Consider the following 72,089-nt stretch of genomic DNA (forward strand, 5'->3'; position numbering starts at 1 on the left):
TGGGAGAAGTGCCATTTCATGGTACCTGAGGGGATTGTTCTTGGGCATAAAGTTTCAAGAAAAGGGATAGAGGTTGATAAGGCAAAGGTTGAGATAATAGAAAAACTCCCTCCACCAACTAATGTGAAATCTGTTAGAAGTTTCTTGGGGCATGCAGGATTTTATAGAAGGTTTATCAAAGATTTTTCTAAAATAGCCAAACCTTTGAGCAACCTTTTGATGATTGATCAACCTTTTGTTTTTAATAAAGAGTGCCAGCATGCTTTTGAAACTTTAAAACAGAAACTCACAACAGCACCAATTATCACACCTCCGGATTGGAATTTGCCATTTGAACTCATGTGTGATGCAAGTGAGATTGCCATTGGTGCTGTACTTGGACAGAAGAAGGGAAACTTGCATCATGTCATATATTATGCAAGTAAAGTATTAAATGAAGCTCAAAAAAATTACACTACAACAGAGAAGGAATTGTTGGCTGTAGTCTATGCATTTGATAAGTTTAGATCATACCTGATAGGGTCTAAAATTGTGGTTTATACTGATCATGCTGCTCTCAAGTATTTGATGTCAAAGCAGGATGCCAAACCAAGACTCATCAGGTGGATTCTACTCTTACAAGAATTTGACATTGAAGTGAGGGACAGGAAAGGCACCGAAAATCTAGTTGCTGATCATTTGTCAAGGCTGCCACCAGAAACAATCCAAACGGCTTCCCTACCTGTGAATGAAAGCTTCCCAGATGAACATCTTATGCTGATCCAACAAACACCATGGTTTGCTGATATAGCTAACTACAAAGTGGGAAGGAAGATACCTCAAGAATTCACTAAGCAACAAGTGAAGAAGCTGATCAATGAATCAAGGAAGTTCTTGTGGGATGAACCTTATTTGTTCAAAAGGTGTTCTGATGGAATAATTAGAAGATGTGTCCCTGAGAGTGAAATGCAAGACATATTATGGCATTGCCATGGCTCTACATATGGTGGACATTTTGGTCCAGAAAGAATAGCAGCAAAGATACTACAAAGTGGGTTCTATTGGCCAACCATTTTCAAAGATGCCAGGGAGTTTGTCCACCAATGCAATGAATGCCAAAGAGCAGGAGGATTAACAAAAAGGAATGAGATGCCACAGAACTTCATTTTGGAAGTGGAATTGTTTGATCTATGGGGCATTGATTTCATGGGACCCTTTCCATCCTCTTATTCATTCAAATATATCTTGGTAGCAGTGGAATATGTTTCAAAATGGGTGGAAGCCATAGCCACAACTACCTGTGATGCACAAATTGTTCTTCAATTCCTAAAGAAGCACATTTTTACTAGATTTGGAGTACCCAAGGGTCTCATCAGTGATGGTGGTGGTCATTTTTGCAATAGACAAATGGAGAAACTTCTTCACAAATATGGAGTTATTCATAAGGTAGCCACACCATATCATCCTCAAACTAATGGACAGGCAGAATTGGCAAACAGGGAATTGAAGAAGATCCTAGAAAAGACAGTTGGTAGCACAAGAAAGGATTGGGCTCGGAAGTTGGAAGATGCACTCTGGGCATACCGAACAGCCTTCAAAACTCCCATTGGGAAGTCCCCATTTCAATTGTTATATGGTAAATCTTGTCATCTTCCTGTAGAGCTCGAGCACAAAGCCTTTTGGGCCACCAAACTTCTAAATCTGGATTCTGAAGCAGCAGGAGAGAAAAGATTGTTGCAGCTGAATGAGCTAGATGAGTTTAGGCTAGAAGCCTATGAAAATGCCAAGATATACAAGGAAAAAGCCAAAAGATGGCATGACAGGAAGATTTTGAAGAAAGAGTTCAAACCTGGACAACAAGTTCTCTTGTATAACTCACGGCTCAAGATATTCCCTGGCAAGCTTAAGTCTAAATGGACAGGTCCATACTTGGTGACTAAGGTCTTTCCTTATGGGAGTATTGAATTGCTAGATGAAGCAACAAAGAATCGGTTTACAGCAAATGGACATAGAGCAAAGCTATACCTAGGAGGGCAATGGAACAAAGAAGCAGAGGTTCAGAGCCTAAATCCCCCTTGAAGCAAAAACAGAAGATGTCAAGCTAATGACAATAAAAGAGCGCTTGTTGGTAGGCAAACCAACCTGAGGTAGTTTCTTTCCTAACTATTTCAATAAAAAGAGTGAGTAGTTTTATATGTAGTGCAAGGAGCTAAGTTTGGTGTTGCACACCAAAACAATCTAAGTGAGAATGAAAGATTTTAAGTTTGGTGTCCCACCAAAATCTCATTTAAAAGCACATTCTAACTCCCTGCATAAAGATTGGCTAGCTCCGAGCAATCAGATAAACTATTCAGCCATTGTTTGTTTTCTAGTCTTTAGTTTTACTACTTTTAGCAAAGACAAGAAGGAATCCACATATGGTTAATCTGATGCAAGGGAAATAGTGGCAAGGGACTAAGTTTGGTGTTCACACACCAAAGTAAGTTCAAGAGGCCATAACCAATCTTTGCATACTAACCTGCTACCTAAAGGCTTGAGAAGCAAGCAACTTTTGATGAGTATGCAGGAAATTAGCCACCATTTGAAGACATTGTGCATTATGACTAAAAAAGGGCATAACAGGAGGAAGAACAAACAAGCTGCAAACTAACAGGCTGTATCTACACTTGTTTCTTGCTATTGAGAAATGTTCTAATTTGGGAGTTCTAGTATGTCTTGCTAATGTGTTCTTTTAATACAAGAGGAATTGGTCTCTACAATAAATAAGCTAGTCTAAGAGTATGCTTGTGTGTTTACTTTCACTTAACAAGAAGAATGTCTGTCCCCTGCATCTTTAATTCAATAGAAGAAATGTTTGAATGTGAAATGAGATTATTCATTGTTAGAAAGAAGTAGAATAATAGTAAGTGGTGGTATGTGTGTGATTGTATAAAAACTCACTTTAGTGAATAAAGGGCTAGGATGTCTTTTTCGAAGCAAAAAGTGACTTGCTGTCTATGAATCTCAATAAAGAAAATCCTTGGTTCAAAAGAAAAACAAAAAGAAAGAAAGAAAAGAAATAGCCAAAAGATGGCAGAACCAAAGAAAATAAAAAAAAGAAACAAGGCTAGACACCAATAGCTGGAACCTCCACAATATATGCCTGTGGTGTCTGTGTATTAGGATCTGCTTGGACTACTAAGCTCTTTGGAGTGCTTCAACACTCGGTGACTTGGATTAACTAATCCGGGATCATCAGCTGAAAATCCACTATCAAGAGCAACCTAACTACAAGACATTTAGTAACCAAAACAAAAGGTGCTGGGCATCAATGTTTAAGAGGAAAGGTGAGCCAAGTGTCCATGGTGAATAATGTGTCAAGTATGCAGAAAAGAAAATGAACTTGTTACACATGACACTCAACTAAAGCTTTGAACAAAGTAAATAGCCAAGGATGAAGAAATAATGAGAGGGCATAGCAGTAGGGTGCTTGAAACTTGAAGGAGACTTTCTAAGCCTAAGAATCAATAAGGAGTGAGCATTGCATATCCACACAAAATCCCATGAACTTCCAAATAACTTTCTGCTAGCATGAACATTCTCTTCCACTTCATTCTTTCTTCTTAATAAGTCATTTCTTGCTTGGGGACAAGCAAGCTTTAAGTTTGGTGTTGTGATGACAAGTCATCTTAGCCTAGTTTCACTAGTCTTTTTCTTTTAATTTCACTTAGATTATGCACTTTCTTGAGGCTTAAGCAAGCTAAGTTAGGTAGATTTTCATGCTTCCTTTGATTAAACCAACCATATATGATTTAATGCAAATTCATGAGGTTTGATGCCATAATTAGTGCATATTAGGATAGAATGATCATCTTATGATTTCAAGCATAGCTTTGATGTGTTTGGTTGATTTATGATAGGTGAAGAAAGCTTGGAAAAGGATTGAAGTGAGAAGGAATGGCTAGAAGCTAAGATGAGACAATGAATCAAGGGAGATTGAACCAGGAACAAATGAAGTTGGAATTGAAGTTAGCCCCAACGTTAGCCCCTAACTTGGAGGCTAACGTTGGGAACTAAAATTGCTCCCAGAGGTTAGCCACGTTAGCGCCAACGTTAGCCCCTAACTTGGAGGCTAACGTTGGCATGAGAAATTGCTCCCAGGGGTTAGCCACGTTAGCGCCAACGTTAGCCCCTAACTTGGAGGCTAACGTTGGCATTTGAATTGTTTCCCAGGGGTGTGCAACGTTAGCGCCAACGTTAGCCCCTAACTTGGAGGCTAACGTTGGCGCCATTCCAACATGAAGCAAGGCCAACGTTAGGGACAAAGTTAGCCCCCTAACGTTGGCCCAAACGTGAAGTGCAGAGAATGGGGTTTGCTGCTAAAAAAAGTTAGCCATGAAGTTAGCCCCTAACTTTGAGGCTAACTTTAAAAACCCAACTTTGCAAAACTCACATCCGGTTCAATTGATTCACTTGGGTCTCTCTTCAAACTTCAAGAGTAATCAACCAAGGCCTCCTTCAACCCAATTCCATCAAGAGCAAAGGCCCAAACCAAGGCTTGAAGATCAATTGAAGAAGGTGTATAAATAGGCTAGAATTTAATTTGTTTAGGGGAGTTCTCTTTTTAGAATTTTGCTGAGAGCTTTCCTTGAAGTTTTGAGTTACAGAGTGATCTTTAGTTTCTTGTTTCGGGGGAAGGAGAAGTCCATTCTCTTCCTCTTAGCTTTCAATTTCAATTACACTTGTCTTGGATCTTGGATCTTGGGTTGGAAAATTGAAGGAATTCTGTTTCAATCTCACCTTAGATCTCTCTTTTGATTTACTGTTTAATTGAATTTAGCTTCCTGTTAATTGCTCTTCTTCTATTTCCCTTGCAATTTACAATTTCCTGGCTATTGTTCTTGTTGGATCTAGGAAGGCATTGAGATCTAGACTCAGTTTTCTAGTCTCTGGGTCCTGAGATCCAATTCTCACATTTTAAATTTTCTGCTCTTGCTTTACTTATTCATTTACTTTTCTGTTTTAACTCCGATCCAATCCCAATTCCCAATTATCCTTCTGTTCGATGCAATTTTACTTTTCCTTGTTTAATTTCTGCAAATCCAACTCCCAATTCCCTTTACAATTCAAGTCATTTACATTTCCAGCACTTTAAGATTTTGCAATTTACATTACTTGCTCTTTAAAGTTTCTGCCATTTAATTTCTTGTTCTTTAAGATTCAACAATTTACTCATTGCTCTCTTTACTTTCAATGCAATTTAAATTCTGCAACTCAATCAACCAAATCTTGATTCGCTTGACTAATTCAACCACTAAACTAAAATTGCTCAATCCTTCAATCCCTGTGGGATCGACCTCACACCCGTGAGTTTTTATTACTTGATGCGACCCGGTATACTTGCCGGTTAGATTGGTGCTATTTTTGGGAGAGATTCTTGTCTCAACCTAAAATTTCCCATCAATTACCAGGGATTGTTTGAGTTGTGAAAAGTAGAGATCACAATTTCGTGCACCACGCAGCATCCTCTGATCCAGAAAATTTGACCATGTCTGTGGCATTTTGAGTAGGATCACCAAAGAGAATGAACTATAGAAACTTCACCCTCAATCAGAATGGATCCGCACTAACCCTGGGGTTCAGATCTGGAGGAGGATTGGCGGCTGCTCAAACCAGCGTCAATCACATACAGCCTACCATAGAAGAAATCATTCATAATTGAAAAAGACAGTAAAACCAGAGTTAATCCAGAAGGACAAAGCATCTCCAAGACTTAACCACCTTCTTATTCTTCTAATCAAACCTTGTAATTCCATCTTTATTCCTTTTATGCTTTTAACCAAATCCAACAAATTTACTACTCACCTGACTAAGACCTGCAAGATAACCATAGCCTGCTTCAAGCCACAATCCTTATGCGATCGACTTGACTCACTCAAGTATTACTTGGACGACCCAATGCATTTTTTGGTTCAATTGTACGAAGTGTGGGGATTTATGCCACCACAACCCAACTATGGTTAGTTTTCTTTCTCTTTTTTTTTCTTTTTCATTCCATAGTTTCATTAATCGTGTCCTTCTTCTTTCTTCTGCATGCATTTTTACTTTTGGTTTATGTACTTTTCAAAATTTTCAACAAAAAAGGGAGGGGTGAATGCCCAACGGCCATACAACACACCTGGTGTCCACATGCTACCAAGGAAGGTCATGCCCGGTGTGCCTTCTGGAAGCCTAGCGTCTGGCTAGGGCAAGTCCAAAGGAGCAAAAAATTCAACGGCGCCTAGTGTCCTAAATTAAAGTCAGGCGTCTTCAAAGGCATTCCTTTTTATTTAAGCCACATTGATTTGGGTTTATCTTATTCCTTTCTTTTTCAAGCACGTATGCTTCTTTATATAACTTACACTTATTCCTAAAGCTCTGTTAAACTCGATGTTTGAAGTAAGTTGATGACATACATCATCTACCTCTTTTTCCTATGTAAAAGGAGCATAAAAGAAGTGTAAACTCATTCAACTAGTGCACTTTCATGAATTAAGTGGTGAATATTATGGTACATTGCTTTGAAGTGAGTTTTTGCTGAATTTCAGGTGAAAGAGAAACAAAGCAAGAAGGAAGCAAGAAAGGGAAGCTTGGCGTGTGAACTGGGCGTGCCAGTTGGTGCAAACGCCTACACTTTGATATCGAGAAGGCAATGGGCATGGCACGCCAGTCTACAAATCCAGAAGGCACAATACAAGAATTACAATAGGCATGCCACTTGATATCGAAGGTGTGGTGCGCCAGTTAGTAAACCCAGATAAGAAGCCCATGGAGCTCACTATGTGTGTGGCACGCCAAGACAAGGCGTGGCACGCTAGGGAGATGAATCACAATGGGCGTGGCACACCAAAGCCAAGCGTGGCATGCCAGTTATATAATCCAGAGAAGTGACAATGAGCTTAACTATGGGCGTGCCACGCCAGGGCCAGGCGTGGCATGCCAATATACTTTCCAGAGAGCACTTTTGAAGACCACAAAAGGGGTGTGGCACGCCAGGCTAGTCGTGGCATGCCAACCCCCTAATAGACAATGGGCGTGCCAGTTAGGTTCAAAGGCATGGCACGCCAATACATTGATCCAGAGAAAGGAGTTGGAGGTTCAACACTGGGAGTACCACTTGGGTTCTAGGCATGGCACGCCATCCTTATTTTTAACCTGGGTGTGCCACTTGAACTCGAAGGCGTGGCACACCAGGCCATTGGTCTAAAGAGGAAAGAATGCAGCTACAACATGGGTGTGCCACTTGATGTCGAAGGCGTGGCATGCCAAATGTAGCATCTAAAGAAGAAGAACAAAGGGCGTGCCACTTGGGACTTAAGGTGTGGCACGCCAAGACAAGGTAACCATGGGCGTGCCACTTGAATGCTGAGCGTGGCACGCCAGAGGGTCTTAGTCATGCATTATCATGGGAGTGGCATGCCACCTACTGGGCGTGGCACGCCAGTACCATTTTTCAGGGAAGAAAATGAAGCACTCATCAAAGGCGTGGCACGACAGCTACTGGGCATGGAACGCCAGTGTTATATTCCCAAAGGAAGAGGAAGAGCCTCAGTAAGGGCGTGGCATGCCAGACCTTGGCGTGCCACGCCAGTTCAAGATTCTAGAGGAAGAAGAGCAAAGGAAGGACCCTGGGCGTGCCACTTGAGTTCGAAGGCGTGGCACGCCAGGTAAGTTGGACAAAGGGGGTGTGGCACTTGGGAGCCAGGCGTGGCGCGCCAAGTCAAGCTGAGGAGCCAGGCGTAGCACGCCACTTTAATGCCAAGCACACGCCAAGCACTTGACCCATTTTATTAGTTTTTCTCTTTTATTTCAAGTGTAATTTTTCATTCCTCTTTTGTAATTTTTATTTTTTAGTAGGAGCAGTAAAAATACCCCCTAAGAGTACTGAAAAGGGGGTCGGAAAGTGGGTTAGAAAGTTGGATTAGATAGTTAGCTTTAGGTTTACTACTTTTACACTTCATCTTCTCCATCTCTTGTACTTTTTTCTAAGCTTTGAGTAGCTAAACTCCCTCTCATTGGGAGAGGGAGCTCTATTGTACCTGATGGATTAATGATAGTGAATTTCTTCTTGTCTTCATCTTCTTTTTTATTTGCTAGAAGGAATTTCATTCTTCATGTTAGTGTTCAATCATCTTGGGAAAGAGGTTGAATGCAAAATGGGTTTCATGGGAACCTTGGAAAAGGAAACATGAAACCATGCTTGAAATTCCTTCTCACACTTTAGTAGATTTGGGTTTTGGGATTGGATATGGTGACATGAAATCCACCCATTATTTGGATCTATGAGGATGTGTGGTATAAACAAGGACAAGCATATCTCTCTTCATGAGAAATTAGACCAAGGAATTGGCTGATTATCAAGATTTGAGAGATTGAATCACCAAGGGATTAGGGTTCAATCAATCATGATTGCCTAGAGGTCAATGAGTTGCATGATTGTAGATAAGATGAGCTGAATTTAATCCAAAGAGAGCAACATCTCTTGATCCCAAAGAATTTCTGTAACGACCCAACTTCCAGAACGTCATGATCGTACCCAAAAGTAAGGCGTTACCAACTTGCTTTCCTTTATTAACTATTTACTATTGAGCCTTTAGTTCGATATCGCGATTTAGTTTTAGTAAAAATACCAGAAAATTTTGTTTTTATTTATCAAATCATATAGCAAGCATCACCAAGTAATAATAATCACATAATTATTAATAATAATATCTGTCATACAAAGGATTTCAAATAAAACTCGCATACAAATCCTATCCCTCTGCATAAAATAAAAACCAAAGTAACAAGGGCGAGGGAAATTCTATGGAAATAACTCAAGTCATAAACTTAACTCATAAATAAGATCTATAATCGCCTGCAGCTTCAAACGGAGTCTTCGAACCTATGTCACTGAAAAGGTGGAGGATTTTGGGGTGAGAAAAAACCACACGTTCTCAGTAGAGAATGAGAATGCCGTAAAAGTAATAAAATAGAAATGCAAATAATTAACATACTCAAGGAAACTATATTTTTATCAAAACTCTTTGAAAATACTACTCTTGGTTTTACTTTACTAATTGTTTACCTCTTTCAAAAAATCTAAGCTCAAAACAAATTCCAAAATATAAAACTGGTCACTTTAAACATTTTTCAACCACATAGTTAATTTTCAATCACAACGTCAATTCTTAATCATCATCATACATTCACCAACTAATAGCACTAACAAGAGATTCAATTCAACACACAAACAAGTCACAGCAAGGCAGACAGCAGAATCACAGAGAAGTACAACGAGCAAACCCAATCAAATGCAAATGCACACACAAGGATGATGCATGTCTAGCCCTAGTGCAGGTAATGAGCTCATTTGTCGGTTACATACCCGCTCCCGACGTTACCCGGAGTCCTCTGACCAGGTAAGGCTTCCCTGTTGGCAACGCCCCTCGCAAGAGTCCTTTGACTTGTGAGGCAAACCACTGCAAGAGTCCTTTGACTTGCAGGGCGGCACTAGCAACCCACTGCAAGAGTCCTTTGACTTGCATGGCGGAGCTAGTTAACTTATATCTGCCCAACACACTCACTGTAAGAGTCCTTTGACTTACAGGAGCACACACACACTCTCACTGTAAGAGTCCTTTGACTTACAGGAGTATATGCTAGTTGTGTTTTCTCGATACCTCTGTAAGAGTCCTCTGACTTACAGAATAGCATTATAGCTAAGTATCCCAGGGAAGCGCTCTTAGTGGTCGTACCACCATCTATCTGACTGCCTTCACGCAGCAGATCATCACATAAACATCTCAGGAGTTGCCGTAATGCAACAAATGAATAAACACATCTCTTCGGTTGCCTCAAGCAACAAATGACCTTTCAACAGGTCCTCTGCTTTTTATTCTCTTTTATAATCATAAATACGCAAGCGGGACAAAACCCACGTCCTTGCCAACAATCTCGTAAACTAAATACCTTTCCTCAAAAGAATCTGTGTAATTATCATCATAAGTTATCATTCTCATTATTCATTTCTAGTTACATATTCTTACACAACATCTCTCTCTTTCTTTATTCAATCATGTTGTACAAACCTTACGACTTCCACTTTTGCAACCTCTTAACTCAAACCAATTTTAAAACCACTTTCTAGTTTAATTTTCTTTCAAAAGACTCAAGAAAATCATTTATTTTAAATTCGCTAAATACTCTTCAAAACATCACCCTCTTACTAAAAGTAACCAAATAAAACTCTTTTTCAAGTTTACCAACTTCTCAAGGACTCAAAAGAAACTATCTTTCTTTACCATTCAAGTTCAAATATTACATATTCATTAAATTTCTAAAAAGTAATCCTTTATTTCAAACCCCAAGCATAACTCTTTTCATGTTGAATAAATCTCAAAACATAACTTCTTTTATAAACAATTCAAACGTGAACATGAACTTTGGTAATTCAAACTCAAAATAATATAATTCTTTTCTTACCTAAATAAAATTGTTTTCATAATAAATCCAGCCCATACATAATACTTTAATCAATAGATAAAACTTAAATAACATAACTTTCCAAATTCAAACCTTCTAAAATAACTTTTTCAAGTAAAACCTCAGATTTTACAAAATTACGGCAGCACCTCCCCTAAAACTCGGGCTTAGCCACCCTTACGGGTTCCCTCTTTCTCAACAAATCTCCAATTCTTTTATCAGCAGTTATCACAACAGATGCTCAATAATCATCTCAACATAAATCAGTTTGAAAACCAACATCCTAACATTAATTAAAATCAGAGTTTCTATAAACCATTCTTTAAAAATAAACCAGTCCACCTTCAAGAATTCATAACTAATATCCAAAACAAAAACTTTTCATATTTCTAGTTATTTTTAAAGTTGTTTAGTTATTAACAAAGTTACCATTTCATTCTAAAGATCATATTTTAAGAAAATAGTCCAGTGGTCAACCTTCAATTCTTTAACCGTCCTCAAAATCAACTCTAATTAGACTTAAATCAACAATAATAACCAACTTGGCATAATCAACTAAAATCAGAATTTCCAGCAATTCTAAAATAATCAGAAAAACCCGTAACAATCACGGCCTTAAATCAAAGTAAACCTCATCAGTTAATTACTCACGGCAACGAAGCCATTCAATATCACAGCCATAACCTGAACTCAGTTCACATCCGCATCCAACTTCAATTATAACTCAGAATAATTACCACAACTAACTTTTCTCAAATACATTTCATTCAATAATTACATCATCATATTTCAATTTAATAAGTAACATTAAATGAATCACCACTTGCAGCCACCTTTCAACCTGTTCCAACCCATCACAAGTCCATTTCACAGCCATTCCAATATATTAAAATTCCAATTCAATATCAAATAATTCAAAATAACTCATTCAAGATCAGAATCTCAGCCAATCCATCACAAAGATCAGTAATTCAAAATACAATTCACAACCAGATTTCAGCTAACTCAGCGATATCACATAAGATCAGAATTTCCAATAAATCCATCAAAAATTAGAAAACTATTATCAAGTACAACTTCAAACACTCACAACAACAAAACCTTAAGACATTCACAGCAACAATCCAAACTCAATTCATCAATTATCCATACGACAGCTTTTCAATAATTAACTCAGCATATTTCAATTTAATAAATTACACTAAATTAATCATTATTCACAGCAGCATCTAATTTTAGTTACAGCTCAGAATAATCACAACAACCAACTAATTTCAAATGCATTTCAAGTCATTCATGTCAATTAAGAAATTCTTAAATATTGTTAACCATTTGCACTTATCCAATAACTTGGTAGGCATTCTAAATTAAAAACGTTAAATCCCCTACCTCGATGTCAAAACTCACGAAGATCGCAAAGCACAGCAGTTCCGTTAGCAGTTCCTAGCACCAGTTCCCATGGCAACAACAGCAACAAGGAAAACGGCATCCTCCCCTTTCTGGTTTGTGATTCCAGAGACAGCAGTGAGATTCTCAAAACAGGATATAATCAGAATGAGTGACAAAAATCTCTGAGCAGTTCCAACGAGCTCCATCGGTGGTTCTCCGACGGCCAGAACGACCACAACAGCAACAGACAGCTCAATGGCAGCAGTGCGTTCTCGTCAGACTCCATAAACCTTGGCAGCAACGGCGATGGAAGGGCAGCGTTGCTTCCTCTTCTCCCTCGCGAACTCATCCCTTTCCCTCTCCTCTGTTTGCAGTTCATGGTGGTGGCAGAAGCTTCATTAACGGTGACGCAGCAACACGGTGACAGATCGGCGGCGCGACACGGAGGCTCCTGCTTTGCGTCCTTCTCTACGGGCTCCCTCTCTCTCTTCGGGTTCTTCTCAGGCGACGGCGGCGGCGACGATAGACCCTTGAAGCGACGATGGCAGAACGCGAATGAACGACGGCGACGCGGCTTTCCTCGGCGGCGAGCTCACGGCAGACGCGACGCTACTCTCCTCCGTTTCTGTCTTCCTTCTTGGCGTGGGTGGATGGCACGACGGCGAGCAAGACGCGGCTGGGTGCGATGGTGTGCGGTGGCGGCGAGGCTCCTCCCTCTTCTTCGATTCTGATCTCTCTCTTGTCCCTCTCTATCTCTACGTTTCTTTCTCTGTTTTGTGTGTGTATTGTGTTTAGGAAGGAAGGGGGTGGGGGCTGCGTGCTTCAAGGTTGGGGAAAGGGGAAAAATTAGGGTTAGGGTTTCTGGGATTTGGGAATTAGGGTTTCTGATTCAATTTGGGAATTTAGGTTTAGGAATTAGGGATTTTATAAAAGAATATGGATAGATATGAATAGATATTTTGATAAAATTGGAGGATAGGATAATTTTAAAATCAAATGTACTCTATTAAAAATATTTAGAAACATTATTTATCAACATATTGCTAAGTTTAATCAATTATTTCTAATTTAAATTATAAAATGAACAAGTTAATTATATTTTGTAAAGTACAATTTAAATTCAAATATCAATTTTCTAGATTAAATCATACAAATCTCTATTAGTTTTCTATCTCTGAAACTTTAATTTCAATTTATAAAATAATTAATTATATTAAAAATTGTACATAAATATTAATTGACTTTAACTTAAAGTATTTATAAATATCAATCTAATCATTTCTAATAAAATAATTTCTACGAGTTCAAATTAATAACATAATTCATTCAAAATAGGATTTATTTAAATTAAATTATACAATTCTTTCTTATTTTTCATTTATCAAAATTATAATTTCAATTATACCAAATATCTAATAAAGTTTATATAAAAATTCTAATTAATTTAAACTTCAATTATCATGAAACTCCATTTAATTACCTTTAGCAAAATAATTTTCTTAAAATGAAATTATCAACAAATAAAATAAATCACCAATAACTAATTATCAAATTTTCAAAAACTAGGGTTGTTATATTCTACCCACCTTAGAAAAATTTTCGTCCTCGAAAATTGTTAGAATAAAATAAGTTCAAACTGAAATCAAAGAAAGCAGAATATATGGACAAAAGTATAGGCATTGTCAATGATGAATATTCAAAGAGTTACGTAAGTAATCAGATTCATAGGCAAGCAAAGGTATATAAGAATGACAATGTACGGTTGGGAAACAAGCAAATCACATTCTAAGAAGGAAATTCAAACATGAGAATTCCAATGAAAGCAACGAAGAAAAGGATAGCACGAGTTCATGTGGCACGAATAAAGATTATACGTCGAATCGAAGCTAACTTCATAACCTCTAACGCTCCCAAACCCCGTAAATCGCATTACCTATTCCTCTATTTCGTCTATGATAACCCATTAGTGTTCCCATACACATAAATCATTAGTATTAAGTTGGCCAGACCTAATACCATGAGGCATGCAATGGTAAACCAACAGTGTTAATCATCAGACAGTCATGCAAATAAAACACAAACTCTTGTTATCAGAACAAGTCACAAAGCATGACAGACACTCAGAGTATGCAGTGAAGCATAGTCAGTCCATTCCCAAGGCTCTAACAAGAACGAACTGCTCTGATACCATATGTAACGACCCAACTTCCAGAACGTCATGATCGTACCCAAAAGTAAGGCGTTACCAACCTGCTTTCCTTTATTAACTATTTACTATTGAGCCTTTAGTTCGATATCGCGATTTAGTTTTAGTAAAAATACCAGAAAATTTTGTTTTTATTTATCAAATCATATAGCAAGCATCACCAAGTAATAATAATCACATAATTATTAATAATAATATCTGTCATACAAAGGATTTCAAATAAAACTCGCATACAAATCCTATCCCTCTGCATAAAATAAAAACCAAAGTAACAAGGGCGAGGGAAATTCTATGGAAATAACTCAAGTCATAAACTTAACTCATAAATAAGATCTATAATCGCCTACAGCTTCAAACGGAGTCTTCGAACCTGTGTCACTGAAAAGGTGGAGGATTTTGGGGTGAGAAAAAACCACACGTTCTCAGTAGAGAATGAGAATGCCGTAAAAGTAATAAAATAGAAATGCAAATAATTAACATACTCGAGGAAACTATATTTTTATCAAAACTCTTTGAAAATACTACTCTTGGTTTTACTTTACTAATTGTTTACCTCTTTCAAAAAATATAAGCTCAAAACAAATTCCAAAATATAAAACTGGTCACTTTAAACATTTTTCAACCACATAGTTAATTTTCAATCACAACGTCAATTCTTAATCATCATCATACATTCACCAACTAATAGCACTAACAAGAGTTTCAATTCAACACACAAACAAGTCACAGCAAGGCAGACAGTAGAATCACAGAGAAGTACAACGAGCAAACCCAATCAAATGCAAATGAACACACAAGGATGATGCATGTCTAGCCCTAGTGCAGGTAATAAGCTCATTTGTCGGTTACATACCCGCTCCCGACGTTACCCGGAGTCCTCTCACCAGGTAAGGCTTCCCTGTTGGCAACGCCCCTCGCAAGAGTCCTTTGACTTGTGAGGCAAACCACTACAAGAGTCCTTTGACTTGCAGGGCGGCACTAGCAACCCACTGCAAGAGTCCTTTGACTTGCATGGCGGAGCTAGTTAACTTATATCTGCCCAACACACTCACTGTAAGAGTCCTTTGACTTACAGGAGCACACACACACTCTCACTGTAAGAGTCCTTTGACTTACAGGAGTATATGCTAGTTGTGTTTTCTCGATACCTCTGTAAGAGTCCTCTGACTTACAGAATAGCATTATAGCTAAGTATCCCAGGGAAGCGCTCTTAGTGGTCGTACCACCATCTATCTGACTGCCTTCACGCAGCAGATCATCACATAAACATCTCAGGAGTTGCCGTAATGCAACAAATGAATAAACACATCTCTTCGGTTGCCTCAAGCAACAAATGACCTTTCAACAGGTCCTCTGCTTTTTATTCTCTTTTATAATCATAAATACGCAAGCGGGACAAAACCCACGTCCTTGCCAACAATCTCGTAAACTAAATACCTTTCCTCAAAAGAATCTGTGTAATTATCATCATAAGTTATCATTCTCATTATTCATTTCTAGTTACATATTCTTACACAACATCTCTCTCTTTCTTTATTCAATCATGTTGTACAAACCTTACGACTTCCACTTTTGCAACCTCTTAACTCAAACCAATTTTAAAACCACTTTCTAGTTTAATTTTCTTTCAAAAGACTCAAGAAAATCATTTATTTTAAATTCGCTAAATACTCTTCAAAACATCACCCTCTTACTAAAAGTAACCAAATAAAACTCTTTTTCAAGTTTACCAACTTCTCAAGGACTCAAAAGAAACTATCTTTCTTTACCATTCAAGTTCAAATATTACATATTCATTAAATTTCTAAAAAGTAATCCTTTATTTCAAACCCCAAGCATAACTCTTTTCATGTTGAATAAATCTCAAAACATAACTTCTTTTATAAACAATTCAAACGTGAACATGAACTTTGGTAATTCAAACTCAAAATAATATAATTCTTTTCTTACCTAAATAAAATTGTTTTCATAATAAATCCAGCCCATACATAATACTTTAATCAATAGATAAAACTTAAATAACATAACTTTCCAAATTCAAACCTTCTAAAATAACTTTTTCAAGTAAAACCTCAGATTTTACAAAATTACGGCAGCACCTCCCCTAAAACTCGGGCTTAGCCACCCTTACGGGTTCCCTCTTTCTCAACAAATCTCCAATTCTTTTATCAGCAGTTATCACAACAGATGCTCAATAATCATCTCAACATAAATCAGTTTGAAAACTAACATCCTAACATTAATTAAAATCAGAGTTTCTATAAACCATTCTTTAAAAATAAACCAGTCCACCTTCAAGAATTCATAACTAATATCCAAAACAATAACTTTTCATATTTCTAGTTATTTTTAAAGTTGTTTAGTTATTAACAAAGTTACCATTTCATTCTAAAGATCATATTTTAAGAAAATAGTCCAGTGGTCAACCTTCAATTCTTTAACTGTCCTCAAAATCAACTCTAATTAGACTTAAATCAACAATAATAACCAACTTGGCATAATCAACTAAAATCAGAATTTCCAGCAATTCTAAAATAATCAGAAAAACCCGTAACAATCACGGCCTTAAATCAAAGTAAACCTCATCAGTTAATTACTCACGGCAACGAAGCCATTCAATATCACAGCCATAACCTGAACTCAGTTCACATCCGCATCCAACTTCAATTATAACTCAGAATAATTACCACAACTAACTTTTCTCAAATACATTTCATTCAATAATTACATCATCATATTTCAATTTAATAAGTAACATTAAATGAATCACCACTTGCAGCCACCTTTCAACCTGTTCCAACCCATCACAAGTCCATTTCACAGCCATTCGAATATATTAAAATTCCAATTCAATATCAAATAATTCAAAATAACTCATTCAAGATCAGAATCTCAGCCAATCCATCACAAAGATCAGTAATTCAAAATACAATTCACAACCAGATTTCAGCCAACTCAGCGATATCACATAAGATCAGAATTTCCAACAAATCCATCAAAAATTAGAAAACTATTATCAAGTACAACTTCAAACACTCACAACAACAAAACCCTAAGACATTCACAGCAACAATCCAAACTCAATTCATCAATTATCCATACGACAGCTTTTCAATAATTAACTCAGCATATTTCAATTTAATAAATTACACTAAATTAATCATTATTCACAGCAGCATCTAATTTTAGTTACAGCTCAGAATAATCACAACAACCAACTAATTTCAAATGCATTTCAAGTCATTCATGTCAATTAAGAAATTCTTAAATATTGTTAACCATTTGCACTTATCCAATAACTTGGTAGGCATTCTAAATTAAAAACGTTAAATCCCCTACCTCGATGTCAAAACTCACGAAGATCGCAAAGCACAGCAGTTCCGTTAGCAGTTCCCAGCACCAGTTCCCATGGCAACAACAGCAACAAGGAAAACGGCATCCTCCCCTTTCTGGTTTGTGATTCCAGAGACAGCAGTGAGATTCTCAAAACAGGATATAATCAGAATGAGTGACAAAAATCTCTGAGCAGTTCCAACGAGCTCCATCGGTGGTTCTCCGACGGCCAGAACGACCACAACAGCAACAGACAGCTCAATGGCAGCAGTGCGTTCTCGTCAGACTCCATAAACCTTGGCAGCAACGGCGATGGAAGGGCAGCGTTGCTTCCTCTTCTCCCTCGCGAACTCATCCCTTTCCCTCTCCTCTGTTTGCAGTTCATGGTGGTGGCAGAAGCTTCATTAACGGTGACGCAGCAACACGGTGACAGATCGGCGGCGCGACACGGAGGCTCCTGCTTTGCGTCCTTCTCTACGGGCTCCCTCTCTCTCTTCGGGTTCTTCTCAGGCGACGGCGGCGGCGACGATAGACCCTTGAAGCGACGATGGCAGAACGCGAATGAACGACGGCGACGCGGCTTTCCTCGGCGGCGAGCTCACGGCAGACGCGACGCTACTCTCCTCCGTTTCTGTCTTCCTTCTTGGCGTGGGTGGATGGCACGACGGCGAGCAAGACGCGGCTGGGTGCGATGGTGTGCGGTGGCGGCGAGGCTCCTCCCTCTTCTTCGATTCTGATCTCTCTCTTGTCCCTCTCTATCTCTACGTTTCTTTCTCTGTTTTGTGTGTGTATTGTGTTTAGGAAGGAAGGGGGTGGGGGCTGCGTGCTTCAAGGTTGGGGAAAGGGGAAAAATTAGGGTTAGGGTTTCTGGGATTTGGGAATTAGGGTTTCTGATTCAATTTGGGAATTTAGGTTTAGGAATTAGGGATTTTATAAAAGAATATGGATAGATATGAATAGATATTTTGATAAAATTGGAGGATAGGATAATTTTAAAATCAAATGTACTCTATTAAAAATATTTAGAAACATTATTTATCAACATATTGCTAAGTTTAATCAATTATTTCTAATTTAAATTATAAAATGAACAAGTTAATTATATTTTGTAAAGTACAATTTAAATTCAAATATCAATTTTCTAGATTAAATCATACAAATCTCTATTAGTTTTCTATCTCTGAAACTTTAATTTCAATTTATAAAATAATTAATTATATTAAAAATTGTACATAAATATTAATTGACTTTAACTTAAAGTATTTATAAATATCAATCTAATCATTTCTAATAAAATAATTTCTACGAGTTCAAATTAATAACATAATTCATTCAAAATAGGATTTATTTAAATTAAATTATACAATTCTTTCTTATTTTTCATTTATCAAAATTATAATTTCAATTATACCAAATATCTAATAAAGTTTATATAAAAATTCTAATTAATTTAAACTTCAATTATCATGAAACTCCATTTAATTACCTTTAGCAAAATAATTTTCTTAAAATGAAATTATCAACAAATAAAATAAATCACCAATAACTAATTATCAAATTTTCAAAAACTAGGGTTGTTACAATTTCCCCTATTCTTACCTTACCTATTCTTTATAGCTTTCTTTAATTTCTGCTATTCCTCATTCCCATTTACAATTCAGCCATTTATGTTTCAGTTCTTTACATTCTTGCCATGTAGGTTTCTGCACTTTATTACTTTCCTTTACTTTTGAGTCATTTATATTTATGCTATTTAACCTTCTGTACTCCATAATCTCTATTATTTAGCTTAACTAAATTCACTCATTAACTAAAGTTGCTCTATCAATCAATCTCTGGGGATTCGAGCCCGCTCTATTGTGGGTTATTACTTGATGATAATTTGGTGCGCTTGCCAACGAACGGATTTATTTTATATGGGGAGTGAATTCTGTTCATCAAGTTTTATGGCGCCGTTGCCAGGGATTGATAATGGAAGAATGAAGAACATGGATAAAGAAAGCACTAATCATAAATAAGTAATCTTGGGTAAGATTAGGTTAAAATAAATTATCTCCTCTGATGGTTAGTTATTTCTTTTATTCCTTTTGTTATTTCCTTTTTCTTTTCATTTTAATTTTTCTGTTTTTCTTCTTTTTCTTTTTCGTGTATGATTTTCTTCAATGCTTAAACTCGTAACTCATATGTTTGTTCCTCTAGTAATCACTTTGTATAGAGGATATCTTAATGGAAAGAGTGATAATTAAAAACCAAATGGTGGAGCTCAAAATAGGTGGTTACATTTGATGAACTTAAGATATTATAATCTTGCAAAAACAGAAGGATGATCTTCAAAAATAGGAATTTGAAAAAGTATTTTGAGAATTCAAATCAATTCCTTGAAGTAGTGGGAGACAAGTCTAGAATGATCAGAAATTTAAAAGTCATAAGGCCCTAAGAACAAATGACTAGGACCCAGTTATGTGCTTGTGATGTTTGTGTTTCAAGGAAAGACTTGGGTAAGAAAATCCGAGGGTGCTTTATCACCCGATAACTTAGGCCAACTGGACTGGGATTATCGATTGAAAGCCCGATTAGAGAGTTTCCTTAAGACAAAACATTTAAAGTCTAAAGAGGCTCTAGGAATTAATGTCTGGATCAATAATTTCCTAGTTATGTGTTTGTGGTCTGATTGTGCCAAGGAGAGGCTTGCGAAAGGGTTGATAAATCCATATTTGATGATGATTTTTGGTTGAAATTGAGGGGATTTCATCATATAAACCAGCACATATTACCTTAAATAGTATGCTTTTGAGCTTTCCTCCTAAATTGTGCTTGGTTATAAAAACATGCTATTTTGTGCCTAATTTAGTCTATTATATTCCATTTACCTTCCATTCGATACCTTGATGTTGTTTGTGAGTGATTTCAGATGTATAAGGTAGGAATGGCTTGGTGAGAATGGAAGAGGAGCATGCAAGGAGGAGGAAGCATTAAGAATCAGAGGAGAAGAACAAACCGATGTGTGCGTCCAACATAGGTATCATAGTAGAGTGAAGCGTGCGTGCACTGCATCTTGCGCGTCGCACGATCATCCAACGCATCGCGAAGTGTGCGTCTGCACAACCAGAGATTTTGGCCGAGTGTGCATGTGCATACGTCTGTGTATACGCACAAGTACCCGCACAGGCCTTCATTAAAAACACACGTGACTCGCGTTTTTTATGGATTGGAGGCCCAATTTTGAAGCCAATAGCTGATAATGAAGGGGGAAAACATGGGGAAAACCATACCATACCATAGAATATCATTAGAATAGTTTTAGGAGTGTAGTAGGAGGCTTTAGGGTTGTTTCTCTTTTCTCTAAGTTTTCTCTCATCTCCATTAGGGTTTATATTAGAGTTTTACATTTCAAGTGCCATTTCTATTTTTTGCTCTTGGATTTTGCTAGCCTCCATTGTGAGTAATTCTTAATCACTACTCTTTATAGTTACCCTTTTGATACTTTTACTTGTAATTAAAGTCTTGGTGTTAATATATACTTTTTGAAATTTTGAGTTCTTGTTGATGATTGATGATTGTTATATGCTTGTTTGAGTTAGTATTGTTGATTTTGATAATTTGTTTCTCATAGTTTCAACCATTTTCTTAATTTTAGTATGGTTTACATTTATGCCCACAAAATGTTTGTAGAAATGTCAATTTTGATTATGGGCTAAATTTCCACCTCTTGGCCTGGGAAAAATGAGCAATTGGGTTCCCAGAGTTGGAATGTCCAACATTTAGTGATGATTCTTGGATTATTAATTGTTCTTCTTTCCACTAACGCTAACTTGTTGCTAACGTAATTAGTAAGTGAGTTAGGATTTGTGGATTGGGAACACTTATGCTTACTTGACTTATTCTCCGATGTGAGGGTTAAATAAGTGAGATTAATCCATTACAATTGTTATAGTTGTGGTTCCAACGAGGAAAGGACCCTTAGCTCATTCCAAGCCAAGATTTCATTTATGTTTTAAATCACACACACACAAACATACATCAATCACTTTATAGTTTACTTGTTTATATTACATAGTTAGTTCTTTAATTCCTTTATTAGTTCATTACTTGCAATTTTGGATATTTATTTATTTCTTTAATTGTTTATATCTTCATTGAAAATCTTGTTGCGCTCACAACCCAAATTGTGCACTCATTGGTCACTAGGTCCTTGGGAGATGGCCCGGGAGTCTAAATACTCTCGGTTATATTTGTTTTGAATTGTGACATCCTTTGTCCTTCCAAACTATGGTAGGGAGTTGATTGTCGATTAGGACTGTGCTACCAATGAATTGATCCCTATTTTGGGGGAAAAATTCCTAACCGGCGATAAAAACCATACCAATAATTTTTTGCCGTTGCCGGGGATTACTAAGTGCAATGTGTGCTATAGTGTTAGCTGTTGTGAATATGTGAATAGTATGAATATTTGATTTTTATTTGTTACTTGACACTAATTGATAGATGGTGCCTCTATCTAACTTATGGTAGTAACTCACGTGTTTGTTTGTTTAGTCCTAGGTAAATAGATAAAGTTAGGATATATATTCATTTGTTCATTTCTTTCGTTAATATTGTTAAGTCTTATCTTCTTTGCACCATGAGCTATCACCCTTTTGGCTTGGAGTTTGGTTGCTATCATTTTGTAGGGGAAGATAATACCAACATCAATTCACATCAAGGTATGGGAGGCCAAATTGAGGAAGGGTCGCAAGCAAGCAATTCTTGGCGACAAGGAACTTCACAAAGACCCTATGATCCTAAAGCCTATCATCCCCTCATACCTAGTGGAACACACCATCAATACAACTTTTCCCCTCTACATGTTTGTCCTTCGTATCTTCTACATGAGACACAACCACTATACTCTCAAGCCCCTTTGCCATTCCCACCACCAATTTCTCTTCAATTAACTTACCCATTACCAAAGTTGGAGAAACCTAACCTTCATCATCATACCACTCACTCCAACTTTCCTCATGAGGAGAATAATCTTCAAGCCTTCATTCAAGAACAGCAGGAATTTCAAAGGAAACAAGACAATTGTATGGCAACTCTTGCCAAGGTCTTGTCCCGTTTATCACCTCCTGCCTTTACCTCTAACAACCTTACTCCTCCACAACTTGTGACACCTAGTGGTTCACCGTTGCTGCCTCTATTAACTCTAAAGTCCAGCAATGATGCTATAACCTTAAAAGACAGCGAGTCACTAGAGAAGATAGACTCTCAACCCACTCGTGCCAAGGAAGAGCCTAATGATGAATTGATCGATGGGGAAGAGAACTCCATTGAAGATGGAAGAAAAAGGAAACCCATAGTAGATACCCAACATGAGCTCCGAGAAGGTTTAGTGATGAGCAGATAATTTATACGCTTTTTGGCATTGTTTTTAGGTAGTTTTTAGTATGATCTAGTTATTTTTAGGGATGTTTTCATTAGTTTTTATGCTAAATTCACATTTCTGGACTTTACTATGAGTTCGTGTGTTTTTCTGTGATTTCAGGTATTTTCTGGCTAAAATTGAGGGACCTGAGCAAAACTCTGATAGGAGGCTGACAAAGGACTGCTGATGCTGTTGGAATCTGACCTCCCTGCACTCAATATGGATTTCCTAGAACTACAGAACTCTAAATGGCACGCTCTTAATGGCGTTGAAAAGCAGACATCTAGAGCTTTCCAGCAATATATAATAGTCCATACTTTATTCGTAATTAGATGACGTAAACTGGCGCTTAACGCCAGTTCCATGCTGCATTCTGGAGTCAAACGCCAGAAACACATCACGAACCAGAGTTGAACGCCCAAAACACGTTACAACTTGGCGTTCAACTCCAAGAGAAGCCTCAGCTCGTGGATAGATCAAGCTAAGCCCAAGCACACACCAAGTGGACCCCAGAAGTGAATTTATACATCAATTACTTACTTCTGTAAACCCTAGTAGCTAGTTTAGTATAAATAGAACTTTTTACTAGTTTATTAGATGTCTTGGACTATCCAGTTCTTTTGACCATTTGGTTTTTCATGGGGGCTGGCCATTCGGCCATGCCTGGACCTTCATCACTTATGTATTTTCAACGGTGGAGTTTCTGCACACCATAGATTAAGGGTGTGGAGCTCTGCTGTACCTCAAGTTTCAATGCAATTACTATTTTCTATTCAATTCGACTTATTCCTATTCTAAGATATTCGTTGCACTTCAACATGATGAATGTGATGATTCGTGACACTCATTATCATTCTCACCTATGAACGCGTGACTGACAACCACTTTCGTTCTACCTTAGACCGGGTGCATATCTCTTGGATTCCTTAATCAAAATCTTCGTGGTATAAGCTAGAATTGATGGCGGCATTCATGGGAATCCGGAAAGTCTAACCTTGTCTGTGGTATTCCGAGTAGGATTCCGGTATAAGCTTCAAACTCACGATTGTTGGGCGTGATGACAAACGCAAAAGAATCAAGGGATTCTATTCCAACATGATCGAGAACCGACAGATGATTAGCCGTGCTGTGACAGAGCATTTGGACCATTTTCACTAAGAGGATGGGATGTAGCCATTGACAATAGTGATGCCCTACATACAGCTTGCCATAGAAAGGAGTGACAAAAATGGGATAAAAGCAGTAAGAAAGCAGAGATTCAGAAGGAACACAGCACCTCCACACACCTATCTGAAATTTCCACCATTGAATTACATGAGTAACTCTATCTTTATTTTCTGTTTAATTTTATTATTATTATTCGAAAATCCAATAATCTCTTAATATAGTTGAATCCACCTGACTGGGATTTACAAGATGACCATAGCTTGCTTCATACCAACAATCTCTGTGGGATCGACTCTTACTCACGTAAGGTATTACTTGGACGACCCAGTACACTTGCTGGTTAGTTGTGCAGAGTTGTGACTAAGTGTGATTCACGTTTGAGAGTGCTACCAAGTTTTTGGCGCCATTGTTGATGATCACATTTTCATCCACCAAGTTTTTGGCGCCGTTGCCGGGGATTGTTCGAGTATGGACAACTGACGGTTCATCTTGTTGCTCAGATTAGGTAATTTTCTTTTTATTTTCTTTTAAAAAAAAGAGTTTTCAAAATTCTTTCGAAAATTTTTTCTTTATTTTCGTTTTTCAAAAATATAATTTCGAAAAAAAATAATAATAATAAAATACAAAAACAATCATAAAATCATAAAAAACAAAAAAAATTTTGTGTTGCTTGTTTGAGTCTTGAGTCAATTTTTAAGTTTGGTATTAATTGCATGTTTTAGAAAAAATATATATTTCTTGCATTTTTCGAAAATTCATGCATTCATGGTGTTCTTCATGATCTTCAAGTTGTTCTTGGTAAGTCTTCTTATTTGATCTTGATGTTTTCTTGTTGTGTGTCTCTTATTGTTTTTCATGTGCATTTTTGCATTCATAGTGTCTAAACATTAAAGATTTCTAAGTTTGGTGTCTTGCATGTTTTCTTTGCATCAAAAATGTTTCAAAAATATGCTCTTGATGTTCATCATGATCTTCAAAGTGTTCTTAGTGTTCATCTTGACATTCATAGTGTTCTTGCATGCATCATATGTTTTGATTCATAATTTTTATGTTGTGAGTCATTTTTATATTTTTCTCTCTCATAATTAAAAATTCAAAAATAAAAAATATATTTTCCTTAATTTTTGCATAATTTCGAAAATTTGAGTTGACTTAGTCAAAAATTTTTAAAATTAGTTGTTTCTTATAAGTCAAGTCAAATTTTTAATTTTAAAAATCTTATCTTTTCAAAACTTTTTCAAAAATCAAATCTTTTTTTATTTTTCTTATTAATTTTCAAAATTTTCTTTTTAAAAAAATGTTTTTCAAAAATATTTTTCTTAATTTTATCTTTATTTTCGAAAATTATGCTAACAATTAATGTGATTGATTCAAAAACTTGAAGTTGTTACTTTCTTGTTAAGAAAGGTTCAATCTTTAAATTCTAGAATCTTATCTTTTAGTTTCTTGTTAGTTAAGTAATTAATTTTAACTTTAAAAATTAAATCTATCTTATCCTAACTTTTATATTATATCTTTTTTAAAATTTTATCTTTTTCAAAAATTTGATTTTAAAATATCTTATCTAACTTCTTATCTTCTTATCTTTTCAAATTTGATTTTAATATCTCTTCCAACTAATTATTTGACTTTTTGTTTGTTTTTTATCTTTTTCAAAACCACCTAACCACTCTCCCCTCTCTAATTTTCGAAAATACCTCCCTCTTTTTTCAAAAAAAATTCTTTTTAATTAACTAATTGTTTTAAATTTTAATTTTAATTCTATCTCATCTTTAATTTTCGAAAATCATTAACTCCTTTTCAAAAATAATTTTCAAATTGTCTCTCTCATCTTCTTCTATTTATTTATTCATTTACTAACACTTCTCTTCACCTCTCTTCATCTCCAATCACTGCCTCTATCCTTACCCTTGTGTTTGGATTCTCCTTTCTTTATTCTTTTCTTCTTCTACTAATAATAAGTATCCTCTTTACTGTGACATAGAGGATTCCTCTTCTTTTCTTGTTCTCTTCTCTTTCATATGAGCAGGAACAAGGAAAAAAACACTCTTGTTGAAGCTGATCCTGAACCTGAAAGGACTCTGAAGAAGAAACTAAGAGAAGCTAAATTACAACAATCCAAAGGCAACCTTTCTGAAATTTCCGAACAAGAGAAGGAGATGGCAGCCGAACCCAACAACAATAATGCAAGGAGGATGCTTCGTGATTTTACTAAACCCACCTCCAAGTTTGATGGAAGAAGCATCTCAATTTCTGCCATTGGAGCAAACAATTTTGAGCTGAAACCTCAATTAGATGCTCTAATGCAACAGAATTGCAAGTTTCATGGACTTCCATCTGAAGATCCTTACCAGTTTTTAACTGAGTTATTGCAGATTTGTGAGACTGTTAAGACGAATGGAGTAGATCCTGAAGTCTACAGGCTCATGCTTTTCCTTTTTGCTGTAAGAGACAAAGCTAGAACATGGTTGGACTCACAACCTAAAGATAGCCTGGACTCCTGGGATAAGCTGGTCACGGCCTTCGTGGATAAATTCTTTCCTCCTCAAAAGCTGAGCAAGCTTAGAGTGGATGTTCAGACCTTCAAGCAAAAAGATGGTGAATCCCTCTATGAAGCTTGGGAAAGATACAAGTAGATGACCAAAAAGTGTCCTTCTGACATATTTTTAGAGTGGACCATATTAGATATATTCTATTATGGTCTATCTGAGTTCTCTAAGATGTCACTGGACCATTCTGCAGGTGGATCCATTCACCTAAAGAAAACGCCTGCAGAGGCTCAAGAACTTATTGACATGGTTGCAAATAACCAATTCATGTACACTTCTGAGAGGAATTCCGTGAAAATAGGACACCTCAGAGGAAGGGAGTTCTTGAAATTGATGCTCTGAATGCCATATTGGCTCAGAACAAAGTGTTGACTCAGCAAGTCAACATGATTTCTCAAAGTCTGAATGGATGGCAAAATGCATCCAACAGTACTAAAGAGGCATCTTCTGAAGAAGAAGCTTATGATCCTGAGAACCCTTGAAGAAACTGAAGATTGATGGTTCAGAAGTTATAGTAAACTCTCGTTGTAAGTATAGTTACTAAACCAAGCAATCAACCTTTTTTACAAACGTTTTGGTTGTCACAAGTAACAAACCCCTAAATAAATTGATAACCGAAGTATTTAAACCTCGGGTCGTCTTCTCAAGGAATTGCAGGAAGGTATGTTCTTATTATTGGCTATGAAAAAGGTAAAATTGGGGGTTTTGGAAATAAGGAAGAAGTATGACAAGTAATTCAAATGACAATTAAAATAAATAAATAACTATAAAATAAACTCTTAGCAAGATATGAGAACTGGAAGTCCTATCCTAGTTATCCTTATCAATTGTGATGAGAATTGGATTTTTCTCCCACTTTGTTAACCTCTAACTATGAAGGTAAGTTAAGTGATTGAATTAATTCGAATCCTCAAGTCCCAGTCTTTCCTTGGGAAAAGTTAGAGTTATTGGATCTCGAATTAATTCTTGAAGAATTCCAATTTTCAGTCAACAATGAGTTTGATAACTCAAGAGTTACCAATTAATCAACCAAAGCCAAAAGGGAATAAAATCTACTTGAATGAAAATAATTTGGATAGAGCCCAAGCATCAGTAACATATAAGCCTGAAATATCTCAATTGCATTAATAAAATAAAAAATCAAAATATGAAAAGTCATAAGCCAAACAAGCAACATCAATAATCAACAATTAAGAGAAGTCGAAATAAAAAGATATTGAACCTGATAAAAAGATGAGATAAAAATATTTCTAAGTTCTAAAAATCCTAATCCTAATCCTAAGAGAGAGGAGAAAACCTCTCTCTCTAAAAACTACATCTAAAACTAAAATTATGAATTATAAAAAAGCTTCCTGAGTCTCTGCATGTTCCCTGACTTTAATCTGTGTTTCTTGGCTGAAAACTAGGTTGAAATGCGGCCAGAATCTCTGCCAGCGACTTTTGTAATTCTGCAGATCGCGCACGTCATGCGTCCGCGTCGTCCACGTGATCGTGTCACTTAGCATTTTTCGTATCACGTGTGCACGTCGTCCACGCATTCGCATCGTTCGTGCAGCTTCCAATCCGTGCGGTCGCGTCAGCCATGCAACCGCGTGACTTCTCGCTGGTCATCTCCTCAATTCCTTGTGTTCCTTCCATTTTTGCACGCTTCTTCTTTATTCTCTAAGTCATTCCTGCCCTATGAAGCCTGAAACACTTAACACACAGATCAAGTTATCGAATGGTAATAAGAGAGGATTAAGATTAGCTAAATTAAGACCAAAGACGCATATTTTCAATCATAGAACTAAACTAGGAAGGACTTGTAAAATCATGCAAATTTTATGAATAAGTGGGTGAAAAGCTTGATAAAACCACTCAATTAAATACAATATAAACTATGAAATAGTGGTTTATCAACCCTGCAATGGCAGAGGTAAATTACATGGGTGAACCTTATGAAAACACCTATAATTCATCATGGGGAAATCATCCAAATTTCTCATGGAAGGATCAACAAAAGCCTCAACAAGGCTTTAATAATGGTGGAAGAAATAGGCTCAGCAATATCAAGCCTTATCCATCATCTTCTCAGCAACAGACAGGGAATTATGAACAGAATACCTCTAACTTAGCAAATTTAGTCTCTGATCTGTCTAAGGCCACTTTAAGTTTCATGAATGAAACAAGATCCTCCATCAGAAATCTGGAGTCACAAGTAGGCCAGCTGAGTAAGAAAATCACTGAAACTCCTCCTAGTACTCTCCCAAGCAATACAGAAGAGAATCCAAAAAGAGAGTGCAATGCCATTGATATAATCAGTATGGCCGAATGCAAGGAGGAGGGAGAGGATGCGAATCCCAATGAGGAAGATCTCATGGGACGTCTCTCAAGCAGGAAGGTGTTCCCTATTGAGGATCCAAAGGAATCTGAGGCTCATATAGAGACCATAGAGATTCCATTAAATCTCCTTCTGCCATTCATGAGCTCTGAAGATTATTTTCCTCTGAAGAGGATGAAGATGTAACTGGAGAGCAAGTTGCTCAATATCTAGGAGCCATCATGAAGCTGAATGCCAAGTTATTTGGTAATGAGACTTGGGAAGGTGAACCTCCCTTGCTCATTAGTGAACTTGATACATGGGTTCAGCAAACTTTACCTCAAAAGAAACAAGATCCTGGGAAATTCTTAATACCCTGTACCATAGGCACCATGACCTTTGAAAAAGCTCTGTGTGACCTAGGGTCAAGCATAAATCTTATGCCACTCTCTGTAATGGAGAAACTAGGGATCATTGAGGTACAGCCTGCCATATTTTCATTACAAATGGCAGACAAGTTAGTAAGACAAGCTTATGGATTGGTAGAGGACGTGTTGGTAAAGGTTGAAGGCCTTTACATCCCTACTGATTTCATAATCTTAGACACAAGGAAGGAGGAGGATGAATGCATCATCCTTGGAAGACCTTTCCTAGCCACAGCAGAAGCTGTGATAGATGTTAACAGAGGAGAATTAGTCCTTTAATTGAATGGGGACTACCTTGTGTTTAAGGCACATGGCTATCCTTCTATAACAAGGGAGAGTAAGCATGCAGAGCTTCTCTCAGTACAGAGTCAAACAGAACCCCCACAATCAAACTCTAAGTTTGGTGTTGGGAGGCCACAACCAAACTCTAAGTTTGGTATTGAATCCCCACAACCAAACTCTAAGTTTGGTGTTGGGACTATACGACATTGACCTGATCACCTGTGTGGCTCCATGAGAGCCCACTGTCAAGCTACTGACATTAAAGAAGCGCTTGTTGGGAGGCAACCTAATTTTTATTTATCTAAATTTATTTTATTTTCATTATTCTTTTATGTTTAATTAGGTTCATGATCATGTGGAGTCACGAAAAAAATATTAAAATTAAAAACAGAATCGAAAACAGCAGAAGAAAAATCACACCCTGGAGGAAGGACTTACAGGCGTTTAAACGCCAGTAAGGATCATCTGGCTGGCGTTCAACGCCAGAACAGAGCATGGATCTGGCGTTGAACGCCAGAAACAAGCAACATCCTGGCTTCAAATGCCAGGAATGCACCCTGAGGAGAGCTGGCGCTGAACGCTAGAAACAAGCATGGAATTGGCGTTCAACGCCAAAAACATGCTACACATGGGCGTTGAACGCCCAGAACATGCATCACTTTGGCGCAACAGGATGTGTAGACCCCACAGGATCATCTCAGGATCTGTGGACCCTACAGGATCCCCACCTACCATATTCTCCACTCTTCTCAACATTCATCCTCTCTTTCCAATAAACACTCTTCCCCAAAACCCTTCACCAATCACCTCAATCTCTCTTCCCAATTACCCCCTTCACCACTCACATCCATGCACTCTTCCCCATAAACCCCACCTACCTTCAAAATTCAAAATTTCTTTCCCACCCTAAAAGGCCAAACCTACTCCCTCTCCCCTCACTATATAAACCCCCTATTCTCCTTAATTTTCACACAATACAACCCCCTCTTCTACACCTTGGCCGATTACACCTCCCCTACTCTCCTCCATAGTTTCTCTTCTTCTTCTTCTTTTCTTTCTTCTCTTGCTCGAGGGCGAGCAATATTTTAAGTTTGGTGTGGTAAAAGCATAAGCTTTTTGTTTTTCCATTACCATTTATGGCACCTAAGGCCGGAGAAACCTCTAGAAAAGGGAAAGGGAAGACAAAATCTTCCACCTCCGAGTCATGGGAGATGGAAAGATTCATCTCCAAAGCCCATCAAGACCACTTCTATGATGTTGTGGCCAAGAAGAAGGTGATCCCCGAGGTCCCTTTCAAGCTCAAGAAAAATGAGTATCCAGAGATCCGACATGAGGTCCAAAGAAGAGGTTGGGAAGTTCTAACCAACCCCATCCAACAAGTCAGAATCTTAATGGTTCAAGAGTTCTATGCCAATGCATGGATCACTAGGAACCATGATCAAAGTAAGAACCCGAACCCAAAGAATTACCTTACAATGGTTCGGGGGAAATACTTAGATTTTAGTCTAGAAAATGTGAGGTTGGCATTCAACTTGCCCATGATGCAAGGAGATGCACGCCCCTACACTAGAAGGGTCAACTTTCATCAAAGGTTGGACCAAGTCCTTATGGACATATGTGTGGAAGGAGCTCAATGGAAAAGAGATTCCAAAGGCAAGCCAGTTCAACTAAGAAGACTGGACCTCAAGCCTGTGGCTAGAGGATGGTTGGAGTTCATCCAACGCTCCGTCATCCCCACTAGCAACCGATCTGAAGTTACTGTGGATCGGGCCATCACGATTCATAGCATCATGGATGGAGAGGAAGTAGAAGTTCATGAAGTCATCTCCCATGAATTCTACAAAATAGCCGATAAGCCCTCTACTTTGGCAAGGATAGCTTTTCCTCATCTTATTTACCATCTATGTTACTTAGCTGGAGTTATTGGTGGACGAAATTGTGATCAACAATATTGGCTCTTTGGTATGTACACAAAACTATTGTGAGAAGCATCATTATTATGGTACTGGTTGAATTCACAACTCCGTTCAACTAACCAGCAAGTGTACTGGGTCGTCCAAGTAATAAACCTTACGTGAGTAAGGGTCGATCCCACAGAGATTGTTGGTATGAAGCAAGCTATGGTCACCTTGTAGATCTCAGTTAGGCAGATTAAAAATTGTTTATGATTTCGAAAATTAATAAAAGAAGAAGAAATAATAAAAGGGATAGAATACTTATGCAGATTCATTGGTAGGAATTTCAGATAAGCATATGGAGATACTGTGTGGCTCAAGAACGCCTACTTTCCTACTGCTTCAACTCAATCCTTCTTACTCTTTTCCATGGCAAGCTGTGTATAGGGGTTCACCATCAGCGGTGGCTACTTTCAATCCTCTCGGGAAAATGGTCCTCTGCGGCTGTCACTCGCATGGCTAATCGTCTGGAGGCATCACCCATGGTTGATGGCTACATCCCATCCTCGCAGTGAAAACTACGCTCACGCACTCTGTCACAGCACGGCTAATCACTGGTTGGTTCCCGCTCCTACTGGAATAGAATCCCTTGATTCTTTTGCGTTTGTCACTAAAGCCCAGCACTTGCAAGTTTGAAGCACGTCACAGTCATTCATTACCGGAATCCTACTTGGAATACCACAGACAAGGTGAGACTTTTCGGATTCCCAGGATCCTACTCGGAATACCACAGACAAGGTGAGACTTTCTGGATCCTCATAAATGCCGCCATCTATCTAGCTTATACCACGAAGATTCTGTTGGGGAATCTAAGAGATATGCATTCAAGCTCTGTTGCATGTAGAACGGAAGTGGTTGTCAATCACGTGCGTTCATAAGTGAGAATGATAATGATCGTCACTTTCATCATTACATTCATCATGTTCTTGGGTACGAATGAATATCTTGGAATAAGAATAAGAGAGATTTGAATAAAAGAAGATAGAATTGCATTAATACTTGAGGTACAGCAGAGCTCCACACCCTTAATCTATGGTGTGCAGAAACTCCACCGTTAAAAATACATAAGTAAAAGGTTCAGGCATGGCCGAATGGCCAGCCCCCTAAAACGTGATCAATAGCCTCTTAGGATGAAGAATAAAACAAAACTGAGACCAAAGATGTCTAATACAATAGTAAGAGGTCCTATATATACTAGACTAGCTACTAGGGTTTACATGAGTAAGTAATTGATGCATAAATCCACTTCCGGGGCCCACTTGGTGTATGCTTGGGCTGAACTTGATCAATCCACGAGCTGAGGCTTCTCTTGGAGTTGAACTCCGAGTTATGACGTGTTTTGGGCGTTCAACTCCGGATCATGACGTTTTTCTGGCGTTTAACTCCAGACAGCAGCATGTACTTGGCGTTCAACGCCAAGTTACGTCATCAATTTCCGAATAAAGTATGGACTATTATATATCGCTGGAAAGCCCTGGAAGTCTACTTTCCAACGCCGTTGAGAGCGCGCCAATTGGAGTTCTGTAGCTCCAGAAAATCCATTTCGAGTGCAGGGAGGTCAGAATCCAACAGCATTAGCAGTCCTTTTGTCAGCCTTTTTCAGAGTTTTGCTCAAATCCCTCAATTTCAGTCAGAATTTACCTGAAATCACAGAAAAACACACAAACTCATAGTAAAGTCCAGAAATGTGAATTTAACATAAAAACTAATGAAAACATCCCTAAAAGTAGCTTGAACTTACTAAAAACTACCTAAAAACAATGCCAAAAAGCGTATAAATTATCCGCTCATCACAACACCAAACTTAAATTGTTGCTTGTCCCCAAGCAACTGAAAATCAAATAGGATAAAAAGAAGAGAATATACTATAAATTCAGAAATATCAATGAATATTAATTATAATTAAATGAGCGGGACTTGTAGCTTTTTGCTTCTGAACAGTTTTGGCATCTCACTTTTTCCTTTGAAGTTTAGAATGATTGGCTTCTCTAGGAACTTTAGAATTTTGGATAGTGTTATTGACTTTCCTAGTTAAGCATGTTGATTCTTGAACACAGCTACTTATGAGTCTTGGCCGTGGCCCTAAGCACTTTGTTTTCCAGTATTACCACCGGATAAACAAATGCCACAGACACATAACTGGGTGAACCTTTTTAGATTGTGACTTAGCTTTGCTAAAGTCCCCAGTTAGTGGTGTCCAGAGCTCTTAAGCACACTCTTTTGCCTTGGATCACGACTTTAACCACTCAGTCTCAAGCTTTTCACTTGGACCTTCATGACACAAGCACATGGTTAGGGACAGCTTGATTCAGCCGCTTAGGCCTGGTTTTAATTTCCTTGGGCCCTCCTATCCATTGATGCTCAAAGCCTTGGATCCTTTTTACCCTTGCCTTTTGGTTTTAAGGTCTATTGGCTTTTTCTACTGCTCCTTCTTTTTCTATATACTCTTTTTTTTTTTTGAATGCTTCTTCTTTTTTCACTGCTTTTTCTTGCTTCAAGAATCAATTTCATGATTTTTTTTCAGATCATCAATAACATTTCTCTTTGTTCATCATTCTTTCAAGAGCCAATAATTTTAACATTCTTAAACAACAAGATCAAAAGACATATGCACTGTTCAAGCATTCATTCAGAAAACAAAAAGTATTGTCACCACATCAATATAATTAAATTAAATTCAAGGATAAATTCGAAATTCATGTACTTCTTGTTCTTTTGAATTAAAACTTTTTTTCTTTTAAGAGAGGTGAAGGATTAATGGAATTTATTCATAGCTTTAAGGCATAGTTACTACATACTAATGATCATGAAATAAAGACACAAAACATAAATAAACCCAATACTAAAAACCGAAAAGCAGAAAGAAATAAGAACAAGGAATGAATCCACCTGGGTGAAGGTGGCGCCTTCTTGAAGAACCAATGGTGCTCTTTGAGCTCCTCTGTGTCTCTTCCTTGCTTTTGTTGAATGATTCCTAGTAATTTTGGTGTTCCTCCCCTTAGTTGCTTCCAATATTTGTGTGGAGGACAATTTATCCCCTGAGGTATCTCAGGGATCTCTTGATTTGCAGCCACATGTTCTACCACTGAGCTATGACGGCTTATATTTTAGTCTTTCCATCTCCCAAGACTCAGAGGTGGAAGCTTTTGTCTTCCCTTTGAGGTTTCTCTGGCCTTAGGTGCCATTAATGGTAATGGAAAAGCAAAAAGCTATGCTTTTACCACACCAACTTAAAATATTGCTCGCCCTCGAGCAAGAAAGAAAGAAGAGAAGAAGAAGAAGAATGAAGAAAGAAGAGAAGAAGAAGAGAATGAAATGGAGGAGAGTGAGGGGAGATGACTCGGCTATATGGGTGGGTTTGGGTGGGAAGGAGAGGTTGAATTGTAAAGGTAGGTGGGGTGTATGGGGAAGAGTGGATAAATGTGGGTGGTGAATGAAAAATAGAAGGGATGACCATGAATGGAGAGAGAGAGGGCGAGGTAGGTGGGGATCCTGTGAGGTTCACAGATCCTGAGGTGATCCTGTGGGGTCCACAGATCCTGAGGTGTCAAGGAATTCCATCCCTGCACCAAATAGGCATGTAAAATGCCTTGGCACACCATTCTGGCATTTAAACGCCCATTGGTGCACGTTCTGGGTGTTCAACGCCCATGTAAAGCATGTTTCTGGCGTTGAACGCCAGTTTCATGCTTGTTATTGGCGTTCAGCGCCAGTTTTTCCTCTCTGGGCACATTCCTGGCGTTCAACGCCAGAATGTTGCTTGTTTCTGGCGTTCAGCGCCAGAATGGTGCTCTGTTCTGGCATTGAACGCCAGCCAGATGCATCTTACTGGCGTTGAACGCCAGCCTGTGCGTCCTCCAGGGTGAAAATTTTTTCTTCTGCTGTTTTTGATTCTATTTTTAATTTTTATGATTTTTTCGTGACTCCTCATGATCATGTACCTAATAAAACACAAAATAACAATAAAATATAATAAACTAGAAATTAGATAAAGTTGGGTTGCCTCCCAACAAGCGCTTCTTTAATGTCAATAGCTTGACAGTGGCTCTCATGGAGCCACAAGGTGATCAGGTCAATGTTGTATAGTTGTCCACACCAAACTTAGAGTTTGGATATAGGATTTTAACACCAAACTTAGAGTTTGGTTGTGGCCTCCCAACACCAAACTTAGAGTTTGACTGTGGGGGCTCTTCTTGACTTTGAACTGAGAGAAGCTCTTCATGCTTACTCTCTTTTGTCACAGAGGGATGGCCATGTGCCTTAAACACAAGGTATTCCCCATTCAATTGAAGGACTAATTCTCCTCTGTTGACATCTATCACAGCTTCTGCTGTGGCTAGGAAAGGTCTTCCAAGGATGATACATTCATCATCTTCCTTCCTAGTGTCTAGGATTATGAAATCAGTAGGGATGTAAAGGCCTTCAACCTTTAATAGAACGTCCTCTACTAACCCATAAGCTTGTCTCAATGACTTGTCTGCCAATTGTAATGAGAACAAGGCAGGCTGTACCTCAATGATCCCCAGCTTCTCCATTACAGAGAGTGGCATAAGATTTATCCCTGACCCCAGATCACACAGAGCTATTTCAAAGATCATGGTGCCTATGATACAAGGTATTGAGAACTTGCCAGGATCTTGTTTCTTTTGAGGTAGAATTTTCTGAATCCAAGTATCCAGTTCATTAATGAGCAAGGGAGGTTCACTTTCCCAAGTCTCATTACCAAATAACTTGGCATTCAGCTTCATGATAGCTCCTAAATATTGAGCAACTTGCTCTCCGGTCACATCTTCATCCTCTTCAGAGGAAGAATAGTCTTCAGAGCTCATGAATGGCAGAAGGAGATTTAATGGAATCTCTATGGTCTCTATATGAGCCTCAGATTCCTTTGGATCCTTAATAGGAAACTCCTTCTTGCTTGAGGGACGTCCCAGGAGGTCTTTCTCACTAGGATTTTCGTCCTCCTCCTCCCTTGTGCATTCGGCCATATTGACTATGTCAATGGCCTTGCACTCTCCTTTTGGATTCTCTTCTGTATTGCTTGGGAGAGTACTGGGAGGAGTTTCAATGACTTTCTTACTCAGCTGGCCCACTTGTGCCTCCAAATTTCTAATGGAGGATCTTGTTTCATTCATGAAACTGAAAGTGGCCTTTGACAGATCAGAGATTACATTGGCTAAATTAGAAGTGTTTTGTTCAGAATTCTCTGTCTGTTGCTGAGAAGATGATGGATATGGCTTGCTATTGCCCAGCCTGTTGCGTCCACCATTGTTAAAACCTTGTTGAGGTTTTTGTTGATCCTTCCATGAGAAATTTGGATGATTTCTCCATGATGAGTTATAGGTGTTTCCATAAGGTTCACCCATGTAATTAACCTCTGCCATGGCAGGGTTCTCAGGATCATAAGCTTCTTCAGAAGCTGCCTCTCTAGTACTGTTGGATGCATGTTGCAATCCATTCAGATTTTGAGAGATCATGTTGACCTGTTGAGTCAACACTTTGTTCTGAGCCAATATGGCATTCAGAGTATCAATTTCAAGAACTCCTTTCTTTTGAGGTATCCCATTGTTCACAGAATTTCTCTCAGAAGTGTACATGAATTGGTTGTTTGCAACCATGTCAATGAGTTCTTGAGCCTCTTCAGGCGTTTTCTTCAGGTGAATAGATCCACCTGCAGAATGGTCCAATGACATTTTCGAAAATTCAGAGAGACCATAATAGAATATATCTAATATGGTCCATTCTGAAAACATGTCAGATGGACATCTTTTGGCCAACTGCTTGTATCTTTCCCAAGCTTCATAGAGGGATTCACCATCTTTTTGTTTGAAGGTTTGAACATCCACTCTCAGCTTGCTCAGCTTTTGAGGAGGAAAGAATTTATCCAAGAAGGCAGTGACCAGCTTATCCCATGAGTCCAGGCTATCCTTGGGTTGTGAATCCAACCATATTCTAGCTCTGTCTCTTACAGCAAAAGGGAAAAGCATGAGTCTGTAGACTTCAGGATCAACTCCATTCGTCTTTACAGTCTCACAGATCTGCAAGAACTCAGTTAAAAACTGATAGGGATCTTCAGATGGAAGTCCATAAAACTTGCAGTTTTGTTGCATTAAAGCAACTAGCTGAGGTTTCAGCTCAAAGTTATTGGCTCCAATGGCAGGAATGGAGATGCTTCTTCCATCAAACTTGGACGTTGGCTTTGTGAAGTCACCAAGCATTCTCCTTGCATTATTATTATTATTTTCGGCTGCCATCTCCTTCTCTTGTTCGAAAATTTCTAAAAGGTTGCTTCTGGATTGTTGTAATTTAGCTTCTCTTAATTTTCTCTTCATGGTCCTTTCAGGTTCTGGATCAATTTCAACAAGAGTGCCTTTATCCCTGTTCCTGCTCATATGAAAGAGAAGAAAACAAGAAAAGAAAGAGGAATCCTCTATGTCACAGTATAGAGATTCCTTTATGTTAGTGGAAAAGGAAAGGGGGTAGAAGAATGAAGAAGAGGGTTCGGATTTTTGGATGAAGAGAGGTGGAGAGAAGTGTTAGTAATTAAATAATTAAATAGAAGAAGAAAAGAGGAGGGAGAATTCGAAAATAATTTTGAAAAAGAGTTAGTGATTTTCGAAAATTAGAGATAAATGTAATTGAATTTAAAATTTGAAAAAATTAATTAATTAAAAAGAATTTTTGAAAAAGAGAAAGATATTTTCGAAAATAGAAGAGAGAGAAGTAGTTAGGTGGTTTTGAAAAAGATAAGAAACAAACAAAAAGTTAGTTAGTTGATTGAAAAAGATTTGAAATCAAAATTTAAAAAGATAAGAAGATAAGAAGTTAGATAAGATATTTTGAAATCAAATTTTGAAAAATATAAAATTTTTGAAAAAGATAAAATAAAAGATAAAAAGATTTAATTCAAAAATTTTAAAATTATTTACTTCACTAACAAGAAACTACAAGATAAGATTCTAGAACTTAAAGATTGAACCTTTCTTAACAAGAAAGTAACAAACTTCAAATTTTTGAACCAATCACATTAATTATTAGTGAATTTTAGAAAATTAGATGTAAAGATAAGAAAAAGATTTTGAAAATATTTTGAAAAAGATTTTTGAAATTTTCGAAAAAATAGAAAAAATGAAAAAGATGTGATTTTTGAAAAAGATTTTAGAAAGATAAGATTTTTAAAATTGAAATTTTGACTTGACTTGTAAGAAACAACTAATTTTAAAAATTTTTGACCAAGTCAACTCAAATTTTCGAAAATTTGGAGGGAAATAAGGAAAAGATATTTTTTTGATTTTTGAATTTTTAATTATGAGAGAGAAAAACAACAAAAATACTCAATGCATGAAATTTTTAGATCAAAACAATGAATGTATGCAAGAATGCTATGAATGTCAAGATGAACACCAAGAACACTTTGAAGATCATGATGAACATCAAGAACATATTTTTGAAAAATTTTTAATGCAAAGAAAACATGCAAGACACCAAACTTGAAATCTTTAATGCATGGACTCTAACAAACCAAAAATGCATATGAAAAACAACAAACAACATAAAACAAGAAATCATCAAGATCAAACAAGAGGACTTATCAAGAACAACTTGAAGATCATGAAGAACACTATGAATGCATGGATTTTCGAAAAATGCAAGAAAAAATTTTTAAAGCATGCAATTGACACCAAACTTAAAAATTGACTCAAGACTCAAACAAGAAACACAAAATATTTTTGATTTTTTATGATTTTATGATTTTTTTAGTATTTTTATTAATTTTTTTGAAAATAAAGTTTAGAAAAACGAAAAATAAAAGAAAAATTTTGAAAAAGATTTTTGAAAAGAAAATTACCTAATCTGAGCAACAAGATGAACCGTCAGTTGTCCATACTCGAACAATCCTCGGCAACGGCGCCAAAAACTTGGTGGACGAAATTGTGATCAACAATATTGGCTCTTTGGTATGTACACAAAAACTATTGTGAGAGGCATCATTATTATGGTACTGGTTGAATTCACAACTCCGTTCAACTAACCAGCAAGTGTACTGGGTCGTCCAAGTAATAAACCTTACGTGAGTAAGGGTCGATCCCACAGAGATTGTTGGTATGAAGCAAGCTATGGTCACCTTGTAGATCTCAGTTAGGCAGATTAAAATTGTTTATGATTTCGAAAATTAATAAAAAAAGAAGAAATAATAAAAGGGATAGAATACTTATGCAGATTCATTGGTAGGAATTTCAGATAAGCATATGGAGATACTGTGTGGCTCAAGAACGCCTACTTTCCTACTGCTTCAACTCAATCCTTCTTACTCTTTTCCATGGCAAGCTGTGTATAGGGGTTCACCATCAGCGGTGGCTACTTTCAATCCTCTCGGGAAAATGGTCCTCTGCGGCTGTCACTCGCATGGCTAATCGTCTGGAGGCATCACCCATGGTTGATGGCTACATCCCATCCTTGCAGTGAAAACTACGCTCACGCACTCTGTCACAGCACGGCTAATCACTGGTTGGTTCCCGCTCCTACTGGAATAGAATCCCTTGATTCTTTTGCGTTTGTCACTAACGCCCAGCACTTGCAAGTTTGAAGCACGTCACAGTCATTCATTACCGGAATCCTACTCGGAATACCACAGACAAGGTGAGACTTTCCGGATTCCCAGGATCCTACTCGGAATACCACAGACAAGGTGAGACTTTCCGGATCCTCATAAATGCCGCCATCTATCTAGCTTATACCACGAAGATTCTGTTGGGGAATCTAAGAGATATGCATTCAAGCTCTGTTGCATGTAGAACGGAAGTGGTTGTCAATCACGTGCATTCATAAGTGAGAATGATAATGATCGTCACTTTCATCATTACATTCATCATGTTCTTGGGTACGAATGAATATCTTGGAATAAGAATAAGAGAGATTTGAATAAAAGAAGATAGAATTGCATTAATACTTGAGGTACAGTAGAGCTCCACACCCTTAATCTATGGTGTGCAAAAACTCCACCGTTGAAAATACATAAGTAAAAGGTTCAGGCATGGCCGAATGGCCAGCCCCCTAAAACGTGATCAATAGCCTCTTAGGATGAAGAATAAAACAAAACTGAGACCAAAGATGTCTAATACAATAGTAAGAGGTCCTATATATACTAGACTAGCTACTAGGGTTTACATGAGTAAGTAATTGATGCATAAATCCACTTCCGGGGCCCACTTGGTGTATGCTTGGGCTGAGCTTGATCAATCCACGAGCTGAGGCTTCTCTTGGAGTTGAACTCCGAGTTATGACGTGTTTTGGGCGTTCAACTCCGGATCATGACATTTTTCTGGCGTTTAACTCCAGACAGCAGCATGTACTTGGCGTTCAACGCCAAGTTACGTCGTCAATTTCCGAATAAAGTATGGACTATTATATATTTCTGGAAAGCCCTGGATGTCTACTTTCCAACGCCGTTGAGAGCGCGCCAATTGGAGTTCTGTAGCTCCAGAAAATCCATTTCGAGTGCAGGGAGGTCAGAATCCAACAGCATCAGCAGTCCTTTTGTCAGCCTTTTTCAGAGTTTTGCTCAAATCCCTCAATTTCAGTCAAAATTTACCTGAAATCACAGAAAAACACACAAACTCATAGTAAAGTCCAGAAATGTGAATTTAACATAAAAACTAATGAAAACATCCCTAAAAGTAGCTTGAACTTACTAAAAACTACCTAAAAACAATGCCAAAAAGCGTATAAATTATCCGCTCATCAGTTATCATAGAAGGAGACATCCTCATTGAGGAGGACAAGCCCATCACTAAGAAAAGGATGGAGCAAACAAGAGAGCCCACTCATGGAACCCAAGAGACGCATGAGGAAGCTCATCACCAAGAAATCCCGGAGAAGCCTCAAGGGATGTACTTTCCTCCCAACAACTATTGGGAATAACTCAATACTTCCTTAGAAGATTTGAGTTACAATGTGGATCAACTAAGGGTGGAACATCAAGAGTACTCCATCATTCTCCATAAAATTAGAGAAGATCAAAGAGCAATGAGGGAGGAGCAACAAAGGAAAGGAAGGGACATAGAAGAGCTTAAGGACATCATTGGTCCTTCAAGAAGAAGACGCCACTAAGGTAGATTCATTCCTTGTTCTTATTTTTTTTTGTTTTTCATTTTTATCTATGTTTTGTGTCTCTACTTCATGATCATTAGTATGTAGTAACTATGTCTTAAAGCTATGAATAAATTCCATAAATCCTTCACCTCTCTTAAATGAAAAATGTTTTTAATTCAAAAGAACAAGAAGTACATAAATTTCGAAAATTGTCCTTGAATTTAGTTTAATTATATTGATATGGTGACAATACTTTTTGTTTTCTGAATGAATGCTTAAACAGTGCATATTTTTTATCTTGTTGTTTATGAATGTTAAAATTGTTGGCTCTTGAAAGAATGATGAACAAAGAAAAATGCTATTGATAATCTGAAAAATTATGAAATTGACTCTTGAAGCAAGAAAAAGCAGTGAATAGCAAAAGCTTGCAGAAAAAAAAGTGGCAAAAAAAATTAGAAAAAGAAAAAGCAAGTAGAAAAAGCCAATAGCCCTTAAAACCAAAAGGCAAGGGTAAAAAGGATCTAAGGCTTTGAGCATCAATGGATAGGAGGGCCCAAGAAAATAAAATCCAGGCCTAAGCGGCTAAATCAAGCTGTCCCTAACCATGTGCTTGTGGCATGCAGGTCCAAGTGAAAAGCTTGAGACTGAGTGGTTAAAGTCGTGATCCAAAAGGGTTCACCTAGTCATGTGTCTGTGGCATTTATGTATCGGTGGTAATACTGTAAAACAAAATGCTTAGGGCCACGGCCAAGACAAATAAAAGTAGCTGTGTTCAAGAATCAACAAACTTAACTAGGAGAATCAATAACACTATCTGAAATTCTACGTTCCTATAGAAGCCAATCATTCTAAACTTCAAAGGAAAAAGTGAGATGCCAAAACTGTTCAGAAGCAAAAAGCTACAAGTCCCGCTCATCTAATTAGAATTAATATTCATTGATATTTTGGGATTTATAGTGTATTCTCTTCTTTTTATCCCAATTGATCTTCAGTTGCTTGGGGACAAGCAACAATTTAAGTTTGGTGTTTTGATGAGCGGATAATTTATACGCTTTTTGGCATTGTTTTTAGGTAGTTTTAGTATGATCTAGTTACTTTTAGGGATGTTTTCATTAGTTTTTATGCTAAATTCACATTTCTGGACTTTACTACGAGTTTGTGTGTTTTTTTGTAATTTCAGGTATTTTCTAGCTGAAATTGAGAGATTTGAGCAAAACTCTGATAGGAGGCTGACAAAGGACTGCTGATGTTGTTGGAATCTGACCTCCCTGCACTCAAAATGGATTTCCTATAACTATAGAACTCCAAATGGCGCGCTCTCAATGGCGTTGGAAAGTAGACATCCAGAGATTTCCAGCAATATATAATACTCCATACTTTATTCGTAATTAGACGACGTACATTGGCGCTTAACGCCAGTTCCATGCTGCATTCTGGAGTCAAACGCCAGAAACACATCACGAACCAGAGCTGAACGCCCAAAACACGTTACAACTTGGCGTTCAACTCCAAGAGAAGCCTCAGCTCGTGGATAGATCAAGCTAAGCCCAAGCACACACAAGTGGGTCCCGGAAGTGAATTTATGCATCAATTACTTACTTTTGTAAACCATAGTAGCTAGTTTAGTATTAATAGAACTTTTAACTAGTTTCTTAGATGTCTTGGACTATCCAGTTCTTTTGACCATTCGGTCTTTCATGGGGGCTGGCCATTCGGCCATGCCTGGACCTTCATCACTTATGTATTTTCAACGGTGGAGTTTCTGCACACCAAAGATTAAGGGTGTGGAGCTCTGCTGTACCTCAAGTTTCAATGCAATTACTATTTTCTATTCAATTTGACTTATTCCTATTCTATGATATTCGTTGCACTTCAACATGATGAATGTGATGATTCATGACACTCATCATCATTCTCACCTATGAACGCGTGACTGACAACCACTTCCGTTCTACCTTAGACCGGGCGCATATCTCTTGGATTCCTTAATCAGAATCTTCGTGGTATAAGCTAGAATTGATGGCGGCATTCATGGGAATCCGGAAAGTCTAACCTTGTTTGTGGTATTTCGAGTAGGATTCCGGGATTGAATGACTGTGACGAGCTTAAAACTCGCGATTGTTGGGCGTGATGACAAACGCAAAAGAATCAAGGGATTCTATTCCAACATGATCGAGAACCGATAGATGATTAGCCGTGATGTGACAGAGCATTTAGACCATTTTCACTGAGAGGATGGGATGTAGCCATTGACAATGGTGATGCCCTACATACAGCTTGCCATAGAAAGGAGTGACAAAAATGGGATAAAAGCAGTAAGAACGCAGAGATTCAGAAGGAACACAGTGATGACAAGTCATCATATATCCATTTTTCAAGCTAATTTCACTTGTTTCACTAGTTTTTATGCACTTTCTTGCATTCTAAGTAAGTAATTTGGAATGAAAATGCATGACTTCTTTAAATCAAACAACCACCATTTAATTGATGCTAAATCATGAGGTTTGGGCTAAAATTAATTGATTTTTAATGATTTATAAACTTTGTGAATTTGGTGATACTTTGATTGGTTGTTTTGATTTCTTGTAGGTGAAGAAAAGAAGAAAAGAAGAAAGCGTGGCTTAAGAAGTGTGGCTCAAGGAAAAGAAAAGTGTGGCAAGGAAGGAAGAAGTGTGGCACAACAATGAAGGAAAACCATGAAGCTCTCTCCAAGAGCACCATGCTCACCAAGGGAGCGCTACATTTTCCCTCAAGGGACCAAGGTACAATGCTCTGCTCACTTTGTGAGCTGAGCACAATATGAAGCCAAGAAACAAGGAAAGGAAAAAACAATGCTCAGCTCACCAAGTGAGCATTATCGAGAGCACTAAAGAAATAATTCAAAGAAAATAAGTTGCAAGTGCATGCTCCAAGGCTTGAACTCATGACCAAGGGGGATGAGGGAAGTGCTACTCACAAGAGAAACAAGCCAAAAAAATGGCCAAATGCATCCTCCAAGGTTCGAACTCATTACCCTGATGCAAAGATGAGCTTGGAAGCAAAATTTTGGCTAAGTTAAAATATGGGCGCTCACAGCATGACCATGCCTCCTTCAAAGGGCTATAACTTGAGCTACAGATGTCCAATTGATGTGCTTTCAGTTGCATTGGAAAGCTGACATTCAGAGCTTTCCAACGATGTATGGCAATCCATATTTGGCATGAAATTGGGGCACGAGTGAAATGAATCTTTAAGGACCAAAAATAAGCAAAAATAAACCAAAGTGCAACCACCAAGGTTCGAAGAGGGAGACCAAGGGAAGCCAAGGAAATAGCGCTCACTTAGCACAATGCTCACTTGGAGAGCATTGTCGTGCTTCTCTTCATGAAAAATCAAGAAAAATTGTTCTCCAAATGCTTTCACAAGGGTTTGAACTTGGGACTTTCCCTTGGAAGCCCCAATGCTCAGCTCACTTGGTGAGCAGAGTGCTACTCATGGTGCATCACTCAAGAAATTGACATGGCCCGGAAGAAGGAAGGCGCGCATCATGACACGGACAAGGCACGCTACAAAGGATCCACACACAAGCCCTCATTGCTCAGCTCAACTTGTGAGCTGAGCATCCTCCTGGGAGCAATTGTCACCCATGGGCCAAAATTCAACTAAAATTCCAGTTAAATTCAATTCCTTTCCAAATTGAATCAAGGCCAATGGTGGACGAAATTATGATCAACAATAATGGCTCTTTGGCATGTGCATAAAAATTAACTCAGCACTTTCTTTCCACAACTCCGTTCAACTTAACCAGCAAGTGTACTGGGTCATCCAAGTAATACCTTACGTGAGTAAGGGTCGATCCCACAGAGATTGTTGGTATGAAGCAAGCTATGGTCACCTTGTAAATCTCAGTTAGGCAGATTAAATGGTTATGGGTTTCAAAAATTAATAATAAATAGAAAATAAAAAGGGATAGAAATACTTATGTAAATCAATAGTGGGAGTTTCAGATAGGCGTGTGGAGATGCTGGAATCCTTTTGAATCTCTACTTTCTTATTACTTTCATCCAATCCTTCTTACTCCCTTCCATGGCAAGCTGTATGTAGGGCATCACCATCATCAATGGCTACTTTTAATCCTCTCGGGAAAATGGTCATATGCGCTATCACTGCATGGCTAATCGTCTGGAGGCATCACCCTTGTTGATGGCTACATCCCATCCTCTCAGTGAAAATGGTCCAAATGCTCTGTCACAGCACGGCTAATCATCTGTCGGTTCTCAATCAGGTTGGAGTAGAATCCATTGATTCTTTTGCGTTTGTCATCACGCCCAGCCTTCAGGAGTTTGAAGCTCGTCACAGTCATTCAATACCGGAATCCTACTCAGAATACCACAGACAAGGTTAGACTGTCTGGATCCCCATGAATGCCGCCATCTATCTAGCTTATACCACGAAGATTCTGTTGGGGAATCTAAGAGATATGCGCCCGGCCTAAGGTAGAACGGAAGTGGTTGTCAGTCACGCGTGTTCATAGGTGAGAATGATGATGAGTGTCACGGATCATCACATTCATCAAAGTGTTGTGCAACGTATATCTTGGAATAAGAATAAAAGAGAATTGAATAGAAAGTAATAGTAATTGTATTGAAACTTGAGGTACAGCAGAGCTCCACACCGTTAATCTATGGTGTGCAGAAACTCCACCGTTGAAAATACATAAGTGAAAGGTTCAGGCATGGCCGAATGGCCAGCCCCCTCAAACGTGATCAATGGCCTCCTAAGATGAAGAATAAAACAAAACTGAGACCAGAGATGAAACGTGGTCAAAAGATGACTAATACATTAGTAAAAAGTCTTATTTATACTAAACTAGCTACTAGGGTTTACATGAGTAAGTAATTGATGCATAAATCCACTTCCGGGGCCCACTTGGTGTATGCTTGGGCTGACCTTGATCTATCCACGAGATGAGGCTTTTCTTGGAGTTGAACTCCAAGTTATAACGTGTTTTGGGCGTTCAACTCCGGATCATGACGTGTTTCTGGCGTTTAACTCCAGACAACAGCATGTACTTGGCATTCAACGCCAAGTTACGTCATCAATTTCCGAATAAAGTATGGACTATTATATATTGTTGGAAAGCTCTGGATGTCTACTTTCCAACACCGTTGAGAGCGCGCCATTTGGAGTTTTGTAGCTCCAGAAAATTCATTTTGAGTGCAGGGAGGTCAGATTCCAACAGCATCAGGAGTCCTTTTGTCAGCCTTTTTTAGAGTTTTGCTCAAGTCCCTCAATTTTAGCCAGAAATTACCTGAAATCACAGAAAAACACACAAACTCATAGTAAAGTTCAGAAATGTGAATTTAACATAAAAACTAATGAAAACATCCCTAAAAGCAGCTTGAACTTACCAAAAGCTAACTAAAAATAATGCCAAAACGCGTATAAATTATCCGCTCATCACAACACCAAACTTAAATTGTTGCTTGTCCCCAAGTAACTGAAAATCAAATAGGATAAAAAGAAGAGAATATACTATAAATTCCAGAATATCAATGAATATTAATTCTAATTAGATGAGCGGGACTTGTAGCTTTTTGCTTCTGAACAGTTTTGGCATCCCACTTTTTCCTTTGAAGTTTAGAATGATTGGCTTCTCTAGAAACTTAGAATTTTGGATAGTGTTATTGATTTTCCTAGTTAAGCATGTTGATTCTTGAACACAGCTACTTATGAGTCTTGGCAGTGGCCCTAAGCACTTTGTTTTCCAGTATTACCACCAGATAGATAAATGCCACAGACACATGACTGGGTGAACCTTTTCAGATTGTGACTCAGCTTTGCTAGAGTCCCCAGTTAGAGGTGTCCAGAGCTCTTAAGCACACTCTATTTGCTTTGGATCACGACTTTAACCACTCAGTCTCAAGCTTTTCACTTGGACCTTCATGACATAAGCACATGGTTAGGGACAGCTTGATTTAGCCACTTAGGCCTGTATTTTATTTCCTTGGGCCCTCCTATCCATTGATGCTCAAAGCCTTGGATCCTTTTTACCCTTGCCTTTTGGTTTTAAGGGCTATTGGCTTTTTCTGCTTGCTTTTTCTTTTTCTTTCTAATTTTTTTCGCCATATTTATATTTTTTTCGCAAGCTTCTTCTTTTTCACTGCTTTTTCTTGCTTCAAGAATCAATTCCATGATTTTTCAGATCATCAATAACATTTTTCTTTGTTCATCATTCTTTCAAGAGCCAATAGTTTTAACATTCATAACCAACAAGATCAAAAGACATATGCACTGTTCAAGCATTCATTCAGAAAACAAAAAGTATTGTCACCACATCAATATAATTAAACTAAATTCAAGGATAAATTCGAAATTCATGTACTTCTTGTTCTTTTGAATTAAAGCATATTTCATTTAAGAGAGGTGAAGGATTAATGGATTTTATTCATAGCTTTAAGACATGCTTACTACATACTAATGACCATGAAGTAGAGACACAAAATATAGATAAACATAACATAGAAACCGAAAAACAGAAAGAAATAAGAACAAGGAATGAATCCACCTTTAGTGGCGTCTTCTTCTTGAAGGACCAACAATGTCCTTAAGCTCTTCTATGTCCCTTCCTTGCCTTTGTTGCTCCTCCCTCATTGCTCTTTGATCTTCTCTTATTTCTTGGAGAATGATGGAGTGCTCATGATGTTCCACCCTTAATTGTTCCACATTGTGGCTCAAATCTTCTAAGGAAGTGTTAAGTTGTTCCCAATAGTTGTTGGGAGAAAAGTGCATCCCTTGAGGCATCTCAGGGATTTCTTGATGATGAGCTTCCTCATGCATCTCTTGAGAACCGTGAAAGGTCTCTCTTGCTTGCTCCATCCTCTTCTTGGTGATGGGCTTATCCTCTTCAATGGAGATGTCTCCTTCTATGATAACTCCAGCTGAGTAACATAGATGGCAAATAAGGTGAGGAAAAGCTAGCCTTGCCATGGTGGGGGGCTTTTCGGCTATTTTGTAGAATTCATTGGAGATGACTTCATGAATTTCTACTTCCTCTCCAATCATGATGCTATGAATCATGATGGCCCGATCCACAGTAACTTCAGATCAGTTGCTAGTGGGAATGATGGAGCGTTGAATGAACTCCAACCATCCTCTAGCTACAGGCTTGAGGTCCAGTCTTCTTAGTTGGACTGGCTTGCCTTTGGAGTCTCTCTTCCATTGAGCTCCTTCCACACATATGTCCATAAGGACTTGGTCCAACCTTTGATTAAAGTTGACCCTTCTAGTGTAGGGGCATACATCTTTTTGCATCATGGGCAAGTGGAACGCCAATCTCACATTCTCTGGACTAAAATCTAAGTATTTCCCCCGAACCATTGTGAGATAATTCTTTGGATTCGGGTTCATACTTTGATCATGGTTCCTAGTGATCCATGCATTGGCATAGAACTCTTGAACCATTAAGATTCTGACTTGTTGCATGGGGTTGGTTAGGACTTCCCAACCTCTTCTTCGGATTTCATGTCGGATCTCCGGATACTCATTTTTCTTGAGCTTGAAAAGGACCTCAGGGATCACCTTCTTCTTTGCCACAACATCATAGAAGTGGTCTTGATGGCTTTTGGAGATGAATCTTTCCATCTCCCATGACTCGGAGGTGGAAGCTTTTGTCTTCCCTTTTCCTTTTCTAGAGGATTCTCCGGCCTTAGGTGCCATTGATGGTAATGGAAAAACAAAAAGCTTATGCTTTTACCACAACAAACTTAAAATATTGCTCGCCCTCGAGCAAGAGAAGAAAGAAGAGAAGAAGAAGAAGAAGAAAATGGAGGAGAGTGAGGGGAGATGGATTCGGCCAAGGTATAGTAGAGGGGGTAGTGTTGTGTGAAAATGAAGTAAAATGGAAGGGTATATATAGGGAGAGGGGAGAGTGAAGGTTCGGCCATTTAGGGTGGGATTGGGTGGGAAAATATTTTTAAATTTTGAAGGTAGGTGGGGTTTATGGGGAAGAGTGGATGGATGTGAGTGGTGAATAAGTGATTGGGAAGAGAGATTGAGGTGATTGGTGAAGGGTTTTTGGGAAGTGTGACATGGGGAAGAGTAAAATAGGATTAGGAGGTAAAGTGGGAATATAGTAGGTGGGGATCCTGTGGGGTCCACAGATCCTGAGGTGTCAAGGAATTTCATCCCTGCACCAAATAGGCATGTAAAATGCCTTTGCACACCATTCTGGCGTTTAAACGCCGAGTGGTGCACGTTCTGGGCGTTCAACGCCCATGTAAAGCATGTTTCTGGCGTTGAACGCCAGTTTCATGCTTGTTACTGGCGTTCAGCGCCAGCTTTTCTTCTAGGCACATTCCTGGCGTTCAACGCCAGAATGTTGCTTGTTTCTGGCGTTCAGCGCCAGTTTCATGCTCTGTTCTGGCGTTGAACGCCAGCCAGATGCTCCTTACTGGCGTTGAACGCCAGCCTGTGCTTCCTCCAGGGTGTGATTTTTCTTCTGCTGTTTTTGATTCTGTTTTTAATTTTTATATTTTTTTCGTGACTCCACATGATCATGTACCTAATAAAACACAAAATAACAATAAAATAAAATAAAATAAAAATTAGATAAATAAAATTGGGTTGCCTCCCAACACGCGCTTCTTTAATGTCAATAGCTTGACAGTGGCTCTCATGGAGCCACAAGGTGATCAGGTCAATGTTGTATAGTCCCAACACCAAACTTAGAGTTTGGATATGGGGTCTTAACACCAAACTTAGAGTTTGACTGTGGGGGCTCTTCTTGACTCTGAATTGAGAGAAGCTCTTCATGCTTACTCTCTTTTGTCACAGAGGGATGGCCATGTGCCTTAAACACAAGGTTTTCCCATTCAATTGAAGGACTAATTCACCTCTGTTGACATCTATCACAGCTCCTGCTGTGGCTAGGAAAGGTCTTCCAAGGATGATGCATTCATCCTCTTCCTTCCTAGTGTCTAAGATTATGAAATCAGCAGGGATGTAAAGGCCTTCAACCTTTACTAATACGTCCTCCACTATTCCATAAGCTTGTCTCAATGACTTGTCTGCCAATTGTAATGAGAACAAGGCAGGTTGTACCTCAATGATCCCCAGCTTCTCCATCCCCAGATCACACAGAGCTTTTGAAAAGGTCATGGTGCCTATGGTACAAGGTATCAAAAACTTGCCAGGATCTTGTTTCTTTTGAGGTAAAATTTGCTGAATCCAGGTATCCAGTTCACTAATGAGCAAGGGAGGTTCACTTTCCCAAGTCTCATTACCAAACAACTTGGCATTTAACTTCATGATAGCTCCTAAATATTGAGCAACTTGCTCTCCAGTCTCATCTTCATCCTCTTCAGAGGAAGAATAGTCTTCAGAGCTCATGAATGGCAGAAGAAGATTTAATGGAATCTCTATGGTCTCTATATGAGCCTCAGATTCCTTTGGATCCTTAATAGGAAACTCCTTCTTGCTTGAGGGACGTCCCAGGGGGTCTTCCTCACTAGGATTTTCGTCCTCCTCCTCCCTTGTGCATTCGGCCATATTGATTACATCAATGGCCTTGCACTCTCCTTTTGGATTCTCTTCTGTATTGCTTGGGAGAATACTGGGAGGAGTTTCAATGATTTTCTTACTCAGCTGGCCCACTTGTGCCTCCAGATTTTTGATGGAGGATCTTGTTTCACTCATGAAACTGAAAGTGGCCTTTGACAGATCAGAGACTAGATTGGCTAAATTAGAAGTGTTTTGTTCAGAATTCTCTGTCTGTTGCTAAGAAGATGATGGAAAAGGCTTGCTATTGCTCAGCCTATTGCGTCTACCATTGTTAAAGCCTTGTTGAGGCTTTTGTTGATCCTTCCATGAGAATATCAGATGGGCACCTTTTGGTCAGCTGCTTGTATCTTTCCCAAGCTTCATAGAGGGATTCACCATCTTTTTGCTTGAAGGTTTGAACATCCACTCTCAGCTTGCTCAGCTTTTGAGGAGGAAAGAATTTATCCAAGAAGGCCGTGACCAGCTCATCCCAAGAGTCCAGGCTATCCTTAGGCTGTGAATCCAACCATATTCTAGCTCTGTCTCTTACAGCAAAAGGGAAAAGCATGAGTTTGTAGACTTCAGGATCAACTCCATTTGTCTTTACAGTCTGACAGATCTGCAAGAACTCAGTTAAAAACTGATAAGGATCTTCAGATGGAAGTCCATAAAACTTGCAGTTTTGTTGCATTAAAGCAACTAGTTGAGGCTTAAGCTCAAAATTATTGGCTCCAATGGCAGGAATGGAGATGCTTCTTTCATCAAATTTGGACGTTGGCTTTGTGAAGTCACCAAGCATTCTCCTTGCATTATTATTATTTTCGGCTGCCATCTCCTTCTCTTGTTCTAATGTTTCTGAAAGGTTACCTTTAGATTGTTGTAATTTAGCTTTTCTTAATTTTCTCTTCAGAGTCCTTTCAGGTTCTGGATCAATTTCAACAAGAGTGCCTTTATCCTTGTTCCTGCTCATATGAAAGAAAAGAAAACAAGAAAAGAAAGAGGAATCCTCTATGTCACAGTATAGAGATTCCTTTATGTTAGTAGAAAAAGAAAGGGAAGAAGAATGAAGAAGAGTGGGTTCGGATTTTTAGATGAAGAGAGGTGAAGAGAAGTGTTAGTAAATAATTAAATATAATAAGAAAAGAGAGGGAGAATTTCGAAAATAATTTTGAAAAAGAGGTTAGTATTTTCAAAAATTAAATATAAGATATAATTAAAATTAAAATTTAAAACAATTAAAAAGAATTTTTGAAAAAGGGGTAAGATATTTTCGAAAATTAGAGAGGAAAGAGTAGTTAGGTGGTTTTGAAAAAGATAAGAAACTAACAAAAAGTCAAGTAGTTAGTTGAAAAAGATATTAAAATCAAATTTGAAAAAGATAAGAAGATAAGAAGTTAGATAAGATATGTTTGAAAAAGATTTAATTTTTAAATTAAAATTAATTACTAACAAGAAACTAAAAGATAAGATTCTAGAACTTAAAGATTGAACCTTTCTTAACAAGCAAGTAACAAACTTCAAATTTTTGAATCAATCACATTAATTGTTAGCTAATTTTCGAAACTTTGATATAAAGATAAGAAAAAGATTTTGAAAATATTTTGAAAAAAGATTTTTGAAATTTTCGAAAAAGAGGAAAAATTGGAGAAGATATGATTTTTGAAAAAGATTTTGAAAAGACAGGATTTTTAAATTTTTTAAAATTTGACTTGACTTGTAAGAAACAACTAATTTTAAAAATTTTTGACTAAGTCAACTCAAATTTTCGAAAATTATGAGAAAAATAAGGAAAAGATATTTTTTTGATTTTTGAATATTTTAATTATGAGAGAGAAAAACACAAACATGACCCAAAACATGAAAATTTTGGATCAAAACACTTAATGCATGCAAGAACACTATGAATGTCAAGATGAACACCAAGAACACTTTGAAGATCATGATGAACATCAAGAACCTATTTTTAAAAAATTTTTGATGCAAAAAAAACATGCAAGACACCAAACTTAGAAATCTTTAATGCATGGATTCTAACAAACGAAAAATGCACATGAAAAACAACAAACAACACAAAACCAGAAAACATCAAGATCAAACAAGAAGACTTACCAAGAACAACTTGAAGATCGTGAAGAACACCATGAATGCATGAATTTTCGAAAAATGCAAGAAAAAAATTTTAACAGCATGCAATTGACACCAAACTTAAAAATTGACTCAACACTCAAACAAGAACACAAAATATTTTTGATTTTTATGATTTTATGATTTTTTTGGATTTTTATTAATTTTTTTTTTCGAAAATATTTTTGGAAAAACAAAAAAGAAAAGAAAAATTTTGAAAAAGTTTTTGAAAACTTTTTGAAAAGAAAATTACCTGATCTGAGCAACAAGATGAACCGTCAGTTGTCCATACTCAAACAATCCCCGGCAACGGCGCCAAAAACTTGGTGGACGAAATTGTGATCAACAATAATGGCTCTTTGGCATGTGCATAAAAATTAACTCAGCACTTTCTTTCCACAACTCCGTTCAACTTAACCAGCAAGTGTACTGGGTCATCCAAGTAATACCTTACGTGAGTAAGGGTCGATCCCACAGAGATTGTTGGTATGAAGCAAGCTATGGTCACCTTGTAAATCTCAGTTAGGCAGATTAAATGGTTATGGGTTTCGAAAATTAATAATAAATAGAAAATAAAAAAGGGATAGAAATACTTATGTAAATCAATAGTGGGAGTTTCAGATAGGCGTGTGGAGATGCTGGAATCCTTTCGAATCTCTACTTTCTTATTGCTTTCATCCAATCCTTCTTACTCCTTTCCATGGCAAGCTGTATGTAAGACATCACCATCATCAATGGCTACTTTTAATCCTCTCGGGAAAATGGTCCTATGCACTGTCACTGCACGGCTAATCGTCTGGAGGCATTACCCTTGTTGATGGCTACATCCCATCCTCTCAGTGAAAATGGTCCAAATGCTCTGTCACAGCACGGCTAATCATCTGTCGGTTCTCAATCAGGTTGGAGTAGAATCCATTGATTCTTTTGCGTTTGTCATCACGCCCAGCCTTCAGGAGTTTGAAGCTCGTCACAGTCATTCAATACCGGAATCCTACTCGGAATACCACAGACAAGGTTAGACTTTTCGGATTCCCATGAATGCCGCCATCTATCTAGCTTATACCACGAAGATTCTGTTGGGGAATCTAAGAGATATGCGCCTGGCCTAAGTGATGATTGGATTCTTTGACGGTTTAGAATTTCACTAATGAAATCTCGTTGTAAAGTATAGTTTCTAAACCAAACAATAATCCTTTCATACAAAAAGTTGTTTGTCACTAGTACAAACCCCTAAAATTTATAAACCGAAGTATTTAAACCTCGGGTCGTTCTCCCTAGGATTTACAATAAAGTGTTTTGTTATTGGTTGTGAGTTATTTTGGGGTTTTGGATAAGAAGCATGAAAAGTAAATGGTAATGAAAATAAACTAACAACTAACAAAGCTCTTGGCAAGATGTGAGAACTAGAAATCCTATCCTAGTTACCTTTCTCAATTGTGATGAGAATTGTTCATTGCTACCACTTAGTTAACCTCTAACCATGGAGGAAAGTCAAGTGGATGAATCAATTTGATTCCTCAAGTTCTAATCAACTCCTAAAGGAATGACTAGCTTTAGAGGCATTCAAATCAATTAGCAACTTCTAATTATCAATCAACAAAAGAATTAGATAACTCAAGAGTCACTAATTACTCTACCTAGGCCAAGAGGAACAAAATCTACACTAAATTCCCACCAAGCATTTGATCAAACACTTGGAAGGCATAAAAGGAAAACATAGTAAATCAACAACAAGAACAAGATCTAACAACAATTATTGAAAGGAATTAACAACAACAATCAAAAGAAACACATTTATTATGAATTACCTTTATTGAATTGAAAGAGAGTAAAAGGAACAATACTAGATCTATAACAAAATACAAGAACAACATAAGAGAGATTATAACAAAAGAATGGAAGAAGAATGAATGTAACTACAAGGAAATGATGTGTAGAAGTAGAAGAAAGCAAAGATTAAAACCTAGATCTAAGAACTAAACCTAATCCTAATTCTAGAGAGAAGTGAGAGCTTCTCTCTCTAGAAACTCTAAACTAATCCTCAAAACTATCTCTATGCTTCCCTAATTGACTATTGGTAAAGTGATGCCTTCCCCTTAATCCTTCATCCTTTTATTCCTTTCCCTTAGCAATTTGGCGCCAAAAATGGGTTCAGAAACCCTCTCAAATCGCCAGGCACGTGTTGCATTAGTGAGGTCATGTGCCGTCATCGACGCGTGCGCGCACGGTACGCGTGCGCGTCCCTGGCTTCTTTCGCAACGTGCGCACGAGCGCCTTGTGCGCGTGCGCGTGCATGGCCTAGATCAATTCTTTGGCTTTTTGTGCTTCTCTCCACTTGCATGCTTCCTTCCTTACTCCCTTGATCCATGCCTAGCCTATTTCAATCCTGGAATTACTAGCAAACACATCAAGGCATCTTATGGAATCAAAGAAGAACTAGAATTCATCAAAATAAGGCTTAAAAAGCATGTTTTTACACTTAGGCACAAATACGGGAGAGATTACAAAACCATGCCAATTCATAGGTTAAATGCGAGAAAAGGTTATCAAAATGCCCTAAATTCAATACAAGATAAACGGTCAAATTGGGGTTTATCAAACTCCCCACACTTAAACCTTAGCATGTCCTCATGCTAAAATAAGAAGGAACTAAGGGTTATGACATTTATTGAATGCACTAAACTATATGAATCCTATCTAAATGCAATTATCTAAGCAAATGGAAATGCTTAGTTCAAACAAATCAATTCCCAAGAGAGCACGTGTAAGCACAAGAGCTAGGCAATAGGAATTAAGTCCAAACCACAATTGTATTGAATTATCAAAAAGAGTTCAAACTTGCAAGAATATAGATAATATGGGTGAACACATGTGATTGAACTTTTGAACCCTCACCGGATGTGTATCCGCTCTATTCACTCAAGTGCTTAAGGGTTAATCCACTCAATTCTCTTATAGTCATGCTTTCCAAAATTTGATTTCCTTCTAACAATCAACACTTATTCAATGCATGCATACATTCATCATGAGGTCTTTCATTTAGGTTGTAATGGGGTTAGGGTCAAGGTAGGATCATTTATGGTTGAGTGGCTAGGATTTGAATCTTTGATTCGCATAGACTTTCCCACCCAACCTATATAATGACCTATACAATTAAGTACTAACCTAACTACCCATTCTTCACTTTTTCACATACTCATGCATTTTCTTTTCATTTCACAACACTTATGCATTGATTCTTATTGAGCTTCACTTTGGGGCATTTTATCCCCTTTATTGCTTTTCCTTTTTTTTTCTTTCTTTCTTTTTTATTCTGTCTACATTCTTTTCTTTTCTTTTTCTTTTTCTTTTTTTTTTTCACTTTTATTTCTTTTTTTTTCATTTTTCTTTTTTTCTTTCAAACTATACACAAGAACATCAATGCATAAGGTCTATACATTTAATCAATACATGAGTATGTTCCCAATTCCTAAACATGAAAGTGTACTACCCTTTTTATCCCATCCAATGTTCCCAAGCCTCACCAACTTTGAATAATAAACACTCTCTCTAGCCTAAGTTAATCAAAGATCCAAACAAGGACTTTTCATTGGTTCTCCGCCTTAGGCTTGTAGTGTGCTAAAATGGGAATAAGTTGGTTAATCATAGGCTCAACTTGGCTAACAAGGGAATATAAAAGGGGTTGGTCATTTGGATAAGTGAGCTAATGAAGTGATGGCCTCAATCATATAAATGCATAAATACAAGAAATAAATGGATATATAGAATGAAGCAAATCAAGGATCATAATCATAGAAAGAAAGCAATTTCACGCAAGAATGGAAAATAAGTGGTCATAAAATGTAACCACACAATTAGGCTCAAATCTCACAAGCTTGTGTTCTCAATTCAATACATGCTTCACAAAGTATGAAATTCGAGCAAGTTTCAACAAAAATTATCTTTCAATCAATTGGGTTAATGCCCTATATTTAAACTTCTTGAAAAATCTCAATGTTTGACTAAGCATCATTGTGATTGAAAAATCCAAAAATTTCCTTAGTTCACCCTTTCCTTTAAAACCAATTTCTTATGCAAAAAGGGTGACTAAGTATTTGCAATTCAAAGTATGATTTCTAATCAAAACCACAAACTAAAAAGAAAGATATGCAAAAATGTATAAAGAAAAATCCACTAAAAGTGTGAAATCTAAAAATATCCAAAATATCCAAAAGCATCAAAATATCTAAAATCCAAAATAAGCAATAAAAGTATCCAAAGTAAACTAAAAGTGCATCAAAATATATACAAAAGATGTGCAAAATAAGATAACTAGGAGAGTAGCCGAAAAGTTCACCGGTCCCCAAATAATGCTACCGGTGCCCTCCCCACACTTAAGATCAAGCATCGTCCTCGATGCTAAACCGGAGGGTCAGAGGGAGGTACAACGATAGGCTCTGGCTCAGGCTGAGGCTGTGGGACCGGCTCCTCATGAGTCTGTGGTGGCTCTGTAGTGTCAGGGGCAGCTGGAGGAGCATCCGGCTGAGTCGGTGCCTCCGCATCCTCCTCCTGATGATCCTGCTCATCGGAGGCCGGAGAATCGGGAAGCGGAGGTAACTCAGCACCTAGGGAGATAAGTGCCTGGTCCATCCGATCTAATCGGCGTCTGACATGGAGTCTCTCACGCTCTAGGAATCGGAATAGACGCTGGACCAGTAGGTAAGTAGGCTCAGGTGCCGCAGGAGGAACTGTAGATGAAGATGGAGCTGCGGCTGTAGAAGAGGATGGGGCTGCTGTAGGGGCTGATGGTGAAGGTGTCCCTACTACTGCTCTGGCCCTAGAACAGCGTCTAGCAGGGGGCCTCTCAGTCACCCAAGTGCCCCAAGGAATAGTAATCTCCTTAGCACCGTCCTCTGGCGGCGGTGGTATCACATCATCATCGTGGCTAGGAACATCTGCCAGTGATGCCATGCTGGTAATCAGGACAGGAAAAGGCAGGAGGCCACGAATATGGGCTTGCCACATGCTCTGTCGGATCAATCGGGGAAAATAAACTTCCTTCCCCTCCATGACACAGCCAATCAAGAGTAACATCTCCATAGGGATCTCAGAAAAGTGAGTGGTGGGCAAGACGTAGTGAGCAAAGATCATCTGCCAAGTCTTGGCCTCCTTGTTCAAGTGTGCAAAGAGCATCCCTTTGGGCTTTGTGTTGCCCGAGTCCATGACCCAAGTGGCATCTGGTAACCCAATCACGCACCTCAGCGCCTCATAATCAAAGGTCATGGTATCGATAGCTATCTCTGCCTGCTGATGGGCACACAAGTCATCAGGAATGTGCCGACACTGTAGTGCCTCCCCAATGGCAGTCTCAGTGATCATAATCTCTCTACCCCTCACCTGAACTGAATCCAAAGTCGGACGGAAGAAGTTGCAGTAGAATTCCTTCACCCAAGATATATTGATATCCCCCAAATCTCTGTCAACGAAATCGATACCCAACTCAAGGATCTGGCTAGTAATGGACCGTCGGACATCATTGGGTAGGAGCAATTTCTTCTCAGTATTCAGCTTTGTTGTTCGATATTTGGAAAATCGAAGCTCACAGTAAAGATTAGGGAACTTAGTCGGATTGGTAGAAGGTAACTGCTGATTTTCTTTTTCTTCGTCACTTAAAGGGTTCTTGGCATATTGCTTGTAGATGGAGGGAATGAAGGGGTAGAGTGTTTTCTCTTCTTGGAAGAGGTGGCAGTGGCTATAGCCTTTCCTTTATCTGACATCCTGAAAAATATGATAGCATATAAGCAATGAAACATGTAGCATGTAACAAGGAAGGCATGTGCAGGATACAATTGGCTAATAAATAATCATGATGTTGAAATAAGCCTGGAAAGAGTTGGTAAACAAGTAAGCATAAGTGAACAAGTAAACCAAGAATGCAATCTTCATTAAAGTCAACAACTCCTATTCATTAAGCATAAAATCGTCATACTTTAGAAAGAATGGTTAAAGATGGTTAAAAATGAGTAGAAGTTAAATGGTTAAAGAAATTAGTGAGTTAGAAAAGTGACTTAACGGTATGACGATATTTAAGCTCAATTAAAAGAGAAGTTGTAGTCCATGTTCACAATGAATGATGCAAATCCGGGAAGTTGAAAGGAAACGGAAATTAGCCCAAATTACAATAGAGATTAAGATGAAAACAACTTTCTTGAAAATTGGGCAGCATTTCGGCTTAAAATTGGACGTTCCCGGATAGCAAAATAGCACAGATAGCATAGAAAACAACACCAATTAAGCACAGCGGCAATCAGATAGCATTTAGCAACACAAATTTCAGACAGAGCAGCTCAAAATTGGCACTTATCAGACAAATCAGCAAACAGAAAATATGCACATACGGAGCACTTATCAGGCCTAGAATCCTCTATCTAGCCCTAGCTACCTAACAGTAGATATTTCTATCTAACCTAACATACAAAGTTCAAATTCTAACTAACTATGAACAACTAACAGTAAGTAATAGAAACGGAAAATTAAAACAAGCAGAGTTGGTGCAAGAACCTGGGAGCAGAGGGACTAATAATGGAAGGGAAAAATGGGGTAGGGCAACAGAATCAGGAGTCGTGCCGCCGTGACTGTAGCGGTTATGGCAAAGGAGCAGCGACGGTTATGGCTGCTGCGTGAGGGTGAGAGACTGAGGCGGAGGGAGAGAGTGGAGAGAGAGAGAGAGAATGGCGAGTGGGAGATGGAGGAAGAGAGTTGCCGGCGGTGATGATGGAACTGCGGCGGAGCAGAGGCGGCTGCTGTGTGAGGCCGCGGTGAACTAGATGGGTGAGAGGGAGAGAGATAGGGATTAAGTGGTGATGAGAGAAAAAGAAGATATGGTCGTCCGGTGGTGGCCGCCGGCGGAGTAGCAGCGGCGGTAATGGCAGAAGAGAGGAAGAAGATGAAGAGGGAAGTGTGGGGAGGGGAAGGGTTGAAGGTGCGCGACTGCGCAGTGTGCGTCGCGTGCTAGGGTTATCTCATTTTTGAATCGACGCGCGCGCGCGCCTTGCGCGTCCGCGTGCTTTGAGAAAAATGGGGATCCACGCGTGAGCGTACAACGCGCTTGAGCGTGGGTGATCAAACTAGGCAAGGACGCGTGCGCGTACCATGCGCGCACGCGTGCTTGGAGTTGGGCTAGGGGCTTAGAGTTGGCCCAAGTCAGGCCTAACTCTCTGGAAAATGGCCTGGAGGTTGCGCTACTAGACCTGCGCGCACGCGGCATGTACGCTTCCGCGTAGATTTGGCAGATTATGCAACGGCACGTGCGCGTACAGTGCGTGCACGCGTACATGGAACTGGGCCTGAGGCTTAGAGTGGGCTTGAGGCACGCCCAACTCTCGGGTCAGAGGCCTAGAGTGGTGGCAGCATGTAAGGGGCGCGCGCACGGCGAGTGCGCGTGCGCGTACATTGATGAGTTGCTAGTAGGCGCGCTGGCGCGACGTGTGCGCTCGCGTCTGATTCCACTTTTGACACATGGGCATGCACGCGGCAAATGTGCGTCCGCGCGAGTTGAGTTGGGCTCAGGGCATAATGTTTGCCCAAGAGAGGCCCATCTCTCTGGGGTTTGGCTCAAAAATTTGCAGCAGCAAATCGACGCGGACGCGGCGGGTGCGCGTCCGCGTACACGTCCTTGTTCTCATGACCGGCGCGCACGCACGTAGTGCGCATCAGCGTGGATCAGGTTGGGCTCATGGCATAGTTTTTTTTTTCTATTCATTTTTTTTTTCAGAAAAATTTTTTTGGGTGCTCCCCATACTGTTCACAACTCTTTATTCAATCAACCCTCATACAATTCACAAAAATGCAATTTGATATTATTCATTTACTACTAAACACAACATACATGTGACTAAGCTAACACTTAAGTTGTACAAACAAATTTGTATGAAACATCTACCTACAATGGCAACTCAAATCACTTAATGAGCAAATTTAAAAGAGAGTGGAAAGAGTCTACCATGGTGGGGTGTCTCCCACCTAGCACTTTTAGTTTAAGTCCTTAAGTTGGACATTTTGAGATGCTTGTTGTCATGGTGGCTTATGTTTGTACTCATCCTTGAATCTCCAAGGATCCATACTTCTCAATTGGTTGACAGAATTTTCAACCATCTTCATCAAGCTTGGGCAAAGTTCTGCCCAAGATGTGAGTTCCCATAATTGGTCTTCACATAGCGAACCGGGATCCCATATCTTATCTTCGCATCCGTCCGTTGGTTTAGTTTCATGATTTTGTTGGATGGGTGGTTGACATAAGGGTGATTGACACATGGAATTCTCTTTATTCCACCAATGCTTCCTTCTAGATCCATATACGATGATTTCCGTTCCATCCTCATTCCTATACCTTAGAGTCTTGGCCTTTATGATTTTTATACCGAATTTCCAACCACTACACAACTCTCTCTTATTCCTAACTCTACAAAGAGCTCTAAGTTGCCCATCATTTTCAATTAAACCATATTCAAGTGAGAAAGTGAAGCTTAGGGATAAGAGTTTTACCCACTTGAATGTTGTGATGGATGGTGCTTTGGGAAGGGAGACCTCCCCACACTTAGACAATGCACGGTCTACTTCTTTAGGCTCTTCTTTGGTTGCTTCCACCTCTTCGCAAGCTTCTTCATTTTCAACCTTTTCCCTTTTTCCACTTGGCTTGGTGTTGTCTTCAAGAACTTCATCTTGCCCAATGGGAGGTGATTCAAGTTTGGACAGAAATTAATGGATGAGTCAATTCATCTCTTGATCAACCTCTTCATATTCTTCAATTTCAATATACACCATGCCATTTCCGTCTTCCTTGGGAGGTTGTGCACACTCTTTTATAATTTCAACTCCATGTCCAATGGGAGAGGATTCTATTGTAGAGAGAAATTCCTCCATAATTGAATCCATCTTTTGATAAGCCTTTTCCAAGTCTCCAATGTTGATGTGCCTTGGAGGTTGCGCCCCCTCCTCAACATCGATATCAAGCTTCTTGGAAGGGTGCTCCATGATGCTACATTCCCTTGGACTTTCAACATCTCCTAAATCTTCAACCACTTCTTTCTTTTCTTCAATAATCATAGGCTCCTCCAATTGTTCCAACACAAAACTTGGTTCTCCCTTCTCTACCGGATTTTCCAATTTCTCCTTCATACTTTGCTCTTCTTTAGGTTTTTCGCATGTGTCTACGGAAGTATCTTGAGTGTTAAAACATTGGTAGGCTAAAGAGTGCACTACCTTAGTCAAGTTGGTCACAAACTCAAGTGTATCCCGCTTCATGGCCTCTTGTCTTTGAAGTAACAAAGTGAGAGGATCGTCTATTGGGGCTTGTGGTGGGTAAGAAGGCTCATTATTTTGGAGAGAGGGTTTATAATAGGAAGGTGGTTCTTCTTGGTAAGGTTGTGGAGATTGTGTGTATTGAGGTGGTTTTTGGTAGTAGTAATCTTGGAATTGTGGTGGTTCTAAAGGTTCTTGCTCATACTGGTTATAGGAGTATGGTATGGTTGCTTGGTCATATGATGGATATGGATTATAGGAAGGTGCTTGATATGGAGAGGCTTGTGAGTATGGTTGAGGTTCATGTTGATGGTGGGATTCATAGGCATATGGTAGTGGTTCTTGAAAGTCACAAGGTGATTCACCATAGCCATTGGAATGATATGCATCATAGAATGGCTCCTCTTCATAGTGCATGGTTGGAGGTTGTTGCCATGAAGATTGATCATATGCATATGGCTCCTTCCACCTTTGATTGTCCCATCCTTGATACACATCCTCATTGTAGCTCTCATTTCCGACAACATAGTTGGAACCAAACTCATAGCCAAAGTGAGAATTCATGGTGGAAAAGCAAAAAATAAAACTAACAAAATCTAGTAAACAAGCAAAAGACAAGCTATTTACAATATTCACATATGTACAATAACCAATAACATAACACCATTGCAAATCCCCGGCAACGGTGCCATTTTGATGATTGGATTTTTTGACGGTTTAGAATTTCACTAATGAAATCTCGTTGTAAAGTATAGTTTCTAAACCAAATAATAATCCTTTCATACAAAAAGTTGTTTGTCACTAGTACAAACCCCTAAAATTTATAAACCGAAGTATTTAAACCTCGGGTCGTTCTCCCTAGGATTTACAATAAAGTGTTTTGTTATTGGTTGTGAGTTATTTTGGGGTTTTGGATAAAAAGCATGAAAACTAAATGGTAATGAAAATAAACTAACAACTAACAAAGCTCTTGGCAAGATGTGAGAACTAGAAATCCTATCCTAGTTACCTTTCTCAATTGTGATGAGAATTGTTCATTGCTACCACTTAGTTAACCTCTAACCATGGAGGAAAGTCAAGTAGATGAATCAATTTGATTCCTCAAGTTCTAATCAACTCCTAAAGGAATGACTAGCTTTAGAGGCATTCAAATCAATTAGCAACTTCTAATTATCAATCAACAAAAGAATTAGATAACTCAAGAGTCACTAATTACTCTACCTAGGCCAAGAGGAACAAAATCTACACTAAAATCCCACCAAGCATTTCATCAAACACTTGGAAGGCATAAAAGGAAAACATAGTAAATCAACAACAAGAACAAGATCTAACAACAATTATTGAAAGGAATTAACAACAACAATCAAAAGAAACACATTTATTATGAATTACCTTTATTGAATTGAAAGAGAGTAAAAGGAACAATACTAGATCTATAACAAAATACAAGAACAACATAAGAGAGATTATAACAAAAGAATGGAAGAAGAATGAATGTAACTACAAGGAAATGATGTGTAGAAGTAGAAGAAAGCAAAGATTAAAACCTAGATCTAAGAACTAAACCTAATCCTAATTCTAGAGAGGAGTGAGAGCTTCTCTCTCTAGAAACTCTAAACTAATCCTCAAAACTATCTCTATGTTTCCCTAATTGACTATTGGTAAAGTGATGCCTTCCCCTTAATCCTTCATCCTTTTATTCCTTTCCCTTAGCAATTTGGCGCCAAAAATGGGTTCAGAAACCCTCTCAAATCGCCAGGCACGTGTTGCATTAGTGAGGTCATGTGTCGTCATCGACGTGTGCGCGCACGGTACGTGTGCGCGTCCCTGGCTTCTTTCGCAACGTGCGCGCGAGCGCCTTGTGCGCGTGCGCGTGCATGGCCTAGATCAATTCTTTGGCTTTTTGTGCTTCTCTCCACTTGCATGCTTCCTTCCTTGCTCCCTTGATCCATGCCTAGCCTATTTCAATCCTGGAATTACTAGCAAACACATCAAGGCATCTTATGGAATCAAAGAAGAACTAGAATTCATCAAAATAAGGCTTAAAAGCATGTTTTTACACTTAGGCACAAATACGGGAGAGATTACAAAACCATGCCAATTCATAGGTTAAATGCGAGAAAAGGTTATCAAAACGCCCTAAATTCAATACAAGATAAACCGTCAAATTGGGGTTTATCACTAAGGTAGAACGGAAGTGGTTGTCAGTCACGCGTGTTCATAGGTGAGAATGATGATGAGTGTCACGGATCATCACATTCATCAAAGTGTTGTGCAACGTATATGTTGGAATAAGAATAAAAGAGAATTGAATAGAAAGTAATAGTAATTGTATTAAAACTTGAGGTACAGCAGAGCTCCACACCCTTAATCTATGGTATGCAGAAACTCCACCGTTGAAAATACATAAGTGAAAGGTTCAGGCATGGCCGAATGGCCAGCCCCCTCAAACGTGATCAATGGCCTCCTAAGATGAAGAATAAAACAAAACTGAGACCAGAGATGAACGTGGTCAAAAGACGACTAATACATTAGTAAAAAGTCTTATTTATACTAAACTAGCTACTAGGGTTTACATGAGTAAGTAATTGATGCATAAATCCACTTCCGGGGCCCACTTGGTGTATGCTTGGGATGAGCTTAATCTATCCACGAGCTGAGGCTTTTCTTGGAGTTGAACTCCAAGTTATAACGTGTTTTGGGCGTTCAACTCCGGATCATGACGTGTTTCTGGCGTTTAACTCCAGACAGCAGCATGTACTTGGCGTTCAACGCCAAGTTACGTCATCAATTTCCGAATAAAGTATAGACTATTATATATTGTTGGAAAGCTATGGATGTCTACTTTCCAACGCCGTTGAGAGTGCGCCATTTGGAGTTCTGTAGCTCCAGAAAATCCATTTTGAGTGCAGGGAGGTCAGATTCCAACAGCATCAGCAGTCCTTTTGTCAGCCTTTTTCAGAGTTTTGCTCAAGTCCCTGAATTTCAGCCAGAAATTACCTGAAATCATAGAAAAACACACAAACTCATAGTGAAGTCTAGAAATATTAATTTAACATAAAAACGAATGAAAATATCCCTAAAAGTAGCTTGAACTTACTAAAAACTACCTAAAAACAGTGCCAAAAAGCGTATAAATTATCCGCTCATCAGCCAATCAAACCCATTTCTCCTCAAATCCAAAGCAAGCAAAGCCCACATCATCACTCAAAGGCACAAGAACAAGCTAGAATTAAGATTTTCATTTAATTTGTTTTTAATTTCATTTTCATTTTCACCTTGTAAAGCCTATATAAAGGCATCAATTCCATCTCATTAGGGAGCCCCCATTAGAGAATATTGGAGGGCAGCTCCATTAGAAAGCTCTCTCTCTTAGTTTTCATTTTCGTTTTGGATTGGGAAGGAAGGAATTCTGTTTCATTCCTGATTTATGATTCATCTTGTTCTTTTACTGCATAACTCAATTTTCATTTGCTGTTTTAAATCTTCTTCTTCTGCAACCTGTTCTTTTACTTTTCTGCAACTTTTCTCTTGTTGGATCAAGGAAGGACTTGAGATCTAGACTTATTTTCTAGTCTCCTCCACCCCTGAGATCTTCAACATTCTTTTAATTGCTGCAAGTTAGCACCAGTCATTTTTTGTTTTTAATTCTTCAAGTAATTTTACTTTCCTGTTTGAGATTTGCTATAATTTCCTTTTGCTGCAAGTTAAAATTCAATTTACATTGAGTTTGCTTTTGATCTTTGGTTCCCATTGCTTTCTGTTGTCATTGCTTTCAATTTACTTTCGTGCGATTTTAATTTCCTGCAAGTTTCCCTTTCTGAAATTTACATTAAGTTGCTGTGAGCTTGATTTAAATTTTCCTTCACTTTAAGCTTCCTGTTACTTGTTCTCAAGATCTCCTTGATTGCTTGCTTCATTGCTCTCTTTAGAGGGGCGTGGCACGCCAGACCTTTGGCATGCCACGCTGGTACAAGTTTCCAGAAGTATGAAGATGTGGAAAATGGCCTGGGCGTGCCACTTGGTGTCGAAGGCATGGCACACCAAGCTACTTGAGGACTTTAAAATGGCCTGAGCATGCCACTTTGGCTCGAAGGCATGGCACGCCATGATACCTGGGTCAATTAAAATGCCCTGAGCGTGCCACTTTGGCTCGAAGGTATGGCACGCCAGGGATGTGATAGAGGAAGGCGTGCCATTTGGAGGGTGAGGCGTGGCACGCCAAGCTTGAAACGAAGAGAGCGTGACACACTAGGCGAATGCCAGTCACACGCCAGCTAGAAGATCACATTTGTTGAGTTTCTTTTCCCTCCAAATTGTAATTTTCTTTTCACTTTTATAATTTCCTTTATTTCTAGATCTAGGAGTGGTATAAATACCCTTGGAAGTATTGGAAACATATACAGAGACGCAGATCACTATCTCAAGGGGATTGTAGAGTTTTAGTTTGGAATTCATTTTTTTACTTTTTACACTTCATCTCTTCCTTCTTTTGTACTTTCTTTCTGAGCTATGAGTAGCTAAATTCCATCTCATTAAGAGAGGAAGCTCTATTGTACTTGATGGATTAATGATAGCGAATTTCTTCTTCTCTTCATCTCTCTTTGATTTACTTGAAGGATTTTCGTTCTTCATGCTTAGCAATCAATTATCTTGGAAAAGAGATTGAATGCATTTCGGTTTTATGGGAACCTTGGAAAAGGAAACATAAAACCATGCTTGAAAATCTTTCTCACACTTGAGTAGAATCTGGGTTTTAGTGTTCGGATATAGTGATATATAATCCTCCCTCTACCTGAACCTACAAGGATGTGTGGTATAATCAGGGACCAAGCATATCTCTCTTCATGAGCAATTAGACCAAGGAATTGGCTATTGATCAAGATCTGAGAGATTGAGTCACCAAGGGATTAGGGCTCAATCAATCATGATTGCCAAGAGGTCAATGAGTTGCATGATTGAAGAGGATATAAGATGGATTTAATCCAAAGAGACAATATCTCTTGATCTCAATGAATTCCCTCATTCTTATTTGTCCCATTCTTTTATAGCTTTCATTTACATTCTGCAAATTCTCACTCCCTTTTACATTCTTGCTATTTCTATTTCTGCACTTTATTGCTTTCCTTTATTCTTTTGCCATTTATGTTTCCGCCATTTATGATCCTGCACTTACAACTTATTCTGTCTAAGCTTGACTAATTCACTAATTAATTAAAATTGTTCAAATCTACCAATCTCTGTGGATACGATCCCACTTTACTGTGGTTATTACTTGACGATAATTTTGGTGTGCTTTCCAAAGAGCAGAATCATCAATTTTATTGGGAGGGGAGTTAATCCAAACTCATCAAGTTTTATGGCGCCGTTGCCGGGGATTGGTTTGAATTTGACAATGATTAAATTAATTGGGGAGCTAGATTAAGCATTTTCATCTACCTTGTTGTTTTCTTTTTCTTATTTTTTGTGATCTTTAAATTCCCTTCTAATCTCTGTTTTTCTTTCTCTTTTTTTTTTGGGATCGTTTTAGCTATTCATTGTTTATACTTTCACTCTTCTAAATGTTTGATTAATTGCATCAACCAAGCTAACCACTAATCTTAACTAAGGAGATTCTTTCACTTATCCTTTACTTGCTGTGCGTTGAGTGTATGATAGGCAGAAGAGAACTTTCATCCTCTTTTGATAGTAAACCTGAGAGAATCTTCCTTAGATTGAGGAGGGAGGCTAGAGGCAAAGGCATAGTTGGATAAGAACCAGTGGAAGAAGATCTAACAACCACCATGGAAGACGAAGTACACGACAATGTTTTTAGGAGGTGCTGGAAATCAAGTTGGGCAAGAGAGGATAGTCTTAGGCTCCTACATCAACCCAAATACAGGAAACTGTGGCAGCAGCATCCTCAAGCCAACAATTCATGCTAAAAACTTTGAGTTGAAACCTCAACTCATCACACTAGTTCAGAATAATTGTTCGTATGGAGGAAGTGCCCAATAGGATCTAAATCAACATCTCAACACATTCTTGAGGATATGTGATACTGTAAAGTCTAATGGGGTACACCCTGATACCTACAAACTGCTTTTGTTCCCTTTATCACTCAGAGATAAGGCAACAAAGTGGTTGGAAGCATTTCCCAAGGAGAGCCTAACCACATGGGAAGATGTTGCGAACAAATTTTTAGCAAGATTTTACCCTCTACAGAGGATCAACAGGCTAAGAGCTGAGGTGCAAACCTTCAGACAGTTAGCTGGTGAAACACTCTGTGAGGCCTGGGAGAGTTTCAATGATCTAACAAGAAAATGCCCACCAGATATGTTTAATGAATGGGTGCAGCTCCACCTTTTCTATGAAGGACTAACCTATGAATCAAAGAAGGCTATGGACCACTCTTCAAGGGGTTCACTCAATAAGAAGAAGACCATTGAGGAAGCCATAGATGTCATTAAAACTGTAGCTGAGAATGACTACTTCTATGCTTCAGAAAGGGGCCAAAAGAAGGGGGTACTGGAACTCAACTCTGTAGATGCTCTGTTGGCACAAAACAAGACAATTGCAGTACAACTAGCCGCCTTGACTAAGAAGATGGAGAATAATCAAGTTGTAGTGGTTCAAGCTCAAGCACCACCGCAAGAAGGAGATGCACCAGAAGTCGAATGTGAGCAAGCAAACTATGTACACAACCCCTCTCGACCACCATATGACCCTAACTCCAAGACATACAACCCAGGATGGAAGAACCACCCAAATTTTGGGTGGGGGAACCAACAAGGTCACAACCAAGATCATAACAAGCCATACCAAGCCAATCACTACCAAAATCACAGCCCCAACCATGAATCAACCAATAATAGACCTTATCACAATCCACCTCACACATCATACCCTTCCACCTAGTAAACACACCACCATCAAGACACATTAACCTCAACCTCACAACCATGCGAGATCAGAGGTAACTTTGAGAGAGTAGAGACTGCAATAGCACAGCTATCATCAAAGCTCACGGGGGCTATTTTCACCCTTTTGGAGAGACAAGCACAGGATGAAAAGAAGATAGATGCCAACCAAGAATAATACAGATCGAATCTGAAAAATCAAGGTGCAGCAATCTCAAAGCTCGAAGCACAAGTGGGGATCTTATCCAAGCAAATTCCAATGCCTACACAAACATTTTCCAGTGACACCATGGCCAACCCAAGAGGGAAATATAAGGCCATCATACTTAGAAGTGGAAAGGTGGTAGAAGAGGCAACCCCAAGCCAGGAGAACCACGAAGAAGATGCTGCAGAAAAGCCTGAAAACAAGAAGAAAGAAGAAACCCCTGGCCCATCTTCACCAAAGCCAGTCTTGAAGCCTTATGTGCCAAAGGCACCATACCCACAAAGGCTAAGGAAGGATGGGAAGGATAGCCAGTTTTCCAGATTCTTGTAAATTTTCAAAAAGCTTCAAATCAATATACCATTTGCTGAAACACTAGAGCAAATGCCCCTCCACGCCAAGTTCTTAAAGGAACTCATGACAAGAAAAAGAAACTGGGGAGAAAAGGAGACTGTAGTCCTAACTGAGGAGTGTAGTGCCATCATACAAAAGAAACTCCCCCAGAAAATGAAAGACCTAGGGAGTTTCCAAATCCGCTGCATCGTAGGGGATATCAATATTGAGAAGGCCTTATGCGACTTGGAGGCTAGCATCAATCTCATGTCCTTGAACATGATTAGAAGGATGAGAATTGAGGAAGCCAAACCAACAAGAATGGCACTCCAACTAGCTAATAGAACATTCAAGTTTCCACATGGAGTAGTGGAAGATTTATTGGTGAAAGTGGGAGAATTCATTTTCCCAGCTGACTTTGTTATGTTGGATATAGAAGAAGAGGCTAACACTTTAATTATCCTAGGAAGGCCATTCCTAGTTACTGCTGGAGCCATCATTGATGTGCAAAAAGGGGAACTAGTCTTGAGATTACTTAAGGAAAAGATGATCTTCAATTTCTTCAAAGCAATGAGTTACCCCAAGGAATCAATAGGAGAATGCATGGTGGTGGACACCATAGAACAGATAGTTCAAGGAATTTTGAAAGAAGAGCAATGTGAAAGAACTATGGAATTAGAGCAACAAACGCCACATGGAGAACTACCACAAGGAACCATGGGAAGTTCAATCATGACAAACCCCAAAAACAACAATGGAGAAGAGGCACCAAAACTAGAGCTGAAAACCTTATCTTCAAGCTTGAAATATGCATATCTGGGTGACAACAGCACCTACCTAGTGATTATCAACTCAAGCTTGAGTAAAGAGCAAGAAGAGAAACTCATCCAAGTACTGAAATAACACAAGGATGCTATAGGCTGGACCCTCACAGACTTAAAGGGGATCAGCCCCTCAATGTGCAAGCACAAGATCCTGCTTGAGGAGGGTGCTAAGCCCTCAAGACAACAACATAGAAGGCTGAACCCAACTATGAATGAAGTGGTCCAGAAGGAGGTGTTGAAGTTGTGGCAAGCTGGGGTGATCTACCTCATCTCAGACAGCCCTTGGGTGAGCCCTGTACAAGTAGTTCCAAAGAAAAGAGGGGTCACTGTTGTACCAAATGAGAAGAATGAGCTGATACCGATAAGAACGGTGACTGGTTGGCGCATGTGCATCGACTAGAGGAAGCTCAAAGAAGCCACCAGGAAGGACCACTTCCCCCTTCCATTCATGGACCAGATGCTTGAGAGGCTGGCCGGACATGAATACTACTGCTTTCTTGACGGTTATTCGGGTTATAACCAAATAGTTGTAGACACCAAGGACCAGGAGAAAACTTCTTTTACTTGTCCATATGGTGTCTTTGCTTATAGAAGAATGCCCTTTGGATTGTGCAATGCACCTGCAACATTCCAAAGGTGCATGCTCTCCATATTTTCATATATGTTTGAAAGATTCATTGAGGTGTTTATGGATGACTTTTCTGTATTTGGTAACTCATATTCTGATTGCCTACATCACTTGGCCTTGGTGCTAAAGAGATGCCAAGAGACCAACCTTGTTTTAAATTGGGAAAAATTCCATTTCATGGTTACAGAGGGGGTGGTCCTTGGTCATAAAATCTCAAAAAAGGGCATAGAAGTGGACAAGGCAAAAGTGGAGGTGATTGAAAAGTTACCCCTACCTTGAAATGTCAAAGCAATTAGAAGTTTTCTAGGACATGCTGGCTTCTATAGGAGGTTTATTAGGGACTTCTCTAAGGTTGCCAAACCCTTGAGCAACCTGCTTGTTTCTAATGTGCCTTTTGTTTTTGATAATGATTGCATGTTTACTTTTGAGAAACTTAAGAACAAACTTTCCTCCGTACCTATCATAGCACCACCATGCTGGGAATTGCCCTTTGAGTTGATGTGTGATGCATCAGATTTTGCAGTGGGTGCTGTTTTAGGACAGAGGAAGGATAAATTGGTGCATGTCATTTACTATGCCAGCAAAGTTCTTAATGAGAATCAAAGGAACTATACTATTACAGAGAAGGAATTACTTGCCATTGTCTTTGCTTTTGATAAATTTAGAGCATATCTCATTGGTTCTAAAGTAATTGTATTTACTGATCATACAGCACTCAA

The 72,089-nt window shown here is 38.6% G+C and overlaps 1 protein-coding gene and 2 non-coding genes across 3 annotated transcripts; 2 read left to right on the plus strand and 1 right to left on the minus strand.

Annotated features, from left to right (window-relative positions):
- Positions 1-26,518: 26,518 nt before the first annotated feature.
- LOC130952797 (small nucleolar RNA R71) lies at positions 26,519-26,622 on the minus strand. The gene has a single exon (XR_009074973.1). It is a non-coding gene; the product is annotated as a small nucleolar RNA R71 (small nucleolar RNA).
- Positions 26,623-37,221: 10,599 nt separating this feature from the next.
- Positions 37,222-37,325, plus strand: LOC130953069 (small nucleolar RNA R71). Its single transcript, XR_009075243.1, has one exon. It is a non-coding gene; the product is annotated as a small nucleolar RNA R71 (small nucleolar RNA).
- Positions 37,326-69,969: 32,644 nt separating this feature from the next.
- On the plus strand, positions 69,970-70,821 carry LOC130949652 (uncharacterized). Its single transcript, XM_057878312.1, has one exon. The coding sequence runs from the start codon at positions 69,970-69,972 to the stop codon at positions 70,819-70,821; it is 852 nt and encodes a 283-aa protein (XP_057734295.1).
- The last annotated feature ends 1,268 nt before the right edge of the window (positions 70,822-72,089 follow it).

This window comes from Arachis stenosperma, chromosome 9 (genome assembly GCF_014773155.1).
Source record: "Arachis stenosperma cultivar V10309 chromosome 9, arast.V10309.gnm1.PFL2, whole genome shotgun sequence".
In the NCBI taxonomy this organism is placed as follows: domain Eukaryota; kingdom Viridiplantae; phylum Streptophyta; class Magnoliopsida; order Fabales; family Fabaceae; genus Arachis; species Arachis stenosperma.

Excerpts from the sequence above, each read along its gene's own strand:
- LOC130949652 (XM_057878312.1), top strand. The coding sequence starts at position 69,970 with ATGCCCCTCCACGCCAAGTTCTTAAAGGAACTCATGACAAGAAAAAGA.